This window comes from Choloepus didactylus, chromosome 21 (assembly GCF_015220235.1).
Source record: "Choloepus didactylus isolate mChoDid1 chromosome 21, mChoDid1.pri, whole genome shotgun sequence".
Taxonomy (NCBI): domain Eukaryota; kingdom Metazoa; phylum Chordata; class Mammalia; order Pilosa; family Megalonychidae; genus Choloepus; species Choloepus didactylus.
The window spans coordinates 26066299-26134021 of NC_051327.1; the positions used below are offsets into that span (position 1 = coordinate 26066299).

Here is a 67723-nt window from a genome sequence, read left to right on the forward strand (position 1 = left end):
TGGGCCGTCTCAGCTCTAGGCAGAGGTGCCCACCCAGACGCATGGCCTTTTCAGCATTGCCGCCGACTTCTTGCCCACCTTCATGTCCTGCCTGGGCAGCCGGGACTTTGAGGTGATGCAGACAGCTCTGAAGAACCTGCCCGAGTACACCCTTCTCTGCCAGGGTGAGTCCGCCAGCAGGCCTCCTGCTCTGCTTCTGGGGCTGTGGCACCACTGGGGCCACCCCTCTTCCTGCGAAAGTGACCCGTGGGCAGGGCAGCTTGGGGTGCAACCTGCAAAGTGTGCCCGTCTCGCCCGCAGAGCACGCAGCCACGCTGCTGCACCGGGCCTTCCTGGTGGGCGTGTACGGCCAGGTGGACACCAGTGCCCAGATCTCCGAGGCCCTGAAGATCCTCCACATGGAGGCCGCGCTGTGAGCCTGGTCCTAGTGAAGTGGGTCCCACCCTGGGGCACTGGGCAGCTTCGAGTGGAGGGTGCCCTGCTGCAGGGCCACGTGGCATGAGCTGCTGTTCATCTCCCTTGACAATGAAGTCTCATGTGGTCCCCGAGAGCCGGCTGTTTTCGTGTCCTGTGTGGCGTCACCTGGCCCTGGCCTTGGCTGCCCTCCCAGCCCAGAGCAGCTGCTCTCCTTCCCACTCAGGAACCTTGGGGGCCTGCTGGAGGCTTCCGGAACCTCAGGTGGGCACCTCTGGGTGGGCGCTGTGCCTTGGCTTCTGGGCGCAGGGTCCATGCTAGGGTCTGAGGATGGGGTCGAGGTCCCCTCCCCTTGGACAGAGAGTGTCCTGTGCCCCACCCTCACCTGCCTCCCCTCAGATGGGACAAGAAGACAGCAGGGAGCCGGGGGGTCGGCCACTCCTGAACAGAGGATGCCTGGCAGGAGCCAGGCCTTGGGGTGCGTTTAGCAAGTGGGCAGCCCCTCAGGGTCCAGTAGGTGACCGTTCACTGCCCGGAGGATGGTGGGACCCGAGAGCCCCTGGTGGGGTGGGGCTGATTGCTGGGGTGGGGGGAGGAGACTGCGGCAGCAGCCGGACTGCTCCTGTAGCCCCCTCCCCACCCACAGCAGTCAGAGCAGCTGCCAGTGCCACCCGTACCTGGGGGGAGGGGTGCAGTGTGCATGGGGCTCTGTGTCAGGGTGTCAGCCCCCCGTGGGTTCCAGGACACATGGCCCTAGAAGTTGGCCTGGGGTCCCTGCTTGGGTCACCCCTGAGCCACTTGGGGGCTGCAGAGAAGCCCACCCTGGTCTGCAGGTCACAGGCAGAACTGCAGGCTGGGCCTGGGGACCGGACAGTGTCCTGCTGTGGGGGCGAGTGTCCTCGGCGAGGGTCGTGGGCCTGGCCCAGGCTGCAGCTAGGCAGCAGGGCCTCGGCCCGTTCTGGTTTCACTCCTCACCCCTGACCTGTGACCTCCCCTTTATCTTTGGGGTCAAGCTGTCCCCACCCGATTCCGTCCAGACGACCTTTATGACCCGTCCTCCAAAATTGGCCCCAGCGTCAGCCATGGGTCCGAGGGGTTCTGCCCATGGGCGCTGGGGAGCCCCTGCTCCCAGGGCCCCTCCTCAGAGGGTTCCACCCCAGTCACCCTGACAGTCCTGTTGGGGGTGGGGCTGCCCAGGATGCTGGGTTTAAGGAAAACCTGGGCCTTCCAAATTCCCAGAAGCCTTCCAAGGGAGGGCAGGGTGAGCATTAGAGCCTGAAGGTTCCCAGGGGTCCTGCCCTCTGGGCACAGGGCCAGGGAGCCCAAGGCTCGAGGCCCAGCAGAGCCCTTCCCACTGTGGGCGCCGTGTGCATGAGGACCTGGGGCTGCTGTCTTACTCCCTGGGGTCCCTCTTGGGGGACCGTGGGCCCCGTGCCAGCCTGCCCTCCTCGGGCCTGCACCCCCCAGCCCCAGCCACTCAGGGAGGCCCCTCATCTGCGGGTGCACCCCCCTCCCGTGGGGTCTGCAGCACATCCTGGAGGGCCAAGGCCTGGGGTGGGAGGGAACGCTCCTGCCGCGGCCTTTCTCGACAGTGCCTCTCAACCCCGCGCATCCTGCAGTCAAGTAGCATCTCCAGGAAACTCCAGGGCCCTGCTCCAGCACGGCCTCATTTCTCAGCTTCTCCATCTCGTTACCCACCGTTCTTTGGCTGCACTGGGGGGCACGTGGCCCTGGGTTAGAAACCCCACCCCCTCATGGGACTGGTGAGGCCCAGAGAAGAGCAGAGCTCCCCAGGCTGCCTGGAATGCCAGGCAAGGGGCTGGGAGACCCTCCAACCCACAGCCCAGCGCCTCCTCTCAACCTGCCGGGAATTCCCAAGTCCAGAAATCCCCCTTTGCATCCCAGCTTCTTACGCAAGACCAGGTTTGGGCAACAGCCATTGGGACATTCCTGAGCCAGACACATCAGGCCCAGAGCCCCAGCCACACACCTGGCACCCCAAGCCTGAACGGGGGACTTGGCCCCACAGAGCAGAGGGCAGTTTGGGCGCTGAAGGCTCAGGAGCCCCAGTTGGAACCTTCTGGCTCCCAGCCCTTCTCTCCGGCTCTCCCCTCCCTGTGCTCCCAGCCGTCCCGGGCCTTGGCAGAGCTGCCCACCTCTGGCATCCCCCGGCCCAGCTGGTTGGTCCCTGCCTAGGACTCCAGCAGCCCCTGGTCTCTGCGTGTCACTGTGAGGCGGGGTGGGTCAGCGGCTGCTGAGCAGGTCGGGGGGAACGAGGCCTTCCTGGGCAGGAAGCCCCTACTGGGAGGGTGGGGGGCTGCAGTGAGGCCTCATGGCTGCTGTCCATTCTCCAGCGGGGACTCCACAGAGGTGACCCACAGCCTCGGGGGCCCCGCAGCCCCGAGCAAGGACACAGCTTGCTGGGGAGTGGGGGACGAGGGGACAGGGCAGGGCTGAGCCAGCCGGAGGCCGAGCCACGGGGCACTGGAAGTGACCAGGCAGCCGACACCCCTTCAGTGGGGGGGCTGCAGCCAAACCCGCCGGCCAGGCAGCGGGTCACAGGGCCACAGCAGGGGCCTGCTGCGGGGAGCACCTGGCTCGGCAGCCACTGCAGTGAAAGGTCTTGGGGCCCTGCTGACCTAAGCCAGCACAAGGACCCGGGCAGATCCGGAGTCGGTGCCAGGGATGCTGGGTGTGGGTGTGACTGCGAGAGCACAGGGCATTGGAAGGGTAGTTCTAGGACACCAGGGGCTGGGGTCGGTGAGTTGCAATGGAAAGCATGTAGTGAGCTCCCCGTCACCAGCTTCAGGGCTGCCAGGAGTCCTGCCCCAGGCCCCCAGGCCACATCATCTGAGAGGGACGGCCCAGTGAGGCCCTGCGGGCTCCAAGGACAGTGCTGCTCGCCCTGCAGCTGGCATGTGGCCTCTGGCCAGTCCCTGGCTTCCCCTGCCCCTGGGGAGGGGCGCATCCAGGTGAGGTGTCGCCGTGAGGATGGGCTCACCTGCCTCCTCCCACCTCCTCACGGAAGCCTTCAGCTTCATGTCTAGTCCTGGGAGGGAGGGGCTGGACCACTGCCACCTGGCCGAGAGGCGTTGGAGCCTGGGGTCCCCCACTCACTGGGCTCCCACCCTGGACTGTTCTAAGGCCACCTAGAGAGAGGGGGCTGCAGGGTGGGAGCTACCTAGGTGGTCCCGGGAGCTCAGGACCCCCTCCGCACCCCACCCCAGCTTCCTTCCTCAGACAACTCAGAACTCTGACCCAGTTCCGGCCAGGCCGAGGGCAGGGTGATGTCAGGCGTCCCGGCAGTTGAGGGTGCGCTTTGAGGCCTCCCTGTACCCAGAGACTGCCCACCCTTCCCCTCCCTGGGGAGGTGACCCATCAGGAAAGCTCTGGGGAGGGCAGGCGGACAGAGCAAGAAAACCCAGTTCTCCCAGGTGCTGAGACTCTCAAGGGGCTCCTTCCCAGTGCCAGGCCCAGCCTGGGGCACTGGCAGCCCCAGCTCTGCCTGGGGGAGCCAGGAGGGCTACCAGGAGAAGGTGGCATGGTGAGTGGGTCTTGAAGTATGAATAGGAGTTTTCCGGGTGAGCTCATTGACTTGTTGCTGGGGTCGCAGGACTGGGTGCTCCACCACCCTTCTCTGCCACCCTGTAGATGGGGTGAGGAGCCCACACCTGGGTTCTCCCAGTGGGTCCCTCCTGAGGTAGCTGGACCTGGGGGGGCACTGTGGGCCATGGTGGGGAGCAAGGGGCCTGGCACATGGGGGCTCGTGGGTGTGTGTCCAGTGAGGGATCCAGTCCCAGCCCCTCCCAGGTGAGAGACCAGGGTCCTGAGGGGGAGGGGCTGGGGAGGCGGCACCGTGCCCCCAGCCACCGGGAGGCCAAGTGGAAACCCCACAGCCACTGGGGAGAGCTTGGGCTGCAGCTCCTCCCAGCTGAGTCCTCCCACCCTGAATCTCCGCCTGGGCTCCTGCCCTCCCCGGACTCCTCCCGTGCTCCCTTCGAGCCCTGGGCAGCCTCCTTTGAGCCTCTGCCGCCAGTCCTGGGTGCTCAGCCCTGGAGGCGCAGATGCAGACCCACTCTGGCTGTGACCTTGGGCAGGTCGCGGCACCCCAAGCCCACGTCCTCACCCGTCAAAGAGCACAAATCGTGCCTGCCCTCACCCCACCCCATGCCGTCCCATGCAGCCTTGTGCTGTGGGTGTGAGCGCGGTGGACATGCAGGACGTGCTCAGGGGCCCAGTCGTCAGTGCCTGCCCGGAGAGGCGCTGTGATGGCCAAGGTCACGCAGCCGGGCCGACCACGGGGCCCTGCCCTGAGCCCCGTGCTGTTTACAGCCGTGCCCCATTACAAGGGATGCCTTTAAGTGGTGTGAGGGGGATTAATGATGTATTTATAACACATCGTCGGGGTAGCTGAAAATGATCTATAAATGCGTGGTAAATGTTTTATAATGTTTTTGTAACCCGTTATAAATGATAAATGATAAATGGCAGCCTACAGATGCCAGATCAAATATTTATGACACATTGTGCGCCACGTTGGGCCGCTGCAGTTCGGGGAAGCCATTAATAATAAAGCGAATGGAAATGCAAAAGTTGCCGACATGCCCGGCAAAGCCATTTATAATGAAATGTAAAATCTGGCTGCTGGAGATGAGCCTCTGGCCCCAAACAGAGCACTGGTCACTTCCTCCCGGAGCGTGGGGAGGGGCGGGCTCGGTCAGCGAGAGTGTGTACTACCCGTCGCCTGGCATGGAAATACGCTATTAATATATCCATGGCGGCGTGCGTTAACCAGACCGAGCTAATTAACGGCGGCCCCCTCAAACGGGGTGTCCCTGCCTCCAGGCTCCCCTCCGTGCCGGAGCCCTCTGCTGTCTGCGCCTTGGGGATCGGGAGGGGGCACCCCGTGGAAGCTCCGACTGGGAAGCCAGTGTGACAGGCTGGCATCCGCTCCGGGCCCCCTGCCCCTTCCCCCCACTCGGCGTCTGCCTCCACCTCCCCGGTCGCCCCTGCGGCCTGGGCCCCGACCCCAGCTGGGGAGAGGGAGCCCATCCTACAACAGAGGTGGAAGTCCCGGGGCAGACCGGGGTCTGAGCAGACCTGGGTCCCTGGGGGTGAGCGGGGCTCCCCTATTACACCCCATGGAACACTAGCTTGGTGGGGTGCTCCCGAGCCCCTGGGGAGAGTCAGGCGCACACTGGGGTCAGAGGCTCTGGGGAGACCTGGGAAATGCCATGCTGGGGGGCACCCCTTGCTCAGTTCCTTCTCTTGCCCCTCTCCTTTCCCTCTACCCTGTGTCCCCTCTTTCCTGACACCCTAGCACTGCCAGGCCTGCTGGGTTTGGACATGGGACCACCGTACTGTACTAGCTCAGGCCAGTTGGAGGGTCTGTGGACCCACCCGGCCCTTCCAGGGGGTGCTGCCCCAGCCTCCACCACCTGCCTCCACCCCAGTACCCAGTTGTCTCCGGAAGCTGCCCTGCCAGCTGGAGCTGGCTTTTGGGTTAAAGTTACTGGGACGTTGGACCCTGGCCCTCTCTGTGTCCTCCTGGGGTAGGGCCCTCCGTCATGGTGGAAGGGCTCGGGATGGGTGCTGTTGTAGCTGGAAGCTGGCAGGGAAATCGAGATCAGCTGGCCTGGGGTCCTGGCCCAGCTGGGCACAGCCTGCTCCTTGACCCCTCACCCACATCAGGCAGGCATCTCGAATCCCTGTTCTTCCTGCCTGGTCCGGAGTCTCCTCTCTGAACGTCCGATTCTTTGTCTGCACGATGGGTGCAGTCATGTCCACTTTTAAAGAGCAGCTGTGAGCATCAAATGAGAAAGTAGGTACGAAAATCAGCCTGGTGGGACCCCATGCCTCTCTGTTCCGGTTTGCTTTTGCTGCTGTTACGCAAAATACCAGAAACAGATTGGCTTTTATAAAGAGGAGTTTATTTGGTTACAAAGTTAAGGCTGAAGGCCATGAAAATGTCCAAATTAAGGCATCAACACAAGTATACCTTCGCAGAAGGAAGGCCAGTGGCATCCGGAAAACTCTGTTAGCTGGGAAGGCACGTGGCTGGTGTCTGCTTGCTCTCAGGTTGCATTTCAAAATGGTGTTCTCCCAGGACGTTTCTCTCTAGGCGTCTAGGGGTGTTCTCTTAGTTTCTCCCAGGCTAACTCTGGAATAGCAAAAGTCTACTTTCAATGGCCATCTTCAAAATGTCACTCTCAGCTGCTCTAAGGTGTGCCTGTTTGTGAGCTCTTTATAAGATGCCAGCGATTAAATCAAGACCCACCCTGAATGGACGGGGCCACACTTCCATGGAAACATTCAATCAAAAGGTTCCAACCTAATCAACACTAATACTTCTGCCCCCACAAGACGGCATTTTGGGGGATGTAATACATCCTGAGGGGCACACTCCCCAACCTTGTCTCCTATTGCCCCCTGATCCCCCTGGGGTGCAGCTCCAGTGCCTCCAGGCCTTTCTTCATTCCTCAGATGCTTGCTTGAGCCTTTACTCTTGCCGCAGGGCCTTTGAACGTGCTATTCCTCCTTCTGGAATGTTCTTCCTTTCTCTCTTGGACCAGCTAATTCCCACTTATCCTCTTATCTGTCCTATTGTTCCTTCCTCAGGGAAACCATCCTCTTCTGGAGGAAGACGAGGACCCTGCTTGGCAGTATCGTGGCCCTGTGCTTGCAGCACTTGTCAGGGCAGTTTTGCTCTCTCGCACGCGCACGCGTGTGTGTGTCAGTCAGCGTAGAGCACTGGCTGCTGTGACAAACAGATGTCCCCGGGCTCACGGTGCCCCAGCCCCTCACCCTCCAGGGCCCCCCGGCGCTCAGGGGAGATGGACAGTGCCGTTCTGCTGCCCACGTTCCCTGGCCAGGACTCGGCCACAGGCCTGCAGCGGCAAGGGCAGCTGGAAGAGGGGTGTGGCTGTGTGCTCGGGAGAGGACGGGTGGGCTTTGATGCCCACGTGAGGCTGTGAGCCCCGTGGGTGGGGGCTGAGCCACGCAACAAGCATTGATTGGGCACCTGCTGTGTACCTGGCACTTTCCTGGGTGCTGAGGATGCAGCAGGGAGGAGCGCAGACAAGACCCCCAGCAGGGGTGCCAGTGTGGGGAAGGTGGGGGTCCCAGGCAGGGAGGTTGGGTCAGGAGGGAAGGGTCCATGTGGACTTTGCACAGGGGGTGGCTGCTCGTGCTTCCATTTCCAAGCTTCGTGTTGAGAATAGACTGTAGGGCACAAAGCAGAAGTGGGGAGAGCCTTAGAAGTTTGCTATAGAAATCAGGCGAGAGAAAGCGGCTTGGACCAGGCGGCCACCGTGGAGATGGGGAGCATGGTTGGGTTCAGGACGGATCCCAAAGGTCGAGATAGAGGATTTCCCGATGGACCAGATTTGGAGAAGGGGAGAAGGAGGGGAGGTAGGGAGCTCTCCCGGGTTGTGGCCCAAGTCCCTGGAAGGGTGTCGTCACCTGAACCCTCACGGGCGCGGCTGTGGAGGACGGGGTTGATTCTGGCAGGGGGTCAGAGGGTCAATTTTGGAGCAGTTGAGTGTGAGGGGTTGGGACACCCAGATAAAGGAGCCTGGGCGCACAACTGAGAATCGTCAGCCCCAGTGCAGCACGTGGTGCTGGAAGATTGGAGATCGCCACGCCGGGGAGCAACCGAGGGGAGAAGAGGCCACGGGGTGGGTGGGGGCAGGAGGGGGAGCAGCCAGAGGGGTGAGGGCATGGAGAGTGGGGGACCCGGGAAGCCATAAGCAGAGGAGCGGCTGCACTGGGCTGGGGGCCCTGTGAGCCTCCCCTCCAACGCTGCGGAGGCCAGAGCCTGGGCCCAGCCCTCCTGCCCATAGTCTTGTCAGCAGACAGTGGTGTGCGTTGTGCACTGCACCATCCCAGGGGCCCCGATCACCTGCCGTCCAAATAAGGGTCCTGCCAAGGCCATGCAGCCCGCACTCCGTGAGTGCCTCCCCTGCTCCCGCAGCTCATCTTCACCTGCCCCCCGCCTTGCCCCGGCTCCTGACGAGGCTGCCCGCGGTCCCTCTTCCTGCCCCTAAAAGCCACTCTCAGTGACCGAGGCAGGCACCAGTCGGCGAGGGCATTTTCGCACCCGTGGGGCTGAGTGCGGAGAGGCTGGTGGGGGGGCCCAGGGGGTGGTGTTGCACTTTACTGTTGGCACGCTTGTTTGCTTATTATCTTAAACTTTTTATTTTGAAATACTTTCAAATCTACAGGACAGTTGCAAAACTAATGCAAACCCCGTACAGAGAATTCCAGCACACCTCCACCCACCAGACATCCAGATCCGCCAATTTTAACATTTTGCCAACTTTGCCGAATAATTCTAGAGCTTTATCCATTATTCATTCATTCTGTCTATCCATTCTATCTATCCATCCATCTCTCCATCCGTGTATCCATTCATCCACCCGTCCATCTGTCTGTCCATCTATCCACCCATCCCCTCTCCTTCCATCTGGCATTGAGCATCTATGTTCTCCACGCCATGCGCCTTGAACACGTAATACTTTATTTTGTACTGTAAAGTCCTTGAGGGTGAGCAAACCAGGTAGAAGGGCTTTCCGCTTTCCTCTGGCCTGCCGCGGTTTCTCTTCCTGCAGTAAACACGTACTGCTCTGCCTGTGGGGCGCTGTCACACGGGTCCCGGGATCTCCCTCCCGGGCAGTCTCAGGCTCAGGGACCTTTCTCGAGTCCGGGGTCCGCATGGCTCCCCGAGGCGCTCGCCCTGATCCCCAGCCCTGGACCCAGCCGTGGGCACCCGACCCTGCCTTGACTGAGCGCCTGCTGTGTGCCTGCTCGTGGTGGCCCTCGGTGGGTGGGGGCGATGAGGAAATGGGGGCCGGGGGAGGGGAGCTGCTGCGGAGGTCACGCGGGGCAGGGGCTTCACCCGGCGGCCGGCGGCCTGAGCGATTTGAACCCGACCGCAGCGATCGCCTCAGCACCGGGCCGGGAAGCAGGAAGCTGGCCGGCGGGCAGAGGGTGCATGGCGAGGAGGGGGCGCCCGGGGAGGGGCGGCAGGAGGCAGCAGCCTCGGTTTACCCCGAGACGGCTCTGCCTGCACTGGATGCACAGAAGGAGGAGGCTCCGGTCTGACGGGGGAGGCCCCGATACAGAGGCACGAAACAGCCCTCGGGGTGAGGGAGCTGGGATGCATGGAGAAGCAGAGTAGGGGGACCCCGGGGTGGGCCCTGAAGGGTGAGTGGAGTGGCTGAGGGCAGGGTCAGCAGACAGGCTGCAGGCTGAACTGTGTCCCCCAAAAAGACAGGTCCAACCCCTCGCCCCAGCCCCATGACGGTGACACAGAGGAGCAGGGCAGAGGCTCTGTGGGGAGGAGGGGTGCATGGGGGCTGCCCCCGCAGAGGGCGCAGCCGGGGGGTGCGGGCGGCTGGTGGGGTGTAAGCAGTGGCGGCGAGCATGGCTGGACTTCGCTCGGAGGGCACCAGGGAGGCGGCCGAGGAGGGGAAGGGCTTGGTCCGAGTGGCTTTCTAGAAGGATCCCGTGGGCTCTGGTGGCTGGAGGAGCGGGAGGCAGCAGTGGTCTGGCGAGGGGATGGTGGTAGAGGGTGGTGGGCGGGTCAGAGGGGACCCTGAGGGGAGCAGGGTGGAGGGCAGGACCAGGCCGTGGGACATCGGTGGCCCTGGATGCCGCCCCCCAGGTCACCGTCACTGGTGAGGCTGTGAGGCGCCTGTCGGGGGGAGCAGGGTGGGGTCCCAGCTGCAGCTGTAACTCTTACAACTCAGGGCTCTGGCCACCTCCCCCCACCCCATCCCTGGGGACGGAGGGGGTCCCCAGCACCTGTGGCCCAGCCTGTGGCCTCAGCGTGGGCCCTTCTCACCCCTTCTTGGCCTTCCTTTCCTTACCCTGGCGATTCTGGTCCTCCTGACACCTACCCTGGTGTTAAGAAAACCTGGTTCCTGGCCCAGTCATGGCTGAGCCAGCATAAAATTACCCTTTGCCCCCTGGCTGGAACCTGCCTAGCAGGTCCTGCTCTGTGGCTGAGCAGTGGTCACAGCCAGCAGCAATCCTAGAACATGGGGACCTGTGTCTGGCTAGCATCTGCTTGCATGCCCCCTGCGACGGGGAGCTCACCACCTTAACAGCGGGCCTCACTCACTGCTGGGCAGCCAGGCGTCCACAACATGGCCTGAGGAAGCATAGCCTCAGCAATGTGCAGAAGGAGCTGGAATCCCACACCTTGCTCTGGGCCCGGAAGGCCTCGGTTTCCTGCTCCTTCAAAAGGGCATGGAGCAGCTGGACTGCCTCCTTTCCAGGGGCCACTGTGGGAAAACCCCTTCCTCCTGGCTGCGGCTGGCGAGGACCTGGTCTGGACAGGCCCGGTGGCTGAGGGCCAGATGGGCGGGGTCACAAATAGCCCCAGTGGCAGCATTTCTGGTTCCCACCAGCCACGTGACCACAAAGTTCCCCAGGAATTTAGGGCAGAGTTTTCCCTGAGAGCTGGTGCCCCAGATGCCTCTAGGTGGAAAACTGGGAAACAGAACCGGAACACAGATCACATCCCCCAGATCCCTGAGGAAGCCCCCGCTCCAGGGGCCGCCAGGACCAGGACGGGGCCCCCATGAGTGGAGACCCCGTGGGAATCTGGGCGGCCCACCCGTGACAGCTGGCAGCTTCGGGCACGGCCTTAGTTTCCTTGTCTGCACCTGGGGAGTGACCCTGGCCCTGCCCAGCACCTAGGGCGGCTGCGGACGTCGAGGGGAGCAGGAGTGAAAGCCCTCTGAGCTCTAAGGTGCAGAGGTGGTTCTGCACCGCGTGGGGCTCAAGCCTCAGTTTCCCCCGCGGAAAACTGGCCTTCCCGTAGGCCTCTCCAGGCCGGGGTGGGCGGGGCAGTGAAAGGAAAGAAAGGCCGAGGCCTCAGAGGGAGCAGGGGGGGCCCCCGGCCGCACCCCAGGGAGGGAGCCGGCCCTGCCCCGTTCCCGCCCCGGCCCTCCGCTTCCCTCGCCCAGGGACGCGGGAGGCCGGGGGCGGGGCCTGCTGGCGAGGGCGGGCCGGGGGCGTGGCCTGAATGGGGGCGTGGCCTGCATGGGGGAGGCCCGGTTGGCGGGGGCGGGCCAGGGGGCGTGGCCTGCGTGGGGGCGAGGCCTGGTTGGCGGGGGCGGGCCGGGGCGTGGCCTGCGGGCTCCTGCCGTTCCCGCCGCTCCCGCCGCTCCCTCCCGCCCGGGTCCGGCTCAGCTGCCGCGGGTCGCCGCTCGGCCTGTGCGTCCGTCGGTCGGGCGGCTCGGCTCTCCGTCCGTCGGTCCGTCCGTCCGTCCGCCCGGCGCCCCGGCGCCCCCGCCCCGCGCCCGCATGGCCGCCATCCAGGCGCTGCAGCAGTGGTGCCGGCAGCAGTGCGAGGGCTACCCGGGCGTGAGCGTCACCAACATGACCACCTCGTTCCGCGACGGCCTGGCCTTCTGCGCCATCCTGCACCGCCACCGGCCCGACCTCATGTGAGCCCTGCCACCCGAGGGGAAACTGAGGCCCGGGCGCAGGGAATGGGGGGGCCCGGGGCGGGGGCGTCGCGGGGTGGGGGTTCCTGGCTGCAGACCCGGGCGCGTCAGGGGAGGCCGCCTCGCGCCCCGGGCAGCGCGGCCTCCCCGGCTGCTGTTAGTCAGCCGGTGACTCAGGCCGCGTCCTGGCTCTGGCCACTGGCCAGGGCCACCCCCTCCCTGGGAAGCGGCCGCACGGCTGCCCCCCCAGGCCCTCGGAGAGCCGCGGGTGTCCGGGACCCAGCCTGGCCCTTGGAATCCACCGGGGTCCCCAGGGGGAGGGGGTGGGGTGGGCGCCTAATGCACGGCGGGGAGTCCCTAGGTCTGCGGGCGAGAGGGGACAGGATGGAGGAGGCGGGCGGGGGAAAGTGGCCGGCCATCTCCCCAGGAGGACCTCGGCGCTGGGGGCTGGCGGGCTGGCTCTAGGCCGGACCCGGGACCCTCTCCTTCTGCTAGTTCGCTCAGCAAGCGCTCCTGGGCTGAGTGAGTCAGAGCCACCTGCGGGGACAGGGATCCAGACAGTGCCCAGGTCCGGGGCTGCAGGCTCAAGAAGGGTGTCCCCAGAAGGCCACCCACCCCAGCCCGGGAGCCTTCCGAGAACGCACGCTCTTTACACGCATTCCCTAGAGAGGTCGTGGCGGGGGGTGGGAGCACCGGGGTCTGGCAGGGAGGTCGCTGGGCCGGGAGAGGCCAGAGCCTCAGTTGGGTGTCTGTCTGTGTAGATGGGGAAACCGAGGCCCGGAAGGAGAGTTGCTTGCTCAGGTCACACAGCAAGTCAGGCAGAGGTGAACCAGAACTTGAGGCTCCCCCTGCACCCGTCAGAGCCCTTCCCCAAGCCCTGCTCTCCACAGGGGCAGGCTAAAGTCTTGCAGAAAGGCCTGCATGTAATTTCTCCTCCTGGGCCCGCTCCCGCCCGGAGGTTGTGAAATGCACTCGTGGGGGCCTCTGAGCGCCTCTCGGGCAGCAGCCTACGCTCCCCGCCCCGGGACAGGGCCTCTGTCGCCCCTGGAGAGAAAGAAGACGTCGATACAGGACGTGCTCCCACATCGAAAGCCCCAAGCTGAACTTTGAGTGAAGGCGGGCCAGGGATGGAGGGTCAGGGGGCGTGGGGACAGATGTGGGGTACCAGGGGGACTGGCCAGTCCCTGTGTGGAGTCTGAGCGAGTGGAGAGCAGGAGGTGGCCACTGTCTGCCTGCCCAGCGGCCTCGTGGAGGGCCCAGGCAGGACCCGACTGGGGCCTCTCCTAGCCCTGGGGACGTCCATCTGCTCCCAGCTGTGTGGGGTCAGGGGTCCCCAGCGTGGGTGGAGGCCCGTCCCGGCTCACACGGCCCTTGGGCATGCACAAGCATTGGGCGCCTGCTGCAACCCGCCTGGGCCCCTGTGGGCAGGGATTGACCCCCTAAATGGCCAGACATTGGCACACAGGTGGACGAGTGAAGACAGTGTCGCCCCGGGCGGTGGTGAGGGCTGGGATGGGGGCGGAGGGCAGGGATTGACCCCCTAAATGGCCAGACATTGGCACACAGGTGGACGAGTGAAGACAGTGTCGCCCCGGGCGGTGGTGAGGGCTGGGATGGGGGCGGAGGGGGCGTCTGTGGGTGGGCACGTGGCCGGGTCTGCTCCGTGTTGGCTGACATGACTCCACGCGTGTGACCAGGGCCACGTGTGTGTGGTGAGAGGGCGGCTGGGGACGGGGTCTCGCTGAAGCGCTCTGGCAGCAGGAAAGGGACATCCTGCTGAGGTGTCGCCTCGCTTTGCCTCCAGGACGTCCTTCCCTGGTCTAATCTGAGCCTCCCGTTTCCTCCTGCGTGGAGCTGGAGAGCAGCGGTGGGGGGTGCTGAGCCCACCGAGTGGGAGCTTGGGCCCCCGACGCGCTCACCAGTTCACTGCACCCACCTGGGGATGGGGGGCCGTGGCCAGGCGGGCAGGGGGTCACATCGAGGCCCACGTGACCCCCACGGGCCCCCCAGGCTCCCTCTGCAGTTCGGCACCCAGGCCCACGGGACACACCCGCCCAGGTGCCCACCAGCCCCTGCGGGTTTCCTGCAGGGAGGCCTCTGGTCAGGGCTTGGCGGCTGCCGCGCTGTCCCCCCAGGCCCCGTCTCCACAGCCAGGAGCCAGGTGATCCCAGGAACCGCCCAGAACAAACAGCCTCGCCCTGGGTGTCAGGACCGGGCAGGTCCCCTGCAGCAAGGCCGCGCCCCTTCTCCTTCCAGCCACCCGGAGGGGCCGAAGTTCCCATGGCAGGCCCGGGGCTCCCGGGGGGGCTGGGCTGGGCGGTGGGACGGGGTGCGGGGAGGCTTTGCCGGGTGCCTTCCCCCAGCTGTTTGAGGAGAGGGGCGTAGGGCTTCGGGCGGTTTGAGGCATCGTGGAAAGGCTGCCCCTGGGGTGTCGGGAAGTTGGGGTCCTGCTGCAGAGCCAGCCATGTGACGGGGTGACCTCAATGACTCCTGGGGCAGAGGCGGGGAGGGTGAGCTGGCCTTGCTCGGAGGCCTTGGGCCGAGGGTCCCCCGACTGTGCCAGGGGTCCCTGGGACTCGCCTGTGTTTGGGGGTCGAGGGACAGACTCCTTCTGAGGCCTCCTCCCAGAAGCCTCTGGGGCCGTGCAGAGGGGGGCACGGCCGGGCTGCCCCCACCGCCCACAGGGCCTCGCAGTCAGCGGGAAGCGGCCTGGGGACAGTGGCCTTCTGTTCCCGCCCGAGGCCCGCTGCCCAGTCCCCTCTGCCGCCCTGGCCAGAGCTCTGCCGCTCCAGCCGTCCAGCGGGAGTCCCAGCTGCACCCCCCTGGCCGGGCCCTCCTGGGGGTGGCGTGGGGGGGGTCAGGCTCTGCCCTGGCCGGGGAGGGGCGGCAGCGGGCCCGGGGCAGCAAGAGGTGGGGGATTCAGCCCGGCCCGCCAGCCCCCTCCTTCCTGCCGCCCTCCCCGGCCGGTGCCCCCCCGGGGCCTCCCCGGCTCCGATGTGGCGCCCACTCTCGTGCCCTCGGCCCCCCAAGGCCGCCCTGGCTGGACCTTCGGGCACCTGCTGCTTTCGCGTCTCCCCCTCGCCCTCCCTCTGCCTCTCCCTCTCTCTCCATCGCTCTCGGTCTCTCTGCGTCTGTCTGTTTGTCTGTCTGTCTGTCTCTACCTCCTCCTTTCCTGCCCCACCCCCTCCATGACGGATCAACTCCAGATGTGCGGGAGGGGCTGGGGAGCGGCTCTGCACCCACTTTCCCTTCTGTCCCCCACCAGCCCCCCCTGGCCACGCGCCCACCCCCTGCCTGGCTGCATTTTGTTCCAGGAAGTGAACAGTGGGGTCCACTCTCCGGGGCTTTGGAAGGGGGTGCACTCCCAGCACCCCGAGGTGCTGGGGGGCTGGGGGGGCTGCAGCCTCTCAGCCTCACAAGGACATTTGAGCCGCCCCCCAGCAGAGGGTGGGGTCACCCCCGAGCATCCCCTGGCCCAGGAGCGTTGGGCAGGCGAACCCCTCCAGGTGCACTGGCCTGGCCCGAGCAGCTGCTCTCGACCCTGGGGGTCCCGGGTCCCTGCATGAGCAGAGGCAGGTTCCGCAGCCCCCACCTCTGCCCTGAGGCTCTGCTCCACGGCGCCTGGCACCCCTGTCCTGGGGAGCCCCGGAAGGGTCTTGGGGCCCCTTGATCGCTGGAGCTTTGAGACGCTCACTCTGGGTCTGGGGCAGAGGCTTGTCCTGTGGGGGGGCTGGGCACCCCTGTGTCCACCCAGGGGGCCCAGTGCAGCCCCCCAAGTGACCAAGGCGGGGAGGGAGGTGGACAGAACGGAGCTGGTCATCCGCCCCGGCTGGCCGGGCACCGCAAGGGGACATGGCCATTCGGGTCCTGACCTCCGGAAGGTCTGGAGAAGCACCTGAGCGTCCCCAGGGACGGGGAGAGGGGGCAGGGGCCCTGCTGGCCAGGTACACCTCTGGCCGTGAGCCCGGGTGGGCAGCAGGCGCCGGAGCCTCTGCCCAGGGCCCAGCGGTGCCAAAAGCCGCCCTGCTCGGCCAGCCCGGGGTGGGGGCTCCTCCTGCCGAGTGAGTGCCCGGGGGGCAGGTCACACCGAGGGGTGATCTCGGCATCTGGAACATGTTATCTGGGAGGGGGGGATGGCCCAAGCTGGAAACGGCGGAGCTTTCCAGAAGAGCCAGCAGATGGGTGGACGGCTGGCCAGGAGCGGCAGGAGGGGCTCCTGAGGAGGGGGAGGGCAGAGCACATGGCAGCCCTGCTCCCAGCGCCCCCCGACCCCTGACCCACCAGCCTCGGTTTCCTCTTCTGTGCAATGGGCTCGCGGCCTGTGCTCCAGGGGTTTTCAGGGTCAGGGAGGCGGGTTGGCTCACCACTGGGCTCACTGGGGCCAGCTGTGCCGGCCAGGCCGGGCTCAGAGCGGGTGGGCACAGGGGTCCCGGGCCCCTCCCTGTCCACCCGACCCGCCCAGCCTTCCTGACAGGACCGCCCTTGAGCTCACCATCCGCAGTTCAGCGGGTGTCCTCTAGGACAGGGAAACCGAGGCTCCGAGCAGATGGGGCTTGCTGGGGCCCTGCATGAAGGCCTGGGGGGTCAGGATGCTGCCCCCATCCCGTGCCCCCTCCCCCCGGGCCAAGAGGTCACAGTGAAGGGGTCACGGTGCCCTTGAGGCCCCATGGACAGTGATGTGGACAGATGGAGCCGAGGGGCATGTTAACCCCAGACCCCAAAAGGCCGGCCGTGCTCGGACCCGGGCTTGTTCTGCAGGGCATGTGTCCGGGCGTGGGGTGAGGGCTGCCCGGCTGTAACTTCCGCTGGCGTGTGGTGGGGCACAGGGTGTCCGTGTCCAGCTCTGCCCCTGTCCACTCTGTATTCTCCACCCCGGGACGCCAGACCCCCCGCAGCCCCTCCCTGCTGAGCAAGTTGGAAGCTGTGCTGCTCTGAGCTGGTGGCTGGGCCTCTCTGGTCGGGGCGGGTCGGTGGGTGGGGGCTCTGGAGGTGCAGGCCAAGGCTGAGTGCCCAGGTGGCTGGGGCGGCCACAGCCTGGCCGTCCTCGAGTCGGCTGTGTGCCCTTGCCCCTTCACAGCCCCCACCCCATTCGCAGAAGCTGACCCTTCCAGCCCCCGACTCTGCTGGCCTCTGATCTGCTTTGGACACTGTGCTTTTATCTTCCAGAAACTTCGATGCTCTCAGGAAGGAAAACATTTATGAGAACAACAAATTGGTGAGCTGTCCCCAGACCGGTCCTGGCTGCCCAGGGCCTCAAAGCCGGGGTCTCCCCCAGCCCCCAACCCGTGTCTGAGGGGCCACTGGGCCCCGAGGGCTCAGACCTTTTCCTGAGCTCACAGTGAACCCTGACCTGGGCCTCTTGACCTCAGATTTCCGGGAAAAGCCTCTGATCTTGTGACCAGGCTCCATGGGGAAAGGAGGGGCAGGAAGTGGCCGGATGACCCCCTCCCGGCGGGCGGCCGAGCCCAGACCACCCAAGCAGAGCCGGGCCCGCGGGGGCGGCTCCGGGAAGGCGGCTGCGTGAGGGCCTGGGGGTGGGCCCAGCTGCCGTGCCCGCCCGTCGGGCCCAGGGTCCCCTGTGGCCGCTGTACCCTGTGGCCGGTGGGCGCCTTCCCGGGGGGTGTCCAGAGCATGGGCGGGGACAGGCCCCGTCACACCTGCGCCGTCCCACACGGGCCACTCGCCACCTGGGCGGCGTGGACTGACTTTTAACTTAATTAAAGTGAACTGAAATTAAACAGTCAGCTCCGCCATCACCCCAGCACTTGTCCAGGGCTGCTGGGTTGGACGGTGCAGGAGAGCGCATCCGCCACCGCAGAAAGCTCAGACGGGAATGGGTGTGGGGGCCGCGCTGAGAGGTGACTCCAGGGGAGGTGTAACGGAGTGGGGAGCCCCTGGAGATCAGACAGAGGGAAGAGCACGGGCAGGGCCTGGGCCGGGGGTTCCAGGCTGGTGGGGAAACAGTAGGAGGCCGGGGCAGCTGGGGGTGGGGGGGCTGGAACAGAGTGAGAAGGGGGGAGCTGGAAGCCATAAACATGTCACTATTTTCAAATTTTGCTTTTAAAAGGTCCAGAAAAATGGGACGGCAGGTGGCAGAAGCAAAGTGGATGGGTGCTTTTTTTAAACAGGGAGACTGACCACGAGTCTGTGAGGCTGATGGGAATGTTCTAGAAGGGGGGGCTTGATGCAGGAGGCAGAGGGCAGGATTGCTGGTGCCCAGCGTGGGGGGAGCTGGGCGTGGGGGCGTCTCCCGGTGGAACAGGAGGCCGGCTCACAGCTGGGGTTTGAGCTGAGAGAGGGGCGAGCACCACGCTGGGTGCCGGTGGCACTGGGTGGCGGGGCGGGAGGAGGTGGGGGCTGTGTGTAACCAGCGCAGTCAGGGAGGGGGCGAGGGGGGCTGGGGTGTGCTGCCCCGGAGGGGGAGCTGCAGCCGGGGGAGGAGAGCAGAGAGGCGGCGAGGGACAGGGACAAGGAGACCAGGGCTCAGAACTGGGGACCCGGACAGCACTGTCCCTCCCGTCCCCTGCTGCGCACCAGGCCATGGGGCACTTGGGGGGAGGGCGTGCAAGGTAGGGGTGGGGTGGGGGGCCGTCTGGTACACAGGAGGTGCTCTGTGAACACAGCCCCCTGCTCCTCCTCCAATGGACCCCCAGGAGGGCTCAGCGTGTCCCTGGTGGGGCTGGCATTGGCCAGGGCTGTGCAGGGCTGGAGGGAGCCCCAGCGGTGTTGGGGGCCATAGGATGTCCCCAGAACAAATGGCCCAGGCTGGGGTGTGTCCCGCAAGGGACTAGGGGCCCAGCCTCAGCTGCTGTCTGTCCAGATGGGGAAACTGAGCCCCAGGGTGGTCCCAGGAGGAGCAGACGGCAGCCTTGAGCCCCGACCCTTCCAGGCCGAGGGGGACTGCTGACCACCGCCCCATCCCCCCAGGCCTTCCGCGTGGCCGAGGAGCAGCTTGGCATCCCGGCCCTGCTGGACGCGGAGGACATGGTGGCCCTGAGGGTGCCGGACCGGCTGAGCATCCTGACCTACGTGTCCCAGTACTACAACTACTTCCACGGCCGCGCCCCCAGTGCGTCCGGCCCCCCGCCCCCTCCGTCTGCACCGCTGGTGCTCCATGCCGGCGGCTCCCGCCTCGGGGGCCTGGCTGCAGGCACCCCCACCCCCACCCCCATTTGACCCTGACTCATCTCCAGGGGGGCCGGGGTGGGGGGGGACTTTCTTCAGCCTGTGGATCCCGCCCCTCAGCCCCTCCTTGCTCCTCCCGCCTCAGAAATCCCCGGAATCCCTCCCGGCAGGGGGCCAGCCGCGCCCTCCATTCTGCCTTGTGGGGAAACAGAAAAGTCCCTCTGCCCTGACCCCGAGGGCCCCGGCGGGCGGGGAGGGAGGGGAGAGGCCGCCGGGGCCCCAGCAGAGGAGCCGACGGTCCTGGGGGACCCCCCTTGTCTCCTGCCAGTTGGGGGCGTGGCCGGCACGAAGCGGCCCCCCGAGGGCTGCGAGGAGGAGCCGCGGGGGAAGAAGGCCCCGGCCCAGCTGCAGGGGCGGAGCGCGGGGGCGGAGCGCGCACCCCCAAAGGCCGTAAGCGCCCCCCGCCCGCGGCCCCCTTATTCTGCTTTCTCGCGTTTGCCACCGGCTCTTATCGGGGGCCCCTGGGCCTGCAGGCCGCCCACCGAGGCAATGGTCCGGGCTGGGGCGCGCCCCCAGGGCCCCGGGAGCCTCGGATAGTTTATCCAGAGCCCACCGGGCCCGCTGGCCCCGAGCGGTGCAGACGGGGAAACTGAGGCCCAGGAGGTCCCAGGCAGAGCAGACCCCTCCGGGCTCCACCCGGTGACCTGCCTCCGCGGGGCCGGGATGGGAGGGGCCGCGACCTTTAGCCCAAAGGGTTGAAGGGACTCCTGGACTCCCCGCTTCTCGGGTGGGGCCGGGGCCTCCAGCCGCCGCAGGAGCCCGGGTGCTGGGGGGCGACAGGGCCTGGGTCCCCGGCCCTCAAAGCCAGGACCCCCCCCCATGGCCAGGTCCGGGCCGGCGGCTCCGTGAGCAGCACCTGCGCGGCCTGCGGCGGTCACGTGCACCTGGTGCAGCGGCACCTGGTAGACGGCAGGCTCTTCCACCGCAACTGCTTCAGGTAGGCCCCGCCCCGCCAAGACCACGCCCAGGCCAGGCCCCGCCCCCTTCCAGGCCAGGCCCCGCCCCCTTCCAGGCCAGGCCCCGCCCCTCCAAGGTCACGCCCTCGCACAGGCCACGCCTTCGCACAGGCCACGCCCCCCGCCCCACTTTCTTCTGCACCGGAGCTCTGAGCACGCCTGAGTGGGTGTCTCTTGCTCAAACTCTGCGCATGGCTCCCATCTCCCCAACATGCCACCAGGACCCTCCCATCCTGGCCGTGGCCCCTCGGCCTCTTTCCCTGACCCCACGGTGCCATTCCCCTCCCCCTGAACTCCAGGTGTCCTCAGCCCTCGCCTTGGGGCCCCCTCCCTGCTGTCCTTCAGATGGGCTGACTGGGCCTCCCTTGTTAGGTCTTTATTTCTGGGCCATCTGCAATCCCTTTCCTTAATGCCAGGGAGCCCCTGGGGGACAAGAATAGGGTCTCCCCAATACTCAGCAGCATCTGGGGTTGGTCGGCCCCTGAGGAGGTTTCTGGGGTGTCCGTGCTCTAATGAGGTACCTTAAAGTGGTTAGAGCCAGTCCAAGAGGTGTTTGTTGAATGAATAAACGACCACGTGGAAGGATGTAGAACCAGAGGCGCGTGCTCCGGGAATGGCACTCTGCAGGCACGAGCGGTGGCCTGAGCGGCTGGACAAGCAGCATCCAGCCCTTACGGCCCTACTTCCACCCCCCAGGTGTGAGCGGTGCTCCAGCACCCTGCGCTCGGGGGCCTACAGGGCCACTGCAGAGCCGGGCGTCTTCGTCTGCACCAGCCACCCCACCACCACCCACTCTGCAAGCCCCGCGCCACCAGACCTGGCCGCCCCCACAGACCCCAGGCCCCCCAGAGCCCTGGGGAAGGCCCGGGAGGTGGCTGAGCCTCGAGAAGCAGGGCCAGGGACCCGGTGGTCAGCTCGGGAGCCTGTGGTGGGCAACTCCACTGCCAAGGGTTTTGTTCTGGCTGCCCCCAACCCTGCCACCACCACCTCCTCCCTCGCCCTCATGGGGGTCCCGGCCCAGCCCAGGCTCTCCACGGGCCCCAGGGCTCCTGCCCCCTTGGGCGGCAAGGCCGGCACGCGGGTGACCAACAGCTCCCTGGCAGGCTGGTCGTTGCCGGCTCGGGGCACCGCGGCTGTCAGCCCCTGCCCCGCCATGCCCCCGGCTATCCCGGACCCTCACCTGGCCGTGTCACAGGACTGGGCCTCCTGGCGAGGGGCTCAGCCGGAGCGCAGCCCAAGCCCGGCGTCTCTCGGCACAGCCGCCCCAGCCTGGACCCCGTCGGCCTCCAGGACCCAGCAGGCCCGGGAGAAGTTCCTCCAGACGCCCACGGTGCCACCCAGCAGCGGCCTGGCCCCGGGGCCTGAGAGAGCAGCGCTGGGGCGCCCGGCTCCCGTGGACGCACCCTCGGGGGACGGCAGCAGGCAGCAGGCACTGAGCTTCCTCAGGAAGACCCTCCCGGGGCTCGGGGCGACGGGCGCTCAGGCACCTGGCAGGTGGGTGGGGTCAGCCTGGGGAGGGGCCGCGGTGCCGTGCTGCGTGTCCCCGGAGCCTCAGTCCCTCGGCTGGGAAACGGGGAGATGGGGACTGTGGGGGTGGCCGTCGGGCAGGGCGGAAGGAGGTCACTCTGCACCCTCCGAGCATCACCTGGGCAGTGGGTGACCACACTCAGGGTCTGGGTGTCCAACACCCACGCTACAGACGAGGGTCAGAGGCCGGAGTGTGACCCCACTTTCCCAGTCCCCACCCTGGTTGGGGCTGGAGCACTGGCCGGGGAGACCTGTGCTGGGCTCAGCCTTTCCCTCCCTGTTATCCGGGGTCCCCCCGGGGCCTTCAGCCTGTGGACCCCGAGTAGGCGCAGGTGGGTGGTGTGGGGGGCAGATTCCTGGCCGGTGAGGAATGAGATGCCTCAGACCTGCCTGAACCCCACTCACTGGGTCGGCTGCTGGTGCCCAGGGATGGGTCGTGGGGTGTGCCTCGCTGGCCCAGCTCCCCTCTGGGAACCCAGCTCGGCTGTCTAGACCCAGAGGACGGGAAGAAGAGGGGAGAGGAGCTGGTTGCATAACGGAGAGGGGCCGAGGCCTGCCCAGCGCACAGCCAGGCTCTGGCACGTGGGAATGCAGGATGGCCCCACAGGGTCCCACACACACAGGGCTGCAGGCCACCATGAGGACGGAGCTGGGCAGAACCGGGCAGCCACAGCTAAGGATGGGGGGTCTCAGGGGCTGAACCCCCGGTGCTGCCTGGAGTGTGAAGCGTTTTAGCCTCGGCTGACCCTGGGTTTATCCAGGGGGTAGAATCAGCTGCGGCCCTGCTGGCTGGAGCGGAGGCAGGCATTGGGAAGTGGCTCGGGGTGGTAGCAGGGGGAGCTCCTGGGCCCAGCTGGGCCTGACGTGTGTCTCTCGCACACAGGCCTGCCCCAGCCGCCTCCCCTGCCCCCAATTCCCGTCCCAGAGCCGAGGGGTCTGCAGCCAGCCCCTCATCCAAGCCCTCCCCATCGGCGTCTCCCCCGGCTCCCAGAGCTGCTACGAGGACTGGGCCGTCATCGTCCCTGGGTGTGGACACCACCCCCCAGTCATCCGTGTCACCCCAGCTGGGCAGGAAGGGCCCAAGTGTGTCCTCGGGTGCCAGTGGGGGAGCTGCTGGCCCCGGGGTGAAGCCAGAGGCCCCGATGGTGAAGGGTGAGAGCCCCTGGGGGGCCCAGGGCGCAGGGGCGGGCATCTCGCTCTGCAGCGTCCTGCAGGGTCCTGGCCGGGCCCTTGGGGTCTCTCCTCTGCTTCTGTGCCGCAGCCCCTGCCCCCACCCCACAGGGCTGCCCTGGGTATCCACTGCCCATTGCCCGGCCAAACGCCACCCTCCACCCTGTGGGGCTGCCCGCTCCATGCACATCTTGGTGCAGGGCGCCCAGTGGGTGTGGGGCCGTGACCCTGCTCTACCCGGGTCCGTGGGCCCCCACCCCCTGTGGGGTGTCACGGTCGCTGCTCCGTGGCTGACCCTCTGCCAGTCTTGCCCGTCTAATGCTGCTGGGTTCTCACGACCCTTCTCTGTGTTGCCCAATGTCCGAGGGCCTGTGGCCCCTCCCCGCGGGTGGACCCCTTTGGGGGTCTCCTGGAGCCGGTCTTTGGTTTAACTGATGAAGGCTGGGGCTGGGAACCACGCGGCCACCCCGGCCCTGAGAGTGGAGGAGTCTCCCCGGGCCGTGGAACCTTCCAGCACCGACAGGAACCGGCCCGCACTTACCGTCCGGGGCCCCTTGCGGGCTGTGGCTTCTGAGGGGGCTGCGGGGAGATGGGACATATCCCGTTCCCCCTGTGTCCTTGCGTGACCCCTGCCCCTCTCCCCAGGCCCAAGCGCCAGCCCCCAGGCAGGGGGGGAGGACGGGCCGACCGGATGGAGGGCACGTCTGAAGCCCGTGGCCGTGAGGGCCCCCGCGCAGAGGTGAGGGGCAGTGGGCCTCAAGGGGGTCCTGGGCTGGGGAGGCTCTGGGAGCCGGCACAGGACCGGGGGGCCCAGAGCTGCCCACAGGGGCACCCGGCGTGTGGGTGAGAGGCAGTGGCTGGCAGTGCACACGTGTGTGCGCACACACAGCTGGCTCACGGGACACGGGGACGTTCGAGGTTGGTGGGGGGGGGATCTCAGGGGCTCCCCGCTCTTCTCTGAACCGATCACCGTGGCGGAGGAGAACAAACGCTCGTTGCCCCCCAGGCAGGACGATGCGGCCAGGCTGAGACCCCACCCCACACGACGCTCTGCAGCGGGCAAGGGGTGGCTCCTCAAAATCGGCCAGCACAGGGTCTGAGCATTTTAGGGCCACCATAAGCACCAAAACTGGGGGACTTAAAGCAACAGAAACGTATCCTCTCATGATTCTAGAGGCCAGGAGTCTGAAGTTGCAGAGTTGGCAGGGCCCCTCGAGGTTCTGGGGGGCTCCTCCCCACCCCTTCCAGCTTCTAGTGACCCCCAGTTCTCCGGGCGCGTGGCTGCGTTTCTGATTCTGCCCATCTTCACGCGGTTTCCTCTCTGTCGTCTCCTCTCTGTCATCTTCTTTCTGCACGTCTGTGTGTCTGTGTCCGTATGTCTCTCTCTCCTTCATCCGATTCAGGGCGCACCCTGTCCAGCGCGCCTCCTCTTAATTTATTAATTTCATCTGCGATGACCCTATTTCTGAATCAGGTCACGTTCTCAGGTAAAGGGAGTTGGGACTTGGACGCATCTTTCTGGGGGACCCAGTTCTCCCCACACTGGCAGGGAAGGGGGTGAGCAGCTTCAGTGAGCTCAGCTGTGCCCTGGGGAGCGCCGTGTGCCATGGCTGCCGCCAGCTCTCTCACCCACCCCAGGGTGCAGAGCGCACACACACACACACACACACACACACACACACACGGCTGTCGGTGCCTTGCGTGTGCTTCCTGGGAGCACCTGAGCGTGTGCACACCCCCACGATGCCATCACACCAGAGCACCCAGCATGCTCCGGGGCGCCCAGGAACGTTCCGGCTGCATGGACGTGCAGGAGGGCGGTTATTTGGAACCCAGGCCGGCTGCATGTGGCTTTGTCGTCGAGGTGGCCCCAGCGCGGGGGCCGGTGGGTGCAGGGACGGCTTGTTCTGCCTTCCTCACTGCCCTCACACCTGTGACCCAGGGCTCTGGAGCTGAAGGAGCCAGGGGGGCCGGGAGAGCTGAGAGCGGGCGATGTACCCAGGAAGGTCTCAGGGAGCCCCAAGGGGGGCGTCCGCATTACGCTGACCCCCGTGCAAGCTGAGCGAGTGCCGGACACAGCTGGTCCTGGGCCCAGCCTCTCAGGTAATGCTGGACGGGAACCCCGGGGCCCCGTGGGGCTGCCTGCCCTGCCTCGGGAGAGTGGGCTTCTGGGAACCGGCTGCCAGGGGAGGCTGGGGGGCTTCAGCCTGGGGGTTAATGGTCGGAGGGGCTCCTGGGTCCAGCCATGCCTGAAGCCTGCCTCTTGCCCACAGGCCATCCCCAGCCACCCTCCCTGAGTTCCTGTCCCCCAACCTGAAGGGAGGGGGCTGTCCCGGCTCCTGGGTGCCTGGACCTATGGTGGCCCCTGCCCAGAGCGGAGGGTCAGGGGCCCTGCTCAGCCCGAGGAGTGGGTGGTCCTGGGGGGGTGAGTCTGCACACACGCATGCGTATGTGTGTGCATGCCTGCACACGTGTGTGCATGTTTGTACCTACATGTGTGTGCATGTGTCTGCATACGTGTGTGCAGCTCTGCGTGTGCTTGTGTCTGCATGTGTGTACATGTGTCTGGAGCGTGCTTGCACGTGCCTCTGAGTGTGTGTGCGTGTATGTTCCCAGTTGCCCTGCGTCCACATCCAGCTCCCATCACTGGATGCAGGACCCCTCTCTGCCATGCAGGGTCACGTCTGCCCCCCTGGGTGGGTGTGACAGGACATCGTGGGCAGAGGGCTGGTGGGGACTGGCTCCACGTCGGCCCGGAGGCCCACACCCCTCTGTCACTGTCCGTCTGGGGCAGGGTGCAGCGACTGCCCACCCAGCAGGCTGGCGCAGGAGCACACCCTGCTGAGCCTCTTGCCTCGGTGCTGGGTGGGCCACAGGCTCGGGCTTGCAGGGGGTGGAGTCCCTGGGCCCGCTGTGCTGACCTGCTCGGCTCTCCACCCTCAGCAGCTGCAGCCCCCTCCCCGTCCCACCGCAGGAAGCTGGCCATCCCTGCCAGCCTGGACATCTCTGGGGACTGGCTGCTGCCCGAGCCCCCCAGACGGAAGGAGGAGGACAAACCAGGTCAGCCCAGTGGGGCTTCTGCGCCTTTGGGGTGGGGATGAGGTGAAGGAGGCCTGTGGGGGGAGCCGATGCCAGAATGGGGATTTGAGGGATGAATAGGAGTGCATCAGGCCTGGAATGGAGGGGGCGGCGTTCTGGGGGAGGGGCTTTGGGTGACGGCGGCCCCTGCAGACCCCTGGGGGTGGGCAGAGGTTGGCCAGTTGGGACGGGGGGGTGGGCTTGAAGGTGGGGCCTTCCTTGGAGGGGTGCTGAAGGGAGGGGCCTCTTTGCCCCGGGCAGCCTAAGGGACCTGGTGGCCGAGGGCTCGGAGGGGCCCTGGGGCAGGGGGCCCAGGACTTAGCGTGGACACAGCTGCCCGTGTCCTGCAGGCTCATGTCCTTTGATGCCTGGTGGCCTGGGGCAGGGAAGCTGGGGTCCCGGGTGGGGTGTGATGGGGAGCGGGTGGCGGTGGCCCAGGGCAGGAGGCTCATCTCGCCCCTCCTCCAGGGATGCCCTCGGGCCCAGCCGGCGTCCCCCCTCCATCCGACAAGGCCGTGACCTCCCCCGTCAGGGTGAGTGGTGGGGGGTCTTGGGAAGTGGGGGTGGCTGTCCAGGAGGCCACGCAGCGCCCTCACCGTCCCTGCCCCCCAGCTGCACCCCGACTACGTGCCCCAGGAGGTCATCCAGAGGCAGGTGCAGGACATCGAGCGGCAGCTGGACGTCCTGGAACTCAGGGGCGTGGAGCTGGAGAAGCGGCTGCGGGCGGCCGAGGGAGGTAAGCCAGACCCCGAGTCCAGGCTAGCCCCTCAGGCCCCAGCCTTGACCTCTGTGGCGCTTTAGGCTAGACCCCCCCCAGCTGCCAGCCGCCCGCTCCAGCCCTGCGGCCACCCTTGCCCCAGCCCGCCGCCCGCTGCGGGTGCTCCTTGCCCTGCCTTGTGGCCAGGGGCTGGGGCTGGGGCTGGGGGCCCCTGGAGCCCCCTGCAGCCGGCCTGGCTCCCCTCGCAGATGACTCGGAGGATGCCCTCATGGCGGACTGGTTCCGGCTCATTCACCAGAAGCAGCTGCTGCTCCGGCTGGAGTCGGAGCTGATGTACAAGTGAGCGGTCGCCGGCCCAGGGCCCCTCGCACATGGCCGGCCCTCGGCCCAGGGTGGGCTGCGGTGGGAGGGGGCGGCCGGGCCGGGCAGGCTCAGACCCGCGGCCACCTGGGCAGGTCCAAGGAGCAGCAGCTGGAGGCGCAGCAGCTGGACATCGAGGGCGCGCTGCGGCGGCTGATGGCCAAGCCTGGTGAGCCCCCCGCTGGCCGCGCCGTGGGCTGGGCCTGGACGTGGAGCCGGGCCCGGGCGCAAACCTCGGCCCCCGTCCTGCTGTGTGACCTTGGCCCAGTCGCTGGACCTGGCTGTGCTGGGTTCTTCCTCCACTGCAGAACGGAAACCGTCCCACTCCTCCCGCCCAGGGCCAAGAGCACTTGAGTTGGTTTCCCGGGGTGCTTGGAGCAGCCCCTGGTGGGTAGTGAGCGCTTGGAAGGGGAGCTGTTGGCAGTTGTCTTAGTTCCCGGGGCTGCCGCGGCAGCACCACCCACAAAACCACGGTGCGCTGGCTGCTCGAGGCTGAGTCCGAAGTGGAGGTGCAGGGGGCTGCACCCCAAGCCCCAGGTTCCCTGGCCTCACCCAGTCTCTGCCTCTCTTGCGTGGCCGTCCTCTCTGTCCGTCCCCATCTCTCTGTCTCTCTGTGCCCAAATTTCCTGCCCCCTCCCCTCCCTCCTGCCCCCTCCCCTCTCCCCGCCCCCCGCCCCCTCCTGTGCCCACTGCCAGCAGGCAGAGCCTGTCTCCCGAGCCCCCAAGTCACCCCTTCCTGTTTGAACGGGGAACCCCGACACTGAGGTCGATAAACTGGTCAGGGGGACGCTAGTGCCTGAGGGGTGGGAGCTGGTGGGGTCGGGGGCTGCTGACCCCCAGGCGGTGCCCGCAGAGGCCCTGAAGTCGCCCCGTGAGCGGCAGCAGGAGCAGGAGCTGCTGCAGCGGTACGTGGGCACCGTGAACGACCGCAGTGACATCGTGGACTGCCTGGACGAGGACCGGCTCCGGTGAGGCGGGCGGCGCTGACCCCCAGCCCCTCCCCAGCCCCTCCAGGGGCGCCCCTCGCGGCCCCTCCCGTAGGACGTCCCTGCCCTGGCGCGGGGCCACTGGGCGCTTGCCGTGCGGCCGGTGCAGCCGAGCAGCCTGGCGCTCCCTTTGCTTTCACTCCGATTGATTTAAGCTCACGCAGCTGTGCGTGCCCCCCAGCATCGTCCACGTGGCCGCATCACGCCCCCCCGGGGCTCTCCCGTCCCACAATGAGGAGGAGGGACTAGCCCAGGCCATGCGGGGTGCAGGGGCCCCGAGCAGGTCGGCTGGGCCTGCCCTCCTCGTGTCACCCGGCGGGAAGCCAGCCGTGAGCCCCCCACGCCCCTCACGGCACCTCCGTTCCCCCCGCAGGGAGCAGGAGGAGGACCAGGTGCTGCAGGACATGATCCAGAAGCTGGGTAACCGTGGCCGGGCCCCCCATGGGAGTGAGCTCCCCATCCCTCCAGGGAGCCGAGAAGCCCCCGGAGACGGCAGCTGGGCCCCTGCTCCGGCCCCCCAGAGTGTCCCCTGAGGGCCCAGCCCGGGGGGAAGTCCCGAAGGCAGGCGCGAGCCCATCTGGAGGGCCTCCTGCAGGAGTGCCGGGCCCCCTTCCCTTGGCGGGGGCGGGGAGGGACCCCGCGGGGCGGGCAGCAGCCTGCTCTCCGTCCTCCCCGCAGGCCTCCGCAGTGGCGGCGGGGACCAGAGGAAGAAGTCCAAGTTCAGCTTGTCCAAGATCTGGTCTCTCCGGAGCAAGAATGGGACCCCCGAGTGAGCCGCGGGGGGCTGCACGGACCCCCCTGCTCTGGGCCCGGGCACTGGGAGGGGCGCAGGGCAGGAGCCCCTCAATAAAGAGGCTGCCACGTGACCTGCTCCCTCGCTCCCACCCCCGTGCCCCCCGGGTGGGCGCAGCAGCGGCCTGGGACGGGCAGCGTGGACGTCTCTGTGGCATCTCGGCCGTGTCCTCGCCCGGAGGCCAGGGGACAAGGGCTGTGGCCGACCCCGAATCCGGGCGTGGCCCTGGGGCCTGTAGCCTCTGCCCCCCGGGGTTAGAGCCGCAAAGTGGACTCCGGAGCCGGGAGGGAGGGCGGCAGGGCCCCTCCGAAACCCGGGGGGTCCTTTTGGCTTCAGCTGCCCCTCGGCTTGCAGACTCATCGCTCCCACCTCTGCCTGTCCCCCGGGGGTCTGCGTGTCTCCCGCTGGCTCCGAGAGGGTCCCCTGCCCTTGACCCGACCTGCCCACTCCAAATAAGGTCCCGTTTGCAGGGCCCAGGGTGAGGACCTGAAGGTGTTCTGGGGGACAGTCAGCCCACGCGGTGCCTCAGTCTCCCCGTCTGGGAGGGGGTTGTGGCCGCATCCCCCTGTTCTGTTTCTGCCACTGCAGGAGGGAGCCTGCCCCCAGGGCGGTCCTGGAGGTAGGGGTCCCTCACACCTTGGCTGGGGTGGCCTGGGGGCAGGCGGCAGCGCTGGGCAGGGGGCAGGTTCCAGGCCAGGGTGGGGCCCAGCCCCCAGCGTCCGGAGGCCTCTGAGGGGGTCCCAGGGGCTTGTCTGGAAGGAGTGACAGTGGGAGGGACCCAGAGACCTGCTTGTTGTCCCGTGGCCAGCTGCGACCCCGCCGACCTTGGAGGGCTTCGGGAGCCCCTGGGCACAGGGACGAGGGCTCCCGCCAGCCCCTCGGGGCCCCCCGCAGGCTCGGAGAAGGGAGGGGCCCCAGGCCTCGCCCCGCGATGGCGCTGCAGTGGGAACCCCGTGGGGCCCCCCGTCGGGCCGGGGCCTGTGTCCGAGGTCTCCCTCCCTTCCCTGACCTCAGTGTCCCCCACGAGCCAGACACGGCCCTCGCCTGGGAGGAAGAGGCCTGCACCCAGGGCGGGGCGTGGGGGCTCTGGGGCTCCCCAAAGGTGCTCAGCCCGGTCTGGTGGGTGGCCGGAGAGGGGGTGCTGGACCGGGTGGGGGGCAGAGGGGCGGGGTAGGGGGCCGGGCCCCGGTGTTGGGTCCCGGAGCGGTCAGCCCTGCGCCGGGGTGACCCCCGCGGTCAGCGATGTGGCCGCATCACCGCCAGGGGGCGGCAGAGCCCCATGCAGCCCCCTGCGCCGAGCAGCTCCGTGTCCCCGGTAAGGAAACTGAGGCCGGCGCGGCGGAGCGCACGGGGGCCCCGCGGGAGGGTGTAGGGAAGTGGGGGACCCGCTGGGCGCCCCCGTCGCCGCCGCGCCCCGTGACTGCCGGGAGCGCCTGGGCAGGGCGGGCCGACGGGGTCCGTGCTCCCTGCTCGCCCCCCAGCCTGCGCCAGCAGCCCCCGCAGCACCCTGTCCCTGGGGAGCAGGGGACCCACAAGTGCCCATTCTTCCAGGAGACGTGCAGGGGTGAACGGGGCACAGCGCTGACCCCACCCCAGTCGGGAAGCAGGGCGGCCCCAGGTCCCACCAACCTTGGCGAGATGGGCAAGGGGACCCTGCTCCAGAGAAGGTTCCGGATCTTGCCCAAGGGCACTTGGCTGCTGAGGGGTCCAGCTAGGGACACCCCGGGCTCTCCAGTGCCCTCCTGCCTGTGCATACAGCAGGTGCTCAATGCATGTCAGTGCCTTGTTCTCCCCATGCGTGGGCCTGGAGCCAGTGCGGTCCACCAGGCAGCTCTTGGTGCGTGGAGGGTCTGGGGGGCTGTGCTCCAGGCTGCCCCCCACAAACTCGCAGCCCCTGGAGCCCCGTGGGTGGGGGCCGGGGAACGAGAGCGGGATTGGAGAACATTCCAGGAGGGGGCTGAGGGGCGGCCGGGCCAGGCCTGGGCTCCAGGAGGTGACTCCAGCCCTCCCAGGACATGGGGCTGCCTCGGGGTCTGTGGAGAGGAGAGGAGCAGGGACCCCTGCCCACCCCCTTGGGAGGCCCATGCCGGGCGGGATCTGGCTCCCCAGCCTCGCCTTCCGTTGCCCCCTCACCCTCTGCTCCAGCCCTCCTGGCCGCCAGCAAAGCTGCCTCCTGCTCCCGCCCCAGGGCCTTTGTACCTGCCACTCCCGCCCCACAGATCTCTGCCCACCGCCCCCTCCTCAAGAGGCCCCGCCCGAGCCCCACCCCGTGCCAGGGTCCACGGGCCCCACGGGCAGGGTCCCCAAGAGCGGCTCGCCGTGGAGACCCCATTAGAAGCTGCCTTGCGCTCCCACCAGCACCCCCAGGACGGCCCCGAGGGGACCTGGAATTAGGGCGCAGTAATTGGGGGGTGGGCGGCAGTGGGGGGACACCTCAGGCTTCATTTGGGCTCCCCCACCCTCGGGGCCCCTTGGCCCTGCAGTCCCCACGGGCGCTGCCAGCCCCCTCTCCCCGCCCCCGCTCCTGGATGGGAGGTCAAAGGTGTGTGCACACAAAAAAGGGGGGGCTTGGCCCCCCGTGGTCATCCTTCCCCTTCCCATTCCAGAGGGGGGAGCTGAGGCCAGACACGGAAGGGGTTCCCTGGCCACACAGCCGGCCAGGGCGGAGGCCGGGTGAGGTGGGACAGCGGCTGTCCTTGGCTGGGGCAGAGAGCAGGGGGTCTGAGGAGGCGGGGGAAGGGGGAGAGCCCCCTAGGAAGGCCCCCACCCCCTTGCACCATGCTGTGGGCCATGTGAGCCCTTCCAGAAAGCTCTATGCACGGCTCTGTCTCTTTGACAAGAGGGGAAACTGAGTCTTGGAGGAGGCTCATGCCGGGGAGTGCGCTGGCCTTGGTTCCAGCTTCCTTGGCCCCCATGGGGGCCAGGATGCCCCCCAAGAGGATGCCCAGGAGGGACCCCAGGACAGGACCCCCAAGCAGAACCCTGTGTAGCCCCGTGTCCCTATCCGGGCACCAGGCCGAGGTGGGGGTGGCCGTGCGCTCGGGGCAGCTGTGTTCCCTGGAGGCAGCACACCCCAGCAGGAGGGGCACAGCCAGGGCAGGGCACCCGGCAGGGTCCCGGCCCCTCGTCCCAGCAGGCGTGGGCTGCAGAAGTTGCCCTGTGGCACGCTGCCCTTTGTGGGCTGGCACCTCCCTCTCCCTGTGACTGCTGTGGCTCCCACACACCACGAGTCTGGGGCTCTGACTCCCGGCCCCTCCTGCCTGGTGCCCCTGCCCAGCGCCAACTTCCCAGGGTTCCTGGGGCTCCTCCCAGCACAGGCCTTTGACCAGGTGGCGGCAGGTCCCAAGAGCCGGTCCAGCTAGGTGTCCCCCTCGGGCTGTGTCGTCCCGGGCTGGGGTCTTGAAGTCTGCACTAACGAGGTGGCCCAGGTGGCCCCATGACACCGATGCAGGTGGGCTGAGCGACCCTGAAACTGCTAAAGAAGATCGGTGGTCACACACACACCCACCCTGCAGCTGGCCCTCACCGTGTGGAGGACGCTGGGATGCCAGCCAGTCGAAACTACAATGTCGGAACATCTCATCTCATCACAAATTGAAATTATATCACTTTCCTCTTTTCTTAAATTAAAAAGCTAAAACCTTTTACTTTGCTCTCATATGGTCGTGTAAAACTTAATCAGTGGCTTTAACAACATTATTTTTCAATATGGGCCATTTCGATTCTCATTTATCTACAAGGGACAGCATCCTGGAAGGGGGTGATGGGGTCTGTGCGCCTGGTGCGGTGGGGTGGCTGGTCCCTGGGGGGCCTCCACCGGGCTTTCCCTCCCCTGGGGGGCTCCAGGGCCTGGGGTCCAGGGCTCGGGCTCCGGGAGGGCCACGAGCTGGTGCAGGCTCCATCTGGGCCTCTCGGGGAGGGTGGTTTCGAGTGGCTGCCGTGTACAATAAATGAGTTATTTTTCAGTGTGTTCAAAGCTGTGCAGACATCACCGTAGGCGATTTTGGGACATTTCCTCACCCCCAGAAGACACCCTGTGCCCTTTGTCCCTCGCCCCCAAGTCCTGCCCCTCCCGAGCAACCACAGCCTGCCCTCCGCCTCTGGTTTGCCCGTCCTGGGCTTCCCATAGAAGTGGAATCACACTATCTGTGATCGCCCGTGCCCAGCCTCTTCCGGTCGCGTGGCCTCGTCGCGGGTCATCCGTGCAGCAGTGTGGACCAGCACGGCTTCCTCCTGGGCCGTGTCCACAGTGTGCGTGCTCCACGTTCCGTGGCTCGGCCTCACAGAGGGCACTCGGATGGCGTCCAGCTCTGGCGATGGCGGACGGTGCTGGTGAACACGTCTACGCGTTTTGTGTCGTGTTTACATTTTAATGCTTGAAGCATCGATGCGTTGAGCATTCACAGCAGAGGCAAAAGCACGAGGAGGTGGTCACGTGCATGCTGGGCGAGCTGAAGACCAGCGAGGGGTGGGGGCCCAGCCCACGGACCCCCCACCAGGGGCCACAGGGGCCGAGGCCCGAGCCCTGGACCCGGCCGTGCCCCGGGGTCACCGAGCACAGAGCGAAGAAGTGGCCACAGACGGGAACAGCCGGGCCCCCTCGTGCCCAGGGCTGTGGGTGGGTCCCACGGTCCTCGGGAGGACACGGGCATCTTGGGCCACTTTTACATCGGGAAAGCAGAACCTCCAACGCCGTGCCGTCCAGCGTGGCAGCCACAAGGGCCACCGAGCGAGCGCTGGAAACGTGGCCAGTCGGGCTGAGATGTGGAGAGTGTAAAACACACACCGGGTTTCCAAAACCCACCTCAGAGAAGGAAACCACCTCGTTGCTGTTTTATGTTGCTTACGTGTTGACGTGATAATATTTTAGATATATTGGGCTCCATAAAATATTCTATTAAAATTTATTTCACCCTCTTCTTTCACTTATCCTTTTTTTAACGTGGCTGCTGGACCATTTGAAGTTATGCGTCTGGCTTGTGTTTGCAGTGGGTGCCCTATTTTGCGTTGAAGTGGTTTGTCGTTGTCCACGTAGGCCCCCCGTGTCACCCCTCATGACCCTCTGGGCGGGGGAGCCCCCACGCCAGGCCACCGTATGTCTGGCCTGCGCGTCTCCCACAGCTTCCCACAATCTGCCCAAGGGAGGGTCTCCGTGTCCCCCTGGGGGCTCCCCATGATCTCAGGGATTAGTGCAGCCTCCCCCCGAGACCCTCCCCGACCCTGCTGCTGCTCCCGGGAGACTTGGCTCCATGGAGGCGAGCTGTGTCGTCAGGCCACTCTCACCCTGACCCTTCTCGGCCCTTGCTGGCCTGCAGGGCCTTCGGGTTTTAGCCACACGGCCGCAGTGGACGGCAATGGCCGCCTCTGTCCCGGCCGCCAGGTCTGCAGCTAAAGTTGGGGGACAGGCGACGGCTCGCCCAGACCAGAGGCCCCCTCCAGCCCCATGCAAAGGCCACGACCCTCCTGGGCTCCGACTCCTGTGGGTGAGACAAGGACACACCTGGGGTGAGCGAGTCGCTCGGGGTGGGGGCGGGCGGCAGCGTCGGGAGCCCGTGGCCGCGGAGCAATGGAGATTGAAATCCCGAATCAGGAGTCGTGGGACGGCTCCCTGCAGGGCTACAGGGGAGGCTCTTCCAGCGGCGGCTCTGGGCCGTCCTCATGCCCTTGGCTTGTGGCCGCGTCCCTCGGGTCCCTGGCTCGTCTCCCCGTGGTCGTCCTCCTCGCCCTGTGTCCCTCTCCTCTGTGAGGACACTGGTCCCGGCTGAGGGCCCACTGGCTGCGGCACGGCCTCGTCTTCACTCGGTTACACTGCAAAGGCCTCATTCCAAATCAGGCCCAACCCGGGGTTCTGAGAGCAAGGGGGTTTGGGGGACACGATTCGACCCAGTCCATGAGGGATAGTAATCCCTTTTGGTTTAAGACACTTTTATGAGGTTTTCTGATATTTGCAGATGGACGTGTCCTACCTGGGGCAGGATTTGCTTCCGGGAGTGGGGTGCTACAGCCACAGGACCCCAGAATGCGGAGTTCGCTAAACGAAGGCGGCAGAGCACGGCCAGGGAGGCCCTGGTCCCCGTCGGGCAGGTGGAACCTCGTGAACAGATTCACGGCCACTGACTGTCCCCCGGGGCTGGACCGTGTAACCGCCAAGCTGGGGAACAGTAGAAATGTGCCCAGGATGTCAGGAGACGCCATCCGCGCTGCGGCTTTCAGGAGAGGCTCGCAGGAGAGATGTGAGTTTGGATTGAAGGAGGCCGATCTGAAAGTGGAGGCAAGAAGTCAGGGCTTTGCTAAGACAGCAGAAGCCAGACAGCAAACCGAGTGAGCGTCTGGAAGCAGGAGGCTTGCAGGGTGGGGAGCACGTGCTCGGGCCCCAGGCCAGGGCCAGGCAGGGGGGACCTGAAGGGAGGGGCTCGGGGGGCAGCCACGGAGAGAACAACATGATGGTGGAAGACGGGGCCTCGGCTCAAGGCGCACGGTGCCCTGGCAGCCAGGCAGGGACCACAGGGGAGCCGCAGACCAGGAGGGAGGACACGGATCGGGGTGGGACACAGGCCACGAGGGGGACGCAGGCCAGGAGGGGGAACACGGACCGGCTTCTGACCGCCCGTGGTCACCCGACCCTGGCCCACAGTCACACAGACGCTTCTGTGCCGCTTGGCCTCCCGAGCCCCCCACACCCTCCAGGCTGGCCGCCCTGCGGGACCCCCGTCCCAGGCCCTTGTTGCACTGGGGACCCCTTTTCAGGGCAGCCGCCCCGGGCTCCGTTCCTGCCCCTGCCCCTTGGGCCCCGGCCACGCACCTCCCACGTCCCTCCCAGGAGCCCTCCCAGGGGACCTGCCAGGGCCCTGCAGGCAGCCCCAGCGGTGACCCTCAGCCGGTCAAGTGGGGACAGTAAGTGACAGTCCCTGGTGCTGGGCGTGCCCTGGCTGTGCCCAGCTGTCCCCACCCAGGATCTGTGGCCTCCCTCCCTTGGGCAGGGCCTGCAGGGCCGGGGGGCTCAGCCTCCCCCTCTTCTCTGCTCTCGGGTCCACCTGGCACCTGCCACCAGGTGAGGGTCAGGTGGGGCGCTCGGGCCTTCCTGGGGGAGGGCTGCCTGCCTGGCGGCCGGCTCTGGGGTCTGCAGATGCCGCTCCCCACCCTGAAAATCAGGGCCCTGGAAGCACCACTCACCCCTCAGCTTCCCTCTGCCTTGGGGCTGGGGTGCCGGGGCCTGAGGGGTCCCCCACGCCCTCAGCTCACTTAGCTGACCTGAGCATGACCCCAGGCCAGAGCCCTTCCTGGTTCCCCCAACCCAGGACCCTCGGTGACCATCCCCGGGACCCTCTGCAGCCTCCCCGGGACCCTCGGTGACCATCCCCAGGACCCTCGCAGGCCTCCCCAGGACCCTCGGTGACCATCCCCAGGACCCTTGGCCTCTCCGGGACCCTTGGTGGCCTCTCCGGGACCCTTGTGGCCATCCCCGGGACCCTCGGTGGCCGTACCCGGGACCCTCGGTGACCATCCCCGGAACCCTCGGTGATCGTCCCCGGGACCCTCGGTGGCCTCCCTGGGACCCTCGGTGGCCTCCCCGGGACCCTCGGTGACCGTTCCCAGGACCCTCGGTGGCCTCCCCGGGACCCTCAGTGGCCGTGCCCGCGTGAGCCCGGCAGAGGCGGTGGACACCGGGCCGCCAGCAGCAGCGCTTGGCAGGGCTCCAGGCAGCGGCCAGGTAGCGGCTGGGCCTCCCTCCCCTGGACGTGGGGGGCCTCGGGGGACCCCCGTGTCACATGACCTGTCAGCTGACAAAACAGGATGACTCAGCCGGCAGCTGTCGGCCCTCTGAAATAATGACAAAAACAATTAGCAATCCAAGCAGTAGCCTTTCCTTAATTATCTCCTCCGAGTTTAATTAACTAGCTAAATTATCAGCAGTAATGTAGGCATTAATTATGTCAAATTACAGTGTAAAACTCACAAAGTGTGGAAAATGTCAATTCAGCTCGGCTCACCTGCCAAGCGGGGGTGCGGGCGGCCGAGGGGCCCCTACCTGCACACGGGTCCTGGGGTCCGGTCAGGGGCCCCAGGCTGAGGGGCCGCATCCCCGGGGCCGGGCTGTGGGCAGGCGCGGGGGCCCCGGCTGATGGGGGGCCCCACAGACACCCGGCTGGCAGCGGAGCCAGTTTGGCTCGGACGGAGGGAAAGGAGGAGGCCAGATGGCCAGGGTGCTGAATTATTAAATTATGAATATTAATACAAATCAGACACAAAAGAGGTAATAATTTTGCTGCCCTACAGAAATAATTAACATAATTTTGATAAATTACATGATAAGAGAATCTCAAAATTGAGGGAGATTTATCTTAATTAATATCTTGGACCAGCTCCGAAAGGTAAATTATTCTCTGGGGACCGGGGCAGGGCGAGCCCCGGGTGTGACACGGCCGGGCCCAGGTTCCTCTCTGTCCCCGCAGCTGGGGGTGGCAGAGCACAGGGCAAGAGGGTGTCGGGACCCCCTGGTCTGACCCAGACGCACTGGCGGTCTGAGGCAAGTGCAGCTCCCCGTGCCTCTGTTTCCCCTTCTTGACACCCAGTAAGCCGCCCAGGGCCCTTAGCTCTAAGCAGCTGGGGGTGCCCTGATTTGGGCCAAGCACCCCCACGAAGACACTCTGTGCCCTGTGACACCTGCCCACCAGGTGAGCCACACACCTGCAGATCTACCTGTGCACACCTGGCCAGGGAGGCAGGAGACCCAAGAGCTAGTCCCAGCTCTTGCCCTGGGTTTCTGGGCCTCAGTTTCCCTTTGGTGTGATGGGAGTTGGTGAGCTAAACTCTGAGGACTGTCTGCTGCCTCCCTGCTGGTGCCAGGTGGTCCCGTGCTGGGGCAGGGGCGGGGGGCACCCACGTCACCAAACCAAAACCTCTGAAGGCAGGTGGACCAGCCTCGCACAGTTGGCGCCAGGTCACCCGGGGCCCTGCCAGCCCTGGCCAGTCCTCAGACCCCAGCCGCCGGCCTGACTTTCGTGGTCTGGGACCACAGGTGTCCCACGGGGGGTGTCCACATGGCTTGTCCTGTGACATGGACACGGGACACGGGCCACAGGCCTTGTCGCACCCTCCCTCCGGCAGCTCCCATCTCACTTCCAGGCCCACGCACTCTGCCCGCAGTCCCCACCTCTTCCCCTCTCCTCTTGCCCCCCAACTCAGCTCCAGTGGTCTGGATGCCGCTGTTTCCAAACACTCCAGCGGGCTCCTGCCTCAGGGCCTTTGCACCAGCTGGCGGCTGGGCCTGGAATGTTCCTTGTGCAATAGCCACTTGGCTCTCTGGACTTCCTCCCCTCTCCAGTCCTCAGTGAGGCATCCCTGAGCTCCATGGCCTCCCCACCCCTCTTCCTCACTTCCCCTCACCCGTGGTCACCTCCGGGCCTGGCACTGTACACTTGCACACTTGTTTGTCATCAACCTTCCCCACGAGGGCAGGGCCCTGAGCTGCCCTGGTCCCTGCCGGGCCCCAGGCCTGAGAGACACCTGACATACGCCAGGTGCTCGACACAGTGTTGCTGAGTTGACGAGCACGCAGGCCTGCACGCTCCGTCCTCATGCTGTATGCCTGTCCCTCCGGAAGCTTCTAGACCCGGGGCTCTGCACACACCGCGCACCACACGTGACCTCTGTGTTTCACGTCCCGTCACAAATGCTGAGCCCACCCACCCCTGCTCGCAGCCTCCTTGCAGCACGGACCAGCCCCTCACACCTGCTGTGTGCACCCCTCGTGGTCCGTTATACAGGGGAGGCTGACGCTCCATCTGACGACGCGCCCCTGCCTGGGACGCTTTCCCTCCGGCCTCACAGGGCTGGGCGGCGACTCCTGCAGAGGACTCGCGTGGGACGTGGGTCACGGCCCTGTCCCAGCACGCACACGTGCATTACGGGTGATGGGCACTGGCCGGCCACCCAGTGCTGACCTGGCTCAGTTACCCCCACCGGGTGGGTGCTCATGTGCGATTACACACGTGTGTGCATGGTGCACATTTGGTCATGCATGTGTGTGCGCTTCAGGATGAAACGGAGAGAAAATGACAGGTGCTCATTGTCCCTGAGCCACTCTGCAAGGCCCTCTCTGCTCCCTGGGCCTTGGTTTCCCTGCCTGCACATGGTCTGTCCCCGTCCGTAAGGCAGGATCAGGGTCCCTGGACCGCCTGCTCCCCAGACCGGAAGCCGGGTGGGTGGGAGGGGGCCAGGCTCCACGTGAAGTCAGAGGGGCGGGGCGTCCTGGGCCCTGGGGATTGGCCAGTCTCCATGTGACATCAGAGGGGCGGGGCGTGACAGGCCCTGGGGATTGGCCAGTCTCCATGTGACATCAGAGGGGCGGGGTGTGACGGGCCCTGGGGATTGGCTGGACTCTGTGTGACGTCAGAGGGGCGGGGCGGGTGGTGGGGGCGGGTCCTCGTCCACCTTGTCTCTGGGAGAGAGTTCTGAAGCCTCTGGGGGTGCCAAGCAGGGGTGACATTAGATCTGGGTTTGTTTTCTCTTAAATGCCCGACCAGGAAACCCTCCCAGCCTGCAGGGGAGCAGACAGAGGCGTCACAGCGTTACAGCGCCCGTGCCCCTGCCACATGTCACCCACCCCCTGCCCACTCCTGCTCTTTTAAGTCTGGGTTTACAGAAAGGCTGCAGGTGGCACAGGTTCTCACGGGGTCACCGGATGCCTTTGTCACGCTGAGGAAGCGGCCGCCCCACGGCCTTCCCACGGTGCCACGCGCTTCCCCCAGGCCGCTCGCCGGTCCAAGAGCCCCTGGGGGCCCCGCGTCACCTCGGCTCCCCGCAGCGGAGGCCCCACGGGGCGGTGGCCGTCCTCCGATCTCTCCAGCGGAGGGGATGGCTGCCCAGGCGTTGGGTGGCTGGGCCCTCGGTGTGGGTCTGTCTGAGGCTTTTCTCATGGATAGGCTGGGTTCTGGGTTCAGGGGAGGAAGACCCCAGAGGCGGGTGCCCTGGTCACCCCATCAGCACGTCTGGGCTGGGAAAGGTGAGCCTGGCTGCCGGGCCCTGGACGCGAGGGGGCAGGAGCAGTGGCTGGGGATGGGGGCACAGGCGGCTAGGCTGGGGCAAGGCGGGGGCTGAGCACTGAGCGTGTTAAGGGACAGGAGGGACAGGGCGTGGGTGTGGGAGGGGAGGTGGGGAGGTGGGACAGCGGGGTGGGGGTGCAGAAGGAGGAGCGGGCAGGGCTGTGGGCCGGGGCAGGGGCCGAGGCTGGGCCCCCCACTGTCTGAGGGCTCAGGGTGTCGCGTGGTGAGGAGGTAAACCTGGGGCCTGTCGTCCTTGTCATTAACTCATCAGGCACTGCGCTGGGCTGCCTCACGGTGCCGAAGGCTTTAATTGCAAACACGTATGTGAGGATGAGCGTTCATTACCTTGGGCCGGGGCAGGAGCCACGGACCTCAGGCCACCACCCCCTGCTTCCGAGCCCCTCGAGTCTGGCTGGAGTCATGAGGGGGCTCTGGAGAGCCAGGCGGTCAGGCGGGACTGAGGCCACTGGGGCCTGACATGCAGGGCGGAAAGGAGGGACAGCAGGAGATGCAGGGGCAGGGGTCCCGACACCCCCTCTCTGCACCGTACCTGAGCCCAGGGCCCCCCTCTGGGGTCTCTGAGGGTCTGCGTGTCCCTGGTGTGCCGACACCTTAGAGGCCTCCATCGGGGGAGAGGTGCCTGGGTTTCGCCGAGAGCTTACTGCGTGACCCTGTGCAGTCACTCCCTGCCTCCAGCCTCAGTTTCCTCATCTATAAAATGAGCTCCCAGCAGGCTTTAGAGCAGCCCGTCCCCACCAGGTGATGGCAGGTGCTGGCACTTCGTCCTGGTTTCATTTCCGCTCTCAGCCATGTCTCCTTCCTTCCCTCCCTCCCTACAACAATCGCGGGGTGATCTGAGGGGTTACAGCGGACATGCAGCCTCTGACCACACAAAAGCAAGGACGTGACTTAGCTCAGCAGATGCTTCTGCCCGAGTCAGGGTGGGTGGGCAGGTGTGAGCCCGGACACTCCTGTGTGTGTGTGTGTGTGTGTGTGTGTGTGCAGGGCTCAGGGTGTTGGGTGGCATCATGGCCAGCTCTGAGCCTCAGGCCTCCTCACCCTGGGGACTGAACTGCCGGGTTGGGGTCTGGCACCCCTCCCCACCCGCTGTGTCCGTGTCCCTGGGGGGTGTGAAATCCCAAGCGTCTGTGAAGTGCCTGGGCCTCCTCAAGGGGCCCCAGAATCCACACTCAGGCCAGGCCAGTGCATGACTCGGGATCCCTGACCTGAGGACGGGGTGCGGTTAACTCAATTCTCCTGGGTGGGGACACCAGCTGCCTCTCCTTGCCCCAGTTTTCCAATCTGTGCAGTGGCCCTGCTTGGGCCCCTGGCCAGCCTCAGTGGTGGGGAGGACGGGACGAAATAACGGCAACTCAGCTGCGGCACCTGCCCATGGGCGGCCTCCGAGAGCCTGCTGGGAGCTGCAGGCGGCCCCGCATTTTCCAGATGAGGATAACGAGGCCCAGAGCAGTGAGGGGCTGTGTCCCAGGCCACACAGCCAGTCGGAGGCACACTGGGTATGAACGCAGCTGTGTGTGGAGGTCCGGGGGCCCACGGTGGCTGGTGGGTGGGATCAGGAGAGGAGGGGCCTGGGGGCCCAGGAGGGGAGGGTCCAGGCAGAGGAGGGGTCCTATTCACTGGAGCCAGGGCCCCTCCTCCTGGTCCCGGGGCCCCCCGCCTGGGATTGACCCCCCCAGGTGCAGCCTGAGCTTAGTGTCTGCCATGGAGCTTGGCAGAGCTCTCCACAGCAGCAGCGTCTGCCCGGCTCGGCCGGCGGCTCCTGCCGGGTTGGCACCAGGGCCAACACCATCTGTCCCTGGCAGCCCCAGCCCCTCGGAGGGAGGTCTCAGGGCAGGTTGGGGTGGGGGTGGGGGATGTGGGCAGCAGCAGGCAGAGGCCCTCAGGGAGCTGCCCCCGGCTCCGAGGTGCTCAGAGCGGCCCGGCAGTGACAGTTACAGGAGCTGAGGGGGGAGGGGCACGCAGGGCTGGGCAGGGCGACCCCCCATGCCGAGCCCCCAGCCCGTGCACCAGCTCAGCCATTCCTGGATTCCTGGATTCCTGCACTTCTGGGAGAGGCAGCACCTGAGAAGTTATCCTAGCCCCTCCCTCCGACAGGCACACCTTGTACAGATGGGGAAACTGAGGCCCATGGAGGGTTGGGACTTGCTGAAGGCCTCTCAGTGAGGCTGCAGCTCCACCCAGGGCCCTGCTGGGTCACTCCCTAGGTGGAGGCAGGACTGGGAGCCTCTGGGTGAAACGGGGGCCGGCGTTCCTGTTGCAAAGGGCAGGGTCAAATGAGCCACAGCCATGAGCTTCCTAGGAGTGGGGCCGCATAGCCGCCGCCCAGTTGCCCAGCTTCTGTCTGCCTCGGTTTCCTCATCTGTAGAATGGAGCCGATTAGCCGCACCTGCGCCCAGGGCTGCTGGAGGACCACGTGGCCCAGGAAGGGCTCTTGTGCTCCGGCGATGCGCTTCCCCCTCGCCGGGTGGGTCAGGGTCGGGCACCTGCGTCCTCACCCTCCCGACCCGGGCCGGGCAGCGGGGCTCGGGTGGGGGGATGCGGGTGTGGGGAGGCCGGGGGCGGGGTCTCGGTCTCCCGGGGCGGGGCCTCGGCCTCTCGGGGCGGGGCCTTGGTCTCTCGGGGGCGGGGCCTCGTCTCCCGGGGGCGGGGCCTCGTCTCTCGGGGGCGGGTCCGCGGCCTCTCGGGGCGGGGCCTTGGTCTCTCGGGGGCGGGGCCTCGTCTCTCGGGGGCGGGTCCGCGGCCTCTCGGGGCGGGGTCTTGGTCTCTCGGGGGCGGGGCCTCGTCTCCCGGGGGGCGGGGCCTCGTCTCTCGGGGGCGGGTCCGCGGCCTCTCGGGGCGGGGCCTTGGTCTCTCGGGGGCGGGGCCTCGTCTCCCGGGGGCGGGGCCTCGTCTCTCGGGGGCGGGTCCGCGGCGGCGGGGGCGCGCGGCCGGCAGGCGGCGCTGCGGCGTTTGCGAAGCCGCGCGGGGCGGGGAGCGGAGGCCGGGCCCGGGGGTTGCGGGCGCCGCGCGTGCACCCCGACACCCCAGAGGCGCGCGCACCGAGTCCACGCGCGCACAGGGGCCCCCGCGCGGTGCCTCCCGCCGGCCCGCGCCCCGCACTCAGCGGGCCTCTGGTTTCATGTCTTCTCAAGCTCGGGGGCACACTCGGGGTGGGGGGCACCTCGGGTGGGGGTAGCCTCCTCCCCGCCCCAAGACGCGAAAGTGCGGCCCGGCCCGGGGCCTTCCCCCAGGTAACGCCCGCGATTAGCCCCCAGCCCCTGCGGGCCGAGCTGGGCTCCCCTGGAGTGTGGCGTGGAGAACAGCGGCTCCCCGGGCTCCCCGCAGGGCGCTTGGAGGGTCTCCCTCTCTCTAATGCGCTGGGCAAGCTGCCCGGGGGCGCCAGAGCTCCCCAGGGGGGAACTGAGGTGGGAGCAGGGCGGGAACTTGCCAAGGTCAGCCAGGTGGAGGCAGGACCCAAGAGCTGCCCTGGGCAGCCAGGTGACCTCGACGGACGTCCATTACTCCTCAGCCTGGCCTCTTGGGCCCACTGGGACTTAACTGGGTCCCTTATGAGCGTGTGGTCTGGAGGGTGGGAAGGACCACACTGCCACCAACCCCCATGTGTCAGGGGCAAGCTGTGACCTCTCAGGGCCTCGGTTTCCCTGTCTGTCTAGTGGGGATGACCATCCTCAGCCAGGACTGGGTCTAGGTGTCGTTTCTGGTGGGAGCCAATGTCCCCATGGTCAATCCCGCAGCCAGCTTCCCCAGATGTGGGTTTTTCTGGCATCCATTGACTGATCAGAAACAGCCTGGAGCTCCGGTGTCAACCTACCCATCCTCACGGAGTGCCAGGGACCCCGACTTCCCCATCCATGCAGCGGGGTGACTGTACAAGAAGGGGCCCAGACACACCAGGGAAGGGCTGTCGAGACAGGAGTCACTTGCCCAGGGTGGCCTCAGACATGCACGTGTGTGTACATGTGTGTGTGTGAGTGCACATGTGCGTGTGTACACGTAAGAGTGCACCTGTGTGTGTGGCGTGAGTGCGTGTGCTCACATTGTGTGTGCACAAGTGCATGTGTGCATGTGTGTACATGTGCATGTGTGCATGTGTGAGCACACCTGTGCACATGAGTGTGCATGTGTGTGTGAGTGCACTGTGCATGTGTACATGTACGAGTGCGCCTGTGTGTGTGGCTTGAGTGTGTGCTCGCATGTATGTGGGCGCACGAGTGCATGTGTGTGTGCATGTGCACGTGTGCATGTGTGAGCACACATATGTGCACATGAGTGTGCATGAGGGCACGTGTGTGCATGTGTTTGCACACACAGAAACTTGCTGCTGTGACATGGCCCCCTGATGAAGAGGCTTCCTGGTCCGTGCATGGAGGCCAGCGGAGCCCCCTGCAGACGTGAGCACCCTGCCCGCCCCCACGCCCCCCAACGGCAGGGTCGGCTGCGTGCACTGTCTGCTCCGCAGAATTGTTCCAATGCCCCAGACACGCAGAGAACACTCCTTAATTAGCTTCAGCAGAACTGACACACAAACAAAAGATAGCACCAGCCAGCCCACGGCCCTTGCTGCAGCGTTTGCAGATCAGAGAACATTTTGGGGGCCAAGAGGCTGTGCGAGTGGCAGGTTGTTACTTTACAAGTTGAGGCTGTGGGGTGGGAGTCCGGGTGGCTGGGGGCCTGGGGTGCAGGCAGGGGGGCTGGTGGGGTCAGAGCGGAGGGTCAGGCTGGGAAGGGGTCGGGAGGAAGGCTGGGTGGCCCAGCAAGGCGCAGGTCAGTGACACTATTCCTGCGGAGATGTCACCCGGCCTCAGGCAGTGCTGCCTACTCTGGGGTGTTTTCTTTCTCTCTCTTTTGATATTTTACTGCTTAAAACTTTAAAAAGTAACAGCTTTAATGACAGAATTCACACACTGCACAATTCACACTTTTAAAGAGTACAGTTGAGCTTTTGGTGTATTCACAGAATTGCACACCCATCACCACCACCTAAGTCCAGAACATTTCCACGACGAGCCCGCACCCCTTAGCAGTCGCCCCCTCGCCCCCAAGCCCCAGGCCCCCCCAGTCTGCGCTCCTTCCCCATGGAATCACCTGTCTGCACGTGTCGGGGAAATGGGCCCATTTGCGTCTGGCTGCTCTCTCCATGCCGTGTCCCTGACGTTCAGCCGCGTGGCCGCGTGTATCAGAGCGCGGCGCCTTCTCATGGCTGAGCAACATTCCATCGGACGGACACAGCTCCTCCGTCCACCCGTCACCCGTTGGCAGGTGCTTCGGCTGCTTCTACCCTTTGGCTCCTGTGAGTAATTCGCTAAGAACACGCGTGTAAAGACTTTTGTGCAGACACGTGTTTTCAGTTCTCTTGGTGTACACCTAGACGTGCTTAAAACATTATAGAAGAAAAAGTAATGCAAGGACATGGTCCGCGGTGAACAGCTTTGCACACGTCTTGGCCCCATGCACATGCCCGTGATGGAGGTGAAACGGCAGGAATGAACAGTGTGCATGGTTTTAGAGCCCGTACCCCACCGTACCAGTGGGGAAACTGAGGCCTGGAGAGGGCAGGCCCTTGTCCAGGGGCACTGGGAGTGCAGATGTGCCCTGAGCCCCAATGTATCGCCCCACATTTGGCCCCGACACAACAGGGGCTGCCCTGCACCCCCGCCCCCTCATCTGCCTACAGGCGAACTCACTGCTGTCCTGTCATTGTCACCCACTCGGATCTGGCATCCTGGGAGCTTGTGCTGGGAGCCAAGACGGACCCCGCGGAGCAAGCTATCCGTGCCCAGGATGTCCCCACCAGGACCTCGCGTCAACCTCACACCAGCCCTCGGAGGCTGAGGACCCAAGGATCAGAGAGGCCAGGCAACTTGCTAGGGGTCCCACAGCAGCCGGGACTGGAGCCCACTCACCTGCCCCATGACCCTCCCCGTGCCTCAGTTGGCCCAGGTGTCCGCTGGCCTGAGCCACCTGGAGGCCCTGCTCCTAGCAGGGCTGGAAAGTTCTGTGTCCTGACCCCCAGCAGAGCTGTCAGGGGAGCACGGCCCCAGGGCTGGGAAGGGGAAACTGTGGTTGCTTAAAAGCAACGGCCTCCAATGTATTCAATTATATGTAATTTATATAATGGTGGCTGGAGTTTCCAGCCGAAAGATAATAATAACAATAATCGCATGACTTTCCTTCTAGGGCCCCAGAGACAAATTAAAATAATGTCAAGTAAGTTCCTAATTGGAGTGGGCTGCGGGAGCCTGGGGGCCTCCGGGTGTGCCCCCCCCAGCCGGGCCCGCGCCCCTGACCCCCCACCCCCAAGCTGGCGTGTGCACTTGTCCCCGTGCCCTGGTGTGCACCTGCGTGTCACAGCCGATGCCCCAAGGCCGCCCCAGTGACAGCGGCCTCTGGCCCCTGCAGCCGTGACAGGCTGGGCACTGAGGACAGGGGCCTGCAGTGGCCACCGCGTGCACCCACCGGCCTCGAGAACACTGGGACAGGTCCGGCGCCCCCCCTCCAGCCCCAGCCCCTGCGGCTGCACCCCGCCTCCCCCACTGGCCTCGGGGACTCACCCCACACCCCGCTCGGGGAGTGGAAAGCTCATCAGAGCATTTGCTTAAGCAAAACAATTTTTTTTCCTGCTGGGAAATAAAATCCTGTAACAACATCTAAAGGTAGATGCCCCAGCACACGAGGACGGGAGGTCGAGGGGCCTTGGACGGACCCTGCGGTCCCGAGCACCCCCCGAGCCCCCTCCCCGTCTGTGCACGTGGAAACTGGGACCTGCTGGTGGCTGCGAAGAGGGGCCCGGGGCTGCCCGCAGGCTTATCCAGCCCGGATCCCCAATTTTCTTCCTTAAACACACAGCCTGGACCTCACCATTTTGCAGATGGAAACACTGAGAGGGAAGCAGTTCAGCCATTCCTCAGACAGTGGGACAAACCCGGCCACCCCACCCCTGGACTAGACCCCGAGACTGGGCAGGGACTCAGTGGCCCCTGTCCCCAGTGTCCATCAACAGGCAGTGGACATGCAAAACGTGGCCGTCCCTACCAGGGAACTTGTTACTCGGCCGTAAGCAGGACTGGAACCCTGACATGGGGGAGCCCCGAAGCCGGCACACGAGGGAGAGAAGCCAGACACGAAGGCCGAGGGGCTCAGGGTTCCTCCTGAAGTGCCGGGGCCCGGCGGGTTCCTGGGGACAGGCAGAGCGGCAGGTCCCAGGCTCCGTGGGGACAGAGCTTCTGTTCGGGGTGGGGGGAGAAATTTTGGTGACAGACGGTGGCGACAGCGGCACATCGTGAATGTAGCTAATGCCACTGAAATGTAACTTAAAATGGGAAATTCTGTGGCATATGTGTATGTTACCACAAGAAAAAAAATTAAATGTCAACCCCAAGGGGAGACCCAGTGGGCTTCAGAGCTGGCCCCAGCTTTCAAGGAGTCCCAGTGGGGTGTCCGGCAGCCCCCACCTCACGGGACTCTGAGGTCCCACGTGCCCCACATGGAGGATGCCCAGGCTTGGGGGGTTCAGTGTGGCTCTGGTGGTCCCTTCCTGCCACAGGACACCTGTGCACCCCGACTTCCCCATGAACCCCAAAGCTGCCCCCCCGAGGGGCTCGCCTCTGACTTCCGCCCTCTCACTTGGCCTGGGGTCCCTCGGTGCCCGGGCTCCCGTCACAGGGTCCAACGCTCATCTCTGTCATCTCAGGGCCGGTGGCCTGGGGGTCCCCAGGTGCTCACCACAAGGGGGGCAGCGTGTGGCCACTGGGCGCACGAGGGGCAGCAACAGGCATTTAGTGTCAACAAGGACGGAAAAAGAAATATTTTCAAATGAATAAAAAAGTCAACAGACGGATGAATGTATTACAGAACGGATAAATACAGAGAAACAAGGAAGGGGGGGCTGGAGGCTGATGGGGAGCTCTGGGGATCCCCCTCTGTTGGGGAGGGGCTTTCTCATGGGGACCGCCCGAGAGACTGCCTGGGGGGGGGCATCCCTCAGCTCCCCCCTTCTCTCCTGAATCAATTACCCGGATTCTGATCCAAACAGGAAATACCCTCCATCTGGGAGCTGCACTGAGGAGGGGAGGCTGGGGGAGGCCCGGGCCCGGGGGGCAGCTCCTCGCGGTCAGCAGTGACCATTGCAGTCCCAGGTTCTGGTCCGGGGCCGGGGGTCCCGCTCAGCCCAGCCAGGCGGGCTGTGCACCCATTTTGCAGAGGGGCCTGGAGAGGGGAGGCCTCCCCTGAGATGGAGCAGCCTGGGGCACACGTTGGGTCTGAAGCCCCGCTGGCCTGGGGCGATGGGTGGGTGGCCCCTCCCCCAGGACCCCCAGCCCTGCCCTCCACCCACCTGGCTCCCTTGCCCCCTCCCCACCGCCTCCTGCGCCGCCTCCAGCTGCAATTATAGCTTATCAGGTACCTGAGCCTCAGAAGCTGCTGGAAGCTCCCCGCCCAGTGGGAGATTGGCCAGGCTGGGCAGTCAGCTTTTTAGTTGCAATTCGGATATTCTGATGCGAGCAATAAACAGCTCCCCCTGCCCCCTCCTTCCTCCTCTTTCTCCCTTGCCTTCCTCCTCCCCACCACGTCTTCCTTTCCCTTCCTTGCTCCTCCTTCTCCTCCTCCTCCTGCACCTGGGCCAAACCCCTCCTGGCAGATCCAGTGGGGCCTGGGGGAGCACCCGCATTGCTCTCTCCAGCCACCCAGCCTCGCCCCTGGCAGGCAGATTTGGGGCGCTGGAGCCTTGAACCCGAGATGCTTGGCCTGTTCTCCCTCAGCGGGGTTCAGGACAATGGGGAGGGCAGGGGTCCGGGCTGCTTGGGAGGCGGGGGTCCCAGCCCCCCACCCCGGGCCAGCCTGGCCCCCCCACCCCTGCCCGGCACGAGCGCGTCCGTGTGTCTGCGCGTGCTCGCGCCTGTTTGTAATTAAGCAGTTAATTGCACCGGGTCCTTGATTAGCTTGGGGGATGGTAGTGTTCTAGCGAGATGAGGTGTTGTGTACAGTTCAGAATCATTTAGAGAAATTGGAGCTAATTTTGCTGTCTGCGCTTATTACTGCATTAATTTAATTTGGGTTGCTTTTAGCTCATTAACACATCTAATTAATTCGTTGACATTACTATTAAGATGTCTCTTTGAAATTGGCGTCTCCAGATAATCAGGATGGAGAGGCTGACACATCAGGCGGGGGCTGCCGGGAAAGCGGGAAGGGGAGGGGAAACGGGGCTGATGAATTTCCCGTCAGGGCGGCGCGAGGCGGGCGGGGCGCGGAGACAAAGGAAGGGGGAGCCCGAGAGCCCGAGGTGCCTTGGAGACCCCGGGGTGGGGCCGCGCCCTCCAGCCCCCCAGCCCCCCGCCCGGCGGTGGCTCCCACGGGGGACCCAGGGTGGCCCTGGCCCAGCCAGTGGGCGTGTCAGCTCGGCTGGGGTGTGAGGCTGGGAGTTGGGGAGCAGGAGGGGCGTCCAGAGGTCATACATGTGACCCCCTGGTTGAACAGATAGAAAAACTGAGGCCCCATGGGGGGCCTGGCCTCGCCCAAGGTCTCAGGCGGTGTCTGCGGTTGCCCAGGTGAAGTCAGGTGCAGCCCTGAGTGCGCAGTGGAGAGCTGCTGCATCCAGGGCGATTGGAGGGGTGCCCGGGGGTCCTGCACCCCACCCCTGCCCTGTGATCCATTGACCCCGCAGGTTAGCAAGGTGGGGGGCCGGAGGGCGGGGTGGGGGCCTGCACTTGGCATCTGCCAGCTTGGGGCCTCCCACTGCTCCCCCTTCCAGCCTCCCATCTTGGACAGGGAAATCCATCTGTGCTTCACAGCATATTCTTGGATGCTGCCTCCTCCAGGAAGGGCTCTGGGATTTCCCCATTGGGCCCCGGGAAGCCCCTGGGTGGAGAGCAGGTGCTGGCCAGACACTTCCTCCTTGTTGTTGGCAAAGGGGGGACGTCCCCGTCTCCTTGGGAGCAAACTCAGGACTCGGTTCTGTTCTGCTGGGGCTCCCCCAACCCCTGCCTCTGGGGACAACATGGCCCTGCAGACAGGGGGGCCCTGGGGGGTCTGAGAGGCCTGGACTGCGCAGCTTTGTCCCAGCCCCACGTGTCCCCATTTGACAGGTGGGAGACTGAGGCCTGGGAGCCACCAACCTTGTCCCCACACAGCTTTAGTCACCGTGACTCACAACTTTGCCTCCCAGCCACTAACCCTAGCCACAGACTGCTCCCTGGCACCCCACGGCCGAGGTGCCGGAGCCGGATGGGGGCCACAGCCCTGCCCGCCTCCTCCAGGCCCAGCTGGAGCTCCCGGGGCTGCCTTCTCCGTTGGCCGGGGTCACGGCCCTCGGCCTGAGAGGGGGGTGCTTCAGGACTGGACGGAGTCGGTCACGGTGGCCCTGGGTAGTGTCGGGAAGGCTTCCCAGTGATTAGCTGAGCCTCAGTTTCCCCATCTGCCAAATAGAGCTCGAAGGAGAGGGACAGTGGTCCCGGGGGACTGTCTCTTGCTTCAACTGTGTTTGGACACACAGACCGGGACCGTCCCCTCCCTTAGACCCAACGCACCCCACTGCCTGCCCGGTGGCCCCGTCTTCCCGGCCACCCTGCTTCCGGGACCAGCTGATGCCGCTTTTGTGGTGAGCTCCTGGGTCCCGCAGCCTCCAGCTCCTGGATCTGTTGGGATCACTCCGTGCGCAGAGCCCTCCGTCACTGCCAGGTGGGCCCCACCTGTGGCCTTCTGTACCCCCTCTCTCGGGCTTCTATTTCGACCGTGATGTCACGGCACTGACGGGTGAGGACACTTCTTTTGCAAGCTGGCAAAGGAGAAGCCTAGGGCACGAGCCTCTCTCGAAGAAGCAAAACCAGCGTGGCGGCCATGCACCTTCCAGGAGGGGAGTGGGGTGAACCCCCAGATGCTGTGGGGACAGACTCAGCCCTGGAGAGCCTGGGCCTGACCCTTTAGATCACGTGGCCTGAGTTCTGCCTGGGCGAGGAGGTGAAAATTGTCAAGATGATGGGGTTCCATGAAGACACCCGCAGTCTGGCAGCCGGGCTGGGTGTCTCCTTACCCCCAAGCACAACCAGGAGCCCCTGGAGGTGGGGGCCCTGTGGGGTACCCCTGTGCATTCCCGAGCCCTCCCTCCAGCCAGGAGGCAGCTTTTGAACCACCAGGTGTGGACCAGGTGTGAACAAAGCATTTTGCAGCAAAAATAAACTTAAAAAAAATATATATATATGTATGTCAAAGGAGAGTGGCCCTGAAAGGTTTGGCAGAGGCCCCTCCCGGGCCCCCCTGTCCCCACTGTCCCCGTCAAGGCCCCACTCGACCCGCAGCCACGGGTGGGGGAGGTGCGAGGTTTTGGGGGGCTGCCACAGCAAAGCACCTGAGTGGGGGGCTCAAAGCAACAGGACGTGTCCCCGCCGTTGGGGGGCTGGAAGTCTGAACCCACTGTGCCCAGGCCAGGCTCTCCGGGGCTCCAGGCAGCTCCTTCCTGCCTCCTCCAGTCCTGACAGCTCCTGGCCGCCCCAGGCCGTCTCCCCAGTGTGCAGCTGTCCGTGTCCCTTCTCTGAGAAGGATCCGGTCACGTCATGCTCCAGGAGGCCCTCATCTTACATAATTCCTTTGGAAATGGACATTTCAAACCAGGCCCCCCTCACAGCCCCAGGGCTTAGGATGTGGACGTGCCTTTTGGGGGACGCGGTTACCTGAAGGCACTGACTCAGCAAAGCCTCAGCCGATGTCCGGGACACTTTGAGCCCTGTCCACACCTTTCGCTGTGTCCCCCAGGGTCCCGTCCTCATTGCGCTCTCACCCCTCCAGGCCTTTCCTTGCATTGCTGCCTCTTCTGGAACATTCTCCCACCCGGTCAGGGGTCAGGCCCATTTCCAGAGTGACTCTGGCTGCGTTGGGTGCCCCCAGGCGCCTCCACTGTTGGACGCATCACAGCTTCTAGCATCTTCCTTTAGGACGGAGACCATCGCAAGGGCAGGGGCGGCTGCAGCCTCTCGGCCAAACGGAAACTCTGGGAGGATGACGAAGTTTGGTGATGGGTGGTGGCGGTGGCTGCACAACCTGCAAATGCAGGTAATGCCTGTGCGTTGTACACTTCAGATTTTATGACAAAATGCACGTTATCACAACTGAAAAAAAAAAAAAATAGCCCCAAGGCAGGTTGAGAGAGAGAAACCACGGAAAAGGGAAAAGTGTTTCTGAAGATGGCGAGTCACATATGAGCCACAGTGGGACGTCCAGGGTTCTCCGGAGATCCCGTGAATAATGGAAGCTGTTTCCTCGGCCCCCCAGCTCTCCTGCCAGCTGCCACTTCACCCCCAGATGTGCAAAATTCACTCTTCCTAGACTGTTCATCGTTGTTTATCTCCCTTCTTTCCTCCCTCTCTCATAAATCCGGGTTTGGTGTCGTTCTTTGACTCAGTTTACCCACTGCCTCCCTCGCACGTGAGAACAGTCTAACATCTCTGAGCAGCAGTGGCAGCTGCAGTGACCCAAGTTCCTGAGTTACCCTTTGACCCCTGTCTCCCGGAGCTGGGCAGGGCGGGGTTGGCCGTCTTCAGGCTGGGCAGGGGCTGGGGCGCCTCGGGGAGAAGCAGGGGAAACGGGGGGGCTGATGGACAGCAGAGCATGCCCTGGCCCGGCCCTGGCTGATCCACCCTCAGAACCGCGGCAGGTTGCGTCTTCTGACCCCGCTCACCACCCTGCGTAGGGAGGAAGCAGCACGGACTTGGGCGTGCCTCCTGGTTGTGGGAAGGGTCCACGAGATGCCTGTGCCCAGCGGGACCCTTGGGGGGCAGTGCCGGGTGGGGCCACACCTGCAGGGAGCCGGTCCTTCCTGCGGCCGCCGTCCTCCGGCTCCACGACCGGTGCTGCCTCCTCCTCCAAGGCTGTGTTGAGATCCGATTCGCACACCGAGCAAGCTGCCCTTCAAGGGTGCAGCTCAGTGGTTTTCAGTGTGTCCACAGAGTGTGCCACCAGCACCACCGTCTAACCGGGAAACGTTTCTTCCTCCCTCAGAGAACGCCCACCCCATCAGCGTCACTCCCGGGCCCAGCCCCAGCCCCTGCAACCACCAAGCTGCTCTCTGTCTCCACGGATTTCTCTATTCCAGATCTTCTGTGTACGTGGAGCCCTATGATACGTGGCCTTCTGTGTCCGGCCTCTTTCACTGAGCCTGATGTTTCCAGGGCTCACCCCGGTGTGGCATCAGAACCTCGTTCTCCGAGGAAGCTGGATGGATTTCCACTGTACAGACAGTGCGCCTTCTGATGGACGTCTGGGTGCTTTTCACTTTTTGGCTATTATGAGTAACGCTGCTATAAATATTCGCGTAAATGTTTCTGTGTCGACACACGTCTTCGCTCTCCTGGGCTGGGTTCTGTGGTGACCCCACACGTGGCAACCTGAGGACCTGCCGGACTCTCTCCCAGAGCGGCTGCGCCATCCGACGCCCCCACCCGCGTGCAGAGGCTCCGACCTGCCCCCACCCTCCCCGGCACTTGCTGTCTCTGTCTTTTTGGTCATGGCTGTCCTGATGGCACGAAATGGCATCTCACTGTGGTTTCGATTTGCATTTTCTAACCCTTCTTTAACTGGTGGCTGCTGTCTCCATCAGGGGCCGTTTGCAAGTCAAACTGATGGGCTGAACCTGACGAAATGAAAACGCTTGCTCAACTTTGTACTTACGGTCAAACGCTGGTTGTGCAATATTTATTTGGGTCGTTTTTGTGAACCCCTCATTGGTGAGCAAAGGGCCATAAGGAAGACGCTGAGCTGAGGACAGCTGAGGGGGTATCGGCTGACCAAGATGGGCAGAATGGCCTGGGGTGCTTGTTAGACCTGCACTTTATTTATTTATAAGCTTTGTCAGTGTAGGGTATCTCTGAAAGCCTTTGTACAAACCCTCCATGTGACTGTGGAGAGGGGATGGATCTGGGGCTGCAGACAGGGCAACGGAGACTTTTCTCTGTAAACTCTCCTCTGCTGAGAAACGTCACATAAACAAACTACTGGAGTCCCAGAAGGACCCAGGCCCTAGCGCACGGCTCAGTGAAGTTGCAGAGTGGACACCGGCAGGAGCTCCGCAGACAGAGAGTGGAGCCCGCCAGCACCCTGAAGGCCCCGTGCCCCCTCCGACCTCGTCATCTGAGGTCACTACCAGAATCATGTGGCTGTGTTCTCCTCTGTGCTGGATCCTTCCGCTCTGTTGTGCATCTGTGAGACCCACTGGCCAGTCACGTGGGCCCTCGTTCGTCCTTCTTCGCTGCTGTGTGGCTGTGTGGCCGCCTCCACATGGACAGGCCGCAGTTTACCCCACAGTTCTGTTGACGGACGTTTGCTTGTTTCTGGTTTCTGACCATTACGAGAACTTTTGCACTGGGCACTTGCTCCTTTGGGGAGAATACTTAGGCCCTTCCCTACTTTTCACATTTAAAATTCCCCAAATACATTAGCTACTCGACAAATAAATACATCGAGGCCTGTGGATGTCAAGGCCCAGGCCCCCAGCCCTGGAGGTGGGATTCTGTAGTCTGGGTCGGGGTTCCCGAAACCTGCTTCCTGGTGATCGGGTGGGTCCGGGGACTGGGGCTGGAGGCCCGAACTGCTGGGAGTGTGGCCCTGCAGGCGTGGGAGGCCCAGGAACCCGACTGGACCGGGCTACTGAAGGCCCTTTCCCGGTGGGCTCTCCGGGATCCCCTTCTCACCCACCCACGGCGGGGTCCTCGGGGTCCTCTGGCGGCCAGCGTCTCCACAAGGGCCTTGGACCTGGGGGCAGCCCGAGAGAAGGGCTGAGGGAGCCCGTCCGGAGCCCCCACCTCAGTGCCTGCAGGCTGGCACTCACCTGCACGGGAGGCAAACCAGGGCTTGGGGCCCCCGCCAAGGAGAGGACTTTCTCCTTCCCTTGGTCGGATGCTCCGAGAGCTTGTTGGAAATGGTCTCTTTTGCACTTCATTAAACGCTTTAGTTTAATAACAACCCCGGGGGGATCCCACTCGGGTCCGGGGGGCAGGGAGCCACCGGCTGCATCAATTAACCCCACTGTCTCTGGAGGCCAGTTGGAGGCGGGAGCCCCTGGAAGGGGCCGCTGCAATTAGAGGCCGAGCTCGGCCGCGCTGGTCACTGCTAGCGGCCTCATTGATCCCGGCCGCGTTTACGGTGGCCAGTGGCCACACCGCCTCGTTAGGAAATTAGGCCAGGAAGAGGGGCAATAAGGTTGCAGGTGCACCCTGGACCCTCGGCTCTGCCTGTGGCCCTGGGACACCTCCCCACGGAGCGCCTTGCCCACCCCCAGCGCTGGGTATCCCACCTGGGGGGCTCTCGGCAGCAGCATGGAGAGGAGCGAGGGGCTCCAGTGGCCAGACCCGGGCAGATCCCAGTGCCACCCCTCACCAGCTGCGCCCCCAGGCCCCCACTTCCTGGCACTCATGCCTCCTGAGGTGGGCGGGGTCTGTGACTGGCACAGGTGATGGGGGGCCCCTCCCATGGACACGCAAGTGGGTGAATACCATCCCCCCAAAACTCACGTCCTCCCAGAGCCTCTGATCTTGAGGTTATACAGCAACATGGCCTTACAGATGAGGTCACCTGGAAGTGGGGACCCCAAACCCAGTGACTGGTTCCTTATAAGAAGGAGAGACACCTGGACAGATGCACGGACAGAAAGGACGGCAGAGGTTGGGGTGATGCATCTGTGAGCCCAGGAACCCTGAGGATGGCTAAACCCCATGAGCAGCCAGGAGAGGGGCAGGGGTCGGATCCCCCAGAGCCTTAAGAGGGGCCTCCTCTGCCGACACGTGGGCTTTCGGTGTCTGCCCCCCAGGGCTCAGGAGAACCGACTCCTGCTGTTTCAGCCCTGTTTGTGGTGCCTGTTGAGCCTTCATTTGTCAGGCCGTATCGAGCCCCTGTTTGTGGGGCCGTGTCAAGCACCCCGGTTTGTGGGGCCGTGTTGTGCCCCCTTTCTGGGGCCATGTCGTGGCTGCCCCGGGACACGGGTTCAATCGCGTCTGCTCACAGGAGCCTTCGGCTTGCCGGCAGCCTCGCCCGAGACGTCCTCCCTAGGTGGGTGGACGTGGATGACGCTGCGTGGGGGCCGCCTGGCGGGGACGTAGGTGGTCTCCGGCGAAGACATCAGGGCCCTCGGCCCTGCATGCAGGGAAAAGGGTTGTCCCTCGAGGGTGGGCTCTTTGCCGCCTCGTCCTGCCGACGAGAAGCTGCCCAGGCCTCGGCTGTGCCACGTGAGACTCGGGACAGAGGACCCCGCCGGGCCGGGCCGGGCTCCCGGCGCAGACACCGCAGATGGCCATGTGCTGTGTGTCGAGTTGCTGCTTCTGTGGTGACTTAGACGAGCCCATCCCTGCCACCAGCCACTGCTTCCCTTCACCTGTGACGTGGGGCTCAAGGGGAACCTGCAGGGCGGCACCTGCCGTGGCTCCGGGCACCTCCTGGGGATGCCTCCCTGACTGCCCCCCACTTACAGAGCTGGCCGGGCTGGGCCGGAGCCCCCCTGCATCTCGGGGGCCCCACGCAGAACTGGGGGTGGAGGGCATCTGTGGAAAGGATGTGGGGACAGGGGCAGGGGGAGGCCTCAGTGCTGAGCCTGGAGGCCCCCACAAGTCCCACCCTGATGCATCCCCAGCCCCCTTTATCAGAGGCACCCCCTTCCAGCTGCAGGGGGACCCCAGAGCTCGTTTCCTGGGTGTTTCTGGGAGTCCAGGCGGCCATTCCCTGCCTTGTCCACTGCCTCTCTCCCATGACCCCTCTCCGCCGTCGGACCGGGGTCCCACCAGGTGCTTTGCTCCAGGGAGGCTGCAGGGGTCCCGCAGGCCCGGAAGCCTCTCCGAGAAGGGCTGAAGCCATTCACACCTTCGGGCCGAGCTCGGTCCGGTTCTCGCTGCCAGGCTCACCCGGGCTCTCCTCAGGCACGATCCGCAGGCTTGCGGGACAGGGGGCCTTAGGCCAGACAGCAGGACACCGAGGGACCCCACCTGCAGAGAGGCCTAGAGATAATAAAGGAGGGGCAGCACCTGGTCTCCACCGCAGAACCCCGAGAGTGAGTAGGTTTCACCTGCCCCGGGGTACCCACGAGGGAAACACCCACCTGGCCTGGCCTCGAGCCCCGAGGACCCTCCCTGCTCTCAGTGCCCCTGCCCCAGGCAGCCAGAGTGGGTACAGGGGGGCTGAGGGGCACAGGCCACGCCGAGCCCAGCTGCCCACCCACTGCCTCCAGCCTGCTCGGCTCCATGCCCAGAGCTTTTTTTTTTTTAATAATCGAGGGAAACTCTGGCTCAGAGAAGTTGAGGGACTTTGCTGAAGACACACAGCAAGAGAGTGACCGAGTGCAGATCTGCACGTCCACCTGCCTGGCCCCTGGCCCAGCCTGCTCCTGCCGCCCACCCCGGCCAGTCCCCAGGGCCACAAGCTGGGGCCCCTGCTCGCCTTAAAGACTCAAGTGGAGGGAAATTTCAATCTAATAATACCAAACTGCAATAACTGCTGTAATTAATTTATATAAAAGACATTATAAAATTACCCCTGGTGCATCCCAGTACCACGTACCTTCCGTGGAGTGTGCCCGCTCCCCAGTTAAGCCACGGGGCCTCACGAAGACAGACGGGAAAGAGGTATTTCAATATTTCTTCTAATTGTATACTCTCTCTAATATCTCTCATGCTAATTTCATTAGGCAACACAGTCGGCACGGTGATGTAATTATTGAAAAGTAATTTTGCAATAAATGGATTTAAATGTGTTGGAGTCCGCTGTAAATTCAATCTGGTGGGAGGATGGGGGTGCAGGCACCGGGGCCCGGCTCTGGGTGCAGCTGGAGGTGCCCCCCGCAGCCGCTGCCCGGGGTCTCCGTACACCCGTGACGGCACGTGGGGGCCCGGGCACCAGCTGCCCTCGCCGCCCCCCCTGGGGTGCCCACCTCCCCTGTGGCCCCTGCCCCGCCCCGTCCCACCCAGCCCCACTCGGCAGCCGGGACCCCAGGGGCTCCCCACGGCGGGCAGGCTGCGGCCCAGACCCCCACCTGGCCGGGGCCCTGCCCTCCAGGCCATGTCTCCTCCCTTCTCCCTTGCCCTTCCCCCCCAGCCACAGCCGACACCCCCTCTACCCCAATAATCTGCAACACCGTGCCCACCCCGGGCCTCTGCCGGGAGCCCCTTCCTCCTGATGTCCCCCGGGGCCTGGCTGGCTCCAGCCCTGTCCCTGTTGCTCACACAGCCCCTTGGGGCACGCACTCCCCTCTGAAACTGTCTTAGGTCTCGTGGTGGCCCCTGCCCCGCTGCCTCTGTGAAGATGAGCGTTCAGGCTCCATTGACTGGCGCCTGCTGTATACCAGCTCCAAGAGCACCCCGAGGGGCTCCCCAGCCAGTGAGAGAAACCCGTTCACGCACAAACCCCAAAGCAGTGAGGGAGCGGGCCTGGGGCCGCAGTGACAGGAGGAGAGGCTGAGGGGGGCCCCGGGCGGGCGTCTGGGGGGGGGGGGGCTCTCTGGCCACCTCCTCCAGGGAGCCTCCCCTGACTGGCCCACGGCCCAGGAAGCTCCCCGCGTTGTTGCCTGTTTTCCCCCCTTGGGCCCCAGGAAAGGGGGTCACCCACGGGAAGGCCCACAGGAGGGGACGGCGGAAGTGAAGCTGGGGGGGAGCCAGGCGGCCTGTTGGAGCCACTCAGCTCGGCCCCGCGTTCTCTTCCACGTAGCAGAGAATGTGAAGTGTGAAGCTCGGGGACCAGCCGGCGTCTCAGGGTCCCGGGGCCGCCGTGACAGCACCGCAAACCCGGGGGCTTAGAGCAGCGGGCGTCTGTCCCCTCGCAGTCCAGCTGTGGGCAGGGCCGGGCCTCGAGTCTCCACTCTCTGCCTCCACTGTCACGGGACCGTCTTCTGTCTGTCTGTCTGCCTGTGTCTCCTCTTCCAGGAAAGCCCCCGCAGATGAGGGTCACCCCACGCCAACGTCACATCTTCAAGGACCCTATTTCCCGGGAGGTCTCACTCTCAGGCCTGGGGACCCCCCCACCCCCACCCGTGGGTGTATGCAGTGGGTGCTCGGTCCCAGCCCACTGCCGCCTCCTGGTGCCTGGTCGCCTCGAGGCAGCGGCCCCCAGGCCCCTCCTGTCGTGGGGGCGCTCCTGGCCCCAGCGGCCTTCAGTGCCCCGAGGTGCCCGCGGTTGGGGCCAGCTCCCCTCTTGCTGCCCGGGCCCAGCCCGCCCACCCGTCCCTTCTGGAGCTCGCCGGTCCCTGGCAGCGCAAGCGGCTCTGCCACAGGCCAAACGAGTCCGCGATGCGTTCTGGGGGCGATGTGTAAATTGGCACCTCATTGATTATTAATGAAGTGCTAATTGCTCTTTGCAACCAATTCTGATGCAAATGCAGCTGGGCCTGTTTGTACAGTTTTGCAGATTGAGATTTACAGGCCCTGGTTCGGCAGCTGCTGAGGCCTGGGGCCCGGGACAGGGGCCCGGGAGGCGCTTGGCGATCCACGACGCCCCCGTCCCCTGTCCCCTTCCCCAGTGGAGAGGGCACCCCGTCCCGTAGGGGCGGGGCCTGGGGGCGGAGCCGAGGGTCGCCCACAGGGACCGCCGCGGTGGCCTGAGGGCTGGGCCCGCCATTACCCGCCCTCTCTCCCGGGGCCCCTGGTGGGAAGGGGTGAGTCTGCGGCGCACGGACCCCACTGACGCCCGAGGCCGAGGTGCGGAGGTGGTGGAGACACCACGGCTTCTGGGAGCCAGGATGGCGGTTGCCCTGGTTGCGCCGGGCGTTGCCTGGCAACGGGGCTGGGGACCAGCCCGGCGGCGGAGGGGCGGCCCTGGGGACCGGCTCCCGCACGGGGCAGCTGACCCAGCGGTGGCTCTGGAGGCCCAGGGACGTGCGCCTGCCAAGGGCGCGGCTTGCCGTTCGCTGGTGCGGGCAGGACCCCAGACAGTATCGGGCGCCTTGAAGCCCCCCGTGCAGAGGTGGACACGTCTCAGCCCTGCCCAGAGGAGGGGCCACGCATTGTGTGGCCCCCTGACCCCGACCCCTGGCCATGCCCCCTGACCCTGCTCCCGACCCTACCCCCGATTATGCCCCCTGGCAGTGGCCCCTGGTCATGCCTCCCGACCCTGTCCCCCGGCTGTTCCCCTGGCCGAGCCCTCGGGTCATGCCCCTGACCGTGCCCAGCTTGGCTGGTGCCAAGGGCAGAGAGGGAGGGTCTGGGGGTGGCAGAGCAGGTGACTGAAGGTGGGAAGCACAATTTTGGAATTTGGGGGCCCAGGGCAGGTGGGTGAGTGTCACTGAGGCCTGGCTGACCAGGTGGGAACCCAGACATCTGCTCATCACATGGCCCTGGGCGTGCTGGGAAGGGCCCTGCCAGCTCAGTCAGGACCACACTTCACCCCTTCCTCCTCCCTCCATCCTCTCTCAGTGGGCTCCAGGCACCCAGTGGGGTGCAAGGAAGCAGGGTGCAGGAGACAGACCCTGGAGATGGGCCCGTTCTACTCAGGCAGTTGGGGAAGGGCTCTCTGGGGGACCCCAGCCTGGCTGAGCCTCGACTGAGATGGACCCACCTGCAGAGACCCAGGGGAGGGTCTCCCAGAAGAGGGAGCAGCCACGCAACAGCCTGAGGCGGGAGCAGGCTGCCCCACCCAGAAACGCCAAGAAGGCCCGAGGCAGGGGTGCAGGGAGTTGGGGGGCACGAGGAGGCCGACCACACAGACCCCGCAGGCTGAGAGCAGCAGGGAGCCAAGGAGGCACATTCTGCGGTTTCCCTTGACCCCCATCCCAGGGATCAGATCCATCCCAGCATCTTCCCTGGTAGGATCCTGACCAGCCTCTCCAGGCCCCTGAAACTTTCTGCCTCATCCCCACAAAACCCTGCTTTCTTCCCCTGGAGCTTCCTCAAGTACCTGCCGTGGCTCCCACTGTCTCCTGGCTCAGGCCCCACATCCTTTCCCAACCTTCCTGGCTCTGCACAGCCCAGGAGGCAGCAGGGCATTGTGGGAAAATCCCGGGTCACATCCCCGGCAAACCCAGATGCCTCCGTGCACCAAACAGGAAGAGGCATCCCTCCTGGGCAGACCTGCGGCTTTGGGTCCTCCCGAGGCACTTTGCCTTCAGCTTTACTGGGTGAGACTCTCACAGTCGGACGCATCCAGGAGGTGAGCAACCTGGGTTAAAATGGAAAGAACCGACGGAATGATCGGATGCCGGGCCTGGGACTAAGCAGGTGGAGACGGAACAAGACTTGGGAGTGGGAGAGGCTCACAGCTGGGTGAGGGGCGCGTGGGGCGCGGGGCCTTTACCCAAGTCCCCCTCCTTTGGGGTAGGTCTGTGATTTTCCAGAGTAAAAGTTTAAACAGGGAAACAGAATAGAAGAGGCTGGTTCAACAGGAGGGTTGAGAGCTAGGCCCCGGGAAGGCGCCCCTAGAGTGAAGTGGCTTTGTCAGAGACCCCCTTGCTCCCTGCCTCTCTCTCTGCCACGTGCAGCTCGTTAGAGTCCCATCTCTGCCGTGCTGGGGTTTCGAAGAGGTGGGCAGGGGGCGTCCCTGGGTTTAAACCCCAAGGGGAGGGGGTGGCGGGTGGGAGACCGATGTTTTAAATACAATGCTACAAAAATGTAATAAATACTTAGTTTTATTTGATTAAATACCAAACTGGTGATGGCTGACACTTGATTTAAGTGTCAGAGCCGGTGCCCCTCCACTCTAATTACTTATGCCCGGGAGGGGCGGGCGCCGCGGGTGCCGGCTGTGCGGCGCGTGCCCAGCGAGCAACACCTATTAAACCAGCATTTGCACCTAGAGGCGGCTCATTAATACCTCGATGAGGGGCACCGCTGCCTCTGCGGACAGACCTGGGGCTCCGCGGCGGTGCAGCCCCCAGGTCCCAGCCGGCGCCGACTCCGCCAACCACCAACGCCCGTAAAATTAATAACACCCCCCACCCAAGTTGAATCTTGACAAGTGGAGAATCCTGCCGCTGTGGCTCAGGGCACGTTGGGATCTGGGGTGGGGCAGGCCTCAGACCCGAGCCCCGGGCAGGCCCCCCAGGCCCCGAGCAGCCCCCCGAGGCAGGAAGTGCTGACACTGGTCTCTGGCAGGATCCCAGGAGGGGCTGCCCCAAACACGCCTTCCGGGTCCTTCCAGAACTGGCTGGGACCACAGTTCGAAGACAGTTTCGCCTCACCCTGGGCCGCCACCGGGAGAGCCCTGTCCACTGCCGGCTCCTAAGGCCACCCTGGGCCGGGACCCTGTCCCCGGCTCCGTCACGTGCGGCTACGTGAGCTTGCGCAGGCAGCCTCACTTCTCCGAGCCCCCACAGGTCGGCCGGGAGAACCGAGAGGGGAAAGGAGGGCCAGGGCCCAGCTCGACACAGGGCAGTGGCCACCGGCACCCCCGAGGTTCAGCTGCTGCCCCTGAATTCTGGGCTTTGGGGAGGCGGCCCCCCCAGCCACTGCCCGCCCCGCGCCCTCCGTGCTCCATCCTGCCAGTCGCCGTCGCCTGGCCCCGGCCACACTGACCCCAACGCTGAGCCTCTCGGTCCCCGTCTCCGGGCACTGGCTCTGCCCTCGCCCCGTCCTGTCTCCACTGGGCTCGTCCGAATTGACGCTTCAGCACTTCCAATGCTCACTCTGCCTGTTTGTCTGTGTGTCTGTCTGCTGGCCTGCCATCTATCTACCCATCCACTCATCCATCCATCATCTATCTATTGATCAGTCAATCGATCCAGCTGATTGTACGAGTAAGATGTGCTCATTAGAAATACTGGAAGATTCCAGAAAGTATACGAAAGGAAATAAAGTTTCACCTGCAGACCTGCTCTCAGGGATAGCCCCTACTAGCATTTTATCGGACATCGAGGGATAGATATGATACGATGTTGCGTCCACTCAAGTGCCAACTGTGACTGATTGAGCAGGACTCTTGGCACCACTGAGTTAAGAAGGGTTCTGAGGTCTAGTCCAGGTGGGGCAGGCTGGGTGATGGCCTTCCACACCCTATTCTGTGGAACCTTCTGCAGCAAAGGGGGCTTTGCAGATGTGAGTAAGTTAAGCATCTCGTGATGGGGGTCTGCTCCTGGCTTGTCCAGGTGGGCCTGATGTCACCTCAGGGGCCCTTATAAGAGGGAGGAGAGTCAGAGTTGGAGAGAGATTTGAAGATGCTACGCTTTGAGGGCTGGGGTCTCCTGACAACCCTCGAAGACCCTGCAGGGCAGGCTAAGGGGACCATGGGGGTGGGAGCAGCTGGGTGGACAGAGCCCTCCAAGCATGAGGGCTACCTCCAATGTGCCGCCGGGCAAATCTAGACCATTCATTTTTCCTCGGATTTGTCTGCTTTCTGCCTGCACTCATCCGCTCTTTCATTCATTTAGCAACCTGAGCCAGCCCACCGGAGAGCCGGCCAGGTACCACGACGGGCTCCAGGACAGAGGACACTGGAACACGCTCCCCAGGCTCGGCAAGGCATGTAGCTCAGCCGTGCCCACTAGGAAGAGGTGCCCCTTCTCATCGGGCTTTTATCCTTAGGGGGAAAGAAAATCACCCTCTTATAATATGTCAACTCTTAGAACCACCGCTGTGCCCCAGGAGACAACCAGAAACAGTGGGGTCAACAACGTCCCTTAAAAACAAACACCAGTTGGAAAACCAGAGCTGGTGACGCAACCACGAATCGGCACGTGCCCAGGGGCAGAGTCCTGGCGCCTCTCCGGATGACGGAGCTGGGCAGGGCCAGCTCCCCGGGCCTCCAGCCTCCCCAACGGGCCCGACGGAGGGGCGCCAGGGCTCCAGCTGCGGCCGCGTCCTGCCCTGGCCGTGACCTCTCGGAGCAAAGCAGGACTGCCTCCCTGCTCTTGGGGCCTCACCTTTCTCCCGGGGCCGCCAGGTGGGCTGCATCTCCCAGCCTCCCCTGCAGTTAGGGGAGGTCACGTGACTGAGTTCCGGCCAATGAGCTGTGGGCAGAGGGGTGCACGGCCCCAGGCCCGGCCCGCAGGGCTCTTGCGAGGGGGCTCCTCCCCGGCCCCCGTCTGCCCCCATGGAAGGGGCCGGCCCCGACCCACACACGTGGGCAAGTAAAGGACGTGTGTCTGTGAAGTTGATGACGTGTCATGGGGTCTGCAGCTGGTTTATCTGAATTAGTGTACAGGATAGTGGTCGAACGTCTCATAAGGTTACCGTAAAGAGTTAGGGAGCGGATGCCTGTAAATCTCTTTACTTCACACACAGTAAGCGCTCAATAAATGCCCGCAGGTATTAATAGTATGTGGCCGTCCCCTCACTCCCACCCCCACCCCTGTGCTTAGGAAATGTTTCTAACGCACAACAGCCTCCTTACGCCCAATGAATTCTTTGAACCACTATCTGCTCTGCTCTTTAGGTCGCTGGTGGCAGAAAACTCCATTCAAACCGGCTCAAGCAGAAGGTGTTTGTTATCTCACAACACTGAAAATTAAGGGGATCCCAGCTTCAGGCAAGGCTGAATCCAGGAGCTCACTGGCTGTCATCACGACCCAGTCTCTGTCCCTCTCTCGGTTCTGATGCTCTTTCTGCTGGCATCTCTCTTGGCCCCTCTTGATGGCAAGGTAGCTGCCAAGGCTCCAGCACCGAGTCCAGCTGGAAAGGGGCCCTACCTCACTTGCACCAGTGACGCTCGTCAACCTGAACGGAGTCACTCGATTAACCCACAACCCCTCACATGACCAAGGAAAGGTCTGGCTTATCTCGGCCCAGATCCCTCCAAGCCTCAGATTCCTCCTTTGCGAACCCCCCACCATGTAGTCAGGAGTTGGCCTGAAGTCTCTGAATAAATGCTGGTTCCCTGCCTCCCGAGGGTTCGGCCTTCTGGGGGTGGCGCAAGTCTGGGGTGTACCTGTTCCTCACCGTCCCTGGTTCCCGAGGAGGCAGCTGTGTGAGGCCGGCCTCGGCTCCTCCCCCACACCTCTGGCTCCAGCACCTGCACCCGTCCCCAGCACACAACACCCACTCTGTAAGTGTTCATCAAATCGATGTCAGTCGTGTGGTGGCTCCAAGGTCAACACTGGAAACCGGGGGGCCACACGTGTGTATGTGTGTGTGCATGTGTGTAACAGGTAGACAGCATCAGTTCAAAGCAAGAATGTACTTTCTAAATCTTTGAGATGCCTGGAGAGAACGTGGGCTGCCTCTGGGAGTAGTGAGCTCCCCATCAATGGGAGTATTCAAGCAGAGGCCGACGTTACCCTCTGGGCACCCTCTATGACTCCAGGTCTGTGCTCCTCTCTAGCCGTGCAGGGTGGGTGCTGGGAGCTGCAGCCCAGACAGGGGTGTGGTTGCCAGAACTGGCTAGCCCCGGGGCCGGGCTGGGGACCCCTCAACCTGGTGGAGGGACGCTCGCCCCCAGTGCCCCAGCCCTGCCGGGGACAGAGATACCTGAACCCATGCTCGGACTACCCCTCCCGGGCTGAGGCGCAGAGAGGTGGGCCCGCGGACCCCCAGGGCCACCCAGCCGTCACTGCTGGCCGCTAAGTGGAGACAGAGACTTAGAAAATCCTTTGTGCAGACACCCGGCGGAGAACTCCTTGACCCCTGCCCCAGAGCAGCGCCCTCTCCTCCTTGCCCGTCACATTCTCCTGGGAACGCCTGACCCGGGGCTCTCGGCTTCTGTCTTCCTCTGCTTGTTGGTGAGACCCCGTCCATGTGTCTCTCTGGCTGTTCACTGTCTGTCCCCTGAGCTCTCCTCCGTCTCTCTCCCTGGGAGGCAGTGGGGCCGGGTGCCAGCTTCCCCGGATGCCGTGCGCCCTCGGCTCTGCCTCCCCTTTGTTACTTCACAGCTTCGAGGCATCAGGGCCGGGCGGGCTCAGCTGTGGGGAGCGGGCCCTGCCCACTCGGCTCTTCCCAAAGCGGGGCGCCGTGTGCGGACGAAGGCATGTCCGTGGGGAGGGCTAGAGGGGCCAGACCTCCCGGGAGTAGGCGCTGGTTTGGGGACTCGCGGTTCTCCCTGGGGTGCAGCTGGCTCGGAGGACGGACGGCTGCACCCACATCTCAGCTGCACCCCCACATCTCGGCCGTCCTCCCGGCACCACCCACATGCAGCAAAACGGGCCCCACCAGAGGGGACCTGTCCGAGTCACAAGGCTGTGCAATTCCCCTGGGGCGCCCGGCAGGGTCCTGCACTCTCCTTCCCCGGGAGATGGGGCTGAAGACACCCGAGCGCCCACAGCGGCCGCCAGCAGGCAGGAAGCGAGTCGTGAACGCGCGTGGGCACCCCCCGGGGCAGCGCCCCCAGGCCGTGTCCGGGTGCACCTGCGCGTGGGCCGGAGGGGCCGGCAGGGGCGCCCACCGCCGCCCGGCCACCCCGCCCTCGCCCGGCTCTGCCCTCGCCCCCGCCGACCCCTCCTTCCAGCCTGCGAGTCACCGCGGCCCCTGTGCGCCGGGAGCTCCCCGACCTGAGGCTGCGCCCCTGCGGCCCCGGCCCCACCTGCCCCGCTCCCCTCACCTGGCCTGATTCTGTTCCACCTGCCTCCCCTCTGGAATCCACCCGGCAGCAGGGTGGAAACAAATAAACCGGAATCGAAACCCACCCCGGGGGCCTGTGCCCAGCAGGGCTGGTGGAGAGCCGAGCCTCGGCCCGCAAGCTGAGTGCTCTGTGCAAGTCCCTTCCCGCCCAGCCTCAGTTTCCTCATCCACAAAACATGGGTGCTGTTAGCACCTGCCTCTGCCGTGACCCAGAGGCACCCACAGGTGGCAGCTCAGGGAGGGCACCGCGGGGCACTGGCCAGCATATTCGGCTGCATCTCCTGTGCCAGGGACCCGCCAGAGCTCTGAGGCAGCCCGCAGGAGGTTTCGGGGAGGCAGGCTGCAGGGGCCGAGCTGTGTGTCTCGGGCAGGGCTCGGCCTCTCTCCGGGCCCCAGGGAAGGAGCAGGTGGGGAGAGGATGGCTGGCGGCCTTGGTACCCTGAGAGTTCTGCTCTCTTGCTTGGGTTTGGCGAAGTTGCCCTCCTCCCTGGGGGCGAGACCGAGGCCGGGTGGGGGTTGGGGTGGGAGGTGAACACAAACCTGTGACCAACCCAGAGATGTGCACTGTCCCTCCCAACCCTCCATTCCTGCCCCCGCCCCAGGCTCCCGACCTCCTCTGTAGTGGCTGCGGTCACTTTAAATGGACGGGGACATTCCAGGTGCTGGGCTCCGTGTCCCAACAGGGCGGAAAGCTTTGCAGCAACACCCCGAGGCCCAGGAGTCTGAGCTCAGGGCCAACATCCACCTTCTGAGACTCAGCCACTCCAAACCCTGTGCCCACCGGACAGGCTGGGAAACTGAGGGCTGGAGGCAGAGGGGCCGGGGGTGCCCAGGGAGCCCGGGGAGCCTGGGGAGCCTGACCTTCCCACAAGCGGCCACAACCGAGGTGGCCAGAAGGGCCCCCCTCAGGAGGGACGGGAGAGTGTCTGGAAAAATTAAAAAAATAATTTCTTAAAAAGTTTAATAAAAAATATCTGGTACTGGAATCACCCAGATGTCGTTTCTTCCTGCAGAAAATAAAGGCTTTAGCGTTTCCCTCCAAGAGGAAGACGATGTTTGTCAGAGCACACAAGAAAGAGCCGGGGCCCCTCTCCCGGTGACCTTGTGGCATTCGGTGCCGCCCCCTCCGCTGTGATTTATGGGGATTTCAACAGTGTTTGTCTCCTGCTCTCCTTGGAAAGCAATTTGGGGCTGGGTGCGTCTGGGAACTGCTCCTCGGGGAATGATCCAAAAACCATACAGCGTTCCCAGCACAGAGACGTTCGTTGCAGTGTTTATAACCGCGAAAAATCGCACGTGATGGCAGTGCTCGAGGACGTCTGATGTTTCATGAGCTGGTCACAGCACCGGGGACAGGCTAATGCTGGAACTTAAGCGAGAGCAGCGAGGTGCAAAACCGAATGCGTGCACATGGCGAGATTCCCACGGTGGGGAAACCCACGCCGGGCTTGGCCGGCAGGTGCAGGGCTGGGGAAAGGGACAGAAGGCGTCCCGGCACCCGCCTCTCCAGGGGCCAGGGCTGGGGGAGTCTTTTCCCAGCCTCTTTGCTTGTACTGTGTTTACCATAGAAGAAACCAAC

General features: G+C 64.9%; 2 protein-coding genes and 1 long non-coding RNA gene across 8 annotated transcripts in view; 2 read left to right on the forward strand and 1 right to left on the reverse strand.

Annotated features, from left to right (window-relative positions):
- Nucleotides 1-550, forward strand: part of INTS1 (integrator complex subunit 1) — a 36078-nt gene extending 35528 nt beyond the window's left edge. For all 4 annotated transcript variants that reach the window (XM_037814028.1, XM_037814030.1, XM_037814029.1 and 1 more), the window contains exons 47-48: nt 55-164; nt 301-550. In XM_037814028.1, coding sequence (XP_037669956.1) covers nt 55-164; nt 301-416 — 226 coding nt within the window. In that variant the 3' untranslated portion in view covers nt 417-550. The remainder of the gene's footprint in view (nt 1-54; nt 165-300) is intronic.
- Nucleotides 551-11585: 11035 nt separating this feature from the next.
- On the forward strand, nt 11586-28716 carry MICALL2 (MICAL like 2). Of its 2 annotated transcripts, none has more exons than XM_037814046.1 (17): nt 11586-11870; nt 17037-17085; nt 18798-18939; nt 19324-19445; nt 19883-19992; nt 20708-21505; nt 22422-22690; nt 23354-23447; nt 24651-24811; nt 25652-25768; nt 26255-26319; nt 26399-26522; nt 26753-26843; nt 26960-27033; nt 27718-27832; nt 28224-28270; nt 28529-28716. In XM_037814046.1, exons 1-17 carry the CDS (start codon nt 11728-11730, stop codon nt 28621-28623), a joined length of 2616 nt encoding a protein of 871 aa, XP_037669974.1. In that variant the 5' UTR covers nt 11586-11727; the 3' UTR covers nt 28624-28716. The 2 variants fall into 2 exon arrangements, with proteins under 2 accessions (XP_037669974.1, XP_037669975.1); XM_037814047.1 differs by having other exon boundaries at nt 25655-25768.
- Nucleotides 28717-44914: 16198 nt separating this feature from the next.
- Nucleotides 44915-48242, reverse strand: LOC119517426. 2 transcript variants are annotated; one of them, XR_005213524.1, is made up of 4 exons: nt 48111-48242; nt 47333-47455; nt 46742-46932; nt 44915-45082 (listed from the first exon to the last, which is right to left on the reverse strand). It is a non-coding gene; the product is annotated as an uncharacterized LOC119517426 (long non-coding RNA). The 2 variants fall into 2 exon arrangements; XR_005213525.1 differs by lacking the exon at nt 46742-46932.
- Nucleotides 48243-67723: the final 19481 nt, after the last annotated feature.

What these genes read in the sequence shown, in the direction of transcription:
- MICALL2 (XM_037814046.1), top strand. Translation starts at nt 11,728, where the DNA reads ATGGCCGCCATCCAGGCGCTGCAGCAGTGGTGCCGGCAGCAGTGCGAG. An exon ending in TCCTGGGCCCAGCCTCTCAG is followed by an intron (nt 24,812 to 25,651) that starts GTAATGCTGGAC and finishes CTCCACCCTCAG; the next exon opens with CAGCTGCAGCCCCCTCCCCG. An exon ending in CTGGACGAGGACCGGCTCCG is followed by an intron (nt 27,833 to 28,223) that starts GTGAGGCGGGCG and finishes TTCCCCCCGCAG; the next exon opens with GGAGCAGGAGGAGGACCAGG.